The sequence below is a fragment of the Dipodomys merriami genome, unplaced genomic scaffold (genome assembly GCF_024711535.1).
Source record: "Dipodomys merriami isolate MVZ:Mamm:240054 unplaced genomic scaffold, mDipMer1.0.p SCAF_3, whole genome shotgun sequence".
NCBI lineage: Eukaryota > Metazoa > Chordata > Mammalia > Rodentia > Heteromyidae > Dipodomys > Dipodomys merriami.
This window is the reverse complement of record NW_027204492.1, coordinates 84,673,428-84,741,920: the sequence shown is the minus strand read 5'-3', so window position 1 is coordinate 84,741,920 and position 68,493 is coordinate 84,673,428. Positions and strand designations below refer to the sequence as shown.

The 68,493-nt window shown below is 48.1% G+C and overlaps 4 protein-coding genes across 15 annotated transcripts in view; 1 reads left to right on the top strand and 3 right to left on the bottom strand.

The window, feature by feature from the left end:
• Tfe3 (transcription factor binding to IGHM enhancer 3) overlaps positions 1 to 6,284 on the bottom strand; it is an 18,048-nt gene extending 11,764 nt beyond the window's left edge. Inside the window, exons 1-3 of one of the 6 annotated variants that reach the window (XM_070040483.1) lie at positions 5,940 to 6,284; positions 2,752 to 2,865; positions 847 to 1,131 (exon numbers count right to left, since the gene is read on the bottom strand). In XM_070040483.1, coding sequence (XP_069896584.1) covers positions 847 to 1,065 — 219 coding nt within the window. In that variant the 5' untranslated portion in view covers positions 1,066 to 1,131; positions 2,752 to 2,865; positions 5,940 to 6,284. Of the gene's footprint in view, positions 1 to 846; positions 1,151 to 2,751; positions 2,866 to 5,013; positions 5,043 to 5,567; positions 5,773 to 5,939 lie in introns of those variants that run through there. The other 5 variants (XM_070040481.1, XM_070040485.1, XM_070040486.1 and 2 more) reach the window with 5 other exon arrangements.
• A 20,485-nt stretch (positions 6,285 to 26,769) lies between these two features.
• On the top strand, positions 26,770 to 47,371 carry Ccdc120 (coiled-coil domain containing 120). Of its 4 annotated transcripts, none has more exons than XM_070040478.1 (11): positions 26,770 to 26,920; positions 37,864 to 37,963; positions 38,138 to 38,228; positions 38,368 to 38,501; positions 39,962 to 40,102; positions 41,654 to 41,945; positions 42,629 to 42,691; positions 43,021 to 43,195; positions 43,327 to 43,425; positions 44,869 to 45,783; positions 46,269 to 47,371. In XM_070040478.1, the coding sequence occupies exons 3-11, from the start codon at positions 38,180 to 38,182 to the stop codon at positions 46,381 to 46,383; spliced, it is 1,983 nt and encodes a 660-aa protein (XP_069896579.1). In that variant the 5' UTR covers positions 26,770 to 26,920; positions 37,864 to 37,963; positions 38,138 to 38,179; the 3' UTR covers positions 46,384 to 47,371. The 4 variants fall into 4 exon arrangements, with proteins under 4 accessions (XP_069896579.1, XP_069896580.1, XP_069896581.1 ...); XM_070040479.1 differs by lacking the exon at positions 26,770 to 26,920 and adding an exon at positions 26,941 to 27,163; XM_070040477.1 differs by lacking the exon at positions 26,770 to 26,920 and adding an exon at positions 35,162 to 35,293.
• Positions 47,372 to 48,359: 988 nt separating this feature from the next.
• Positions 48,360 to 52,147, bottom strand: Praf2 (PRA1 domain family member 2). Its single transcript, XM_070040476.1, has 3 exons — positions 51,640 to 52,147; positions 49,602 to 49,819; positions 48,360 to 49,185 (listed from the first exon to the last, which is right to left on the bottom strand). Exons 1-3 carry the CDS (start codon positions 51,984 to 51,986, stop codon positions 49,046 to 49,048), a joined length of 705 nt encoding a protein of 234 aa, XP_069896577.1. The 5' UTR covers positions 51,987 to 52,147; the 3' UTR covers positions 48,360 to 49,045.
• Positions 52,148 to 52,264: 117 nt separating this feature from the next.
• Wdr45 (WD repeat domain 45) lies at positions 52,265 to 58,329 on the bottom strand. 4 transcript variants are annotated; one of them, XM_070040472.1, is made up of 11 exons: positions 58,116 to 58,329; positions 56,542 to 56,711; positions 56,357 to 56,431; positions 56,170 to 56,274; positions 54,560 to 54,665; positions 54,351 to 54,445; positions 53,924 to 54,003; positions 53,610 to 53,818; positions 53,429 to 53,530; positions 53,200 to 53,345; positions 52,265 to 52,733 (listed from the first exon to the last, which is right to left on the bottom strand). In XM_070040472.1, exons 1-11 carry the CDS (start codon positions 58,220 to 58,222, stop codon positions 52,624 to 52,626), a joined length of 1,305 nt encoding a protein of 434 aa, XP_069896573.1. In that variant the 5' UTR covers positions 58,223 to 58,329; the 3' UTR covers positions 52,265 to 52,623. The 4 variants fall into 4 exon arrangements, with proteins under 4 accessions (XP_069896573.1, XP_069896575.1, XP_069896576.1 ...); XM_070040474.1 differs by having other exon boundaries at positions 57,974 to 58,200; XM_070040475.1 differs by having other exon boundaries at positions 58,082 to 58,200.
• Positions 58,330 to 68,493: the final 10,164 nt, after the last annotated feature.

Here is a 68,493-nt window from a genome sequence, read left to right as displayed (position 1 = left end):
TTACAGGTGTGAGCCACCAGCGCCCAGTTATTGGTTTTTTTTTTTTTTGCCAGTTGGTCATGGGGCTTGAACTCTGGGCCTGGGAGCTGTCCCTGAACTCTTCAGCTCAAGGCTAGTGCTCTACCACTTTGAGCCACAGAGCCCCTTCCGGTTTTCTTGTGGTTAATTGAAGAAAAGAGTCTTTCGGACTTTGCTGCCTGGGCTGGCTTTGAACCGCAATCCTCAGATCTCAGCCTCCTGAGTAGCTAGGATTAGAGGCGTGAGCCAGCACCCGGTATGAGTACATTTCTTTTTGGACAATGTCATCTCTTCTCTTTTCTGTCTCTTCTTTTATGCTGGTCCTGGCACTTGAACTCAGGGCCTCACACTTGCCCTTGGCCTTTTTTGCTCAAGGTTGGCACTCTATCACTTGAGCCATAGCTCCACTTCTGGCTTTTTGCTGGTTAACTGGAGATAAGAGTCTCATGGACTTTCCTGCCTAGGTTGGCTTTGACCCTAGATCTTCAGATCTCAAGACTCCTGAGGAGCTAGGATTAAAGACTTGAACCACCAATGCACAACTCCCCAGACTTCCATAGTCTCTGATAGCACCTAAAGGATCTATAAAGTAATACACATAGCTTCCCAAGACACCTTAACACGACCCTCCGAGGTCCAGCACGACATCCTTTGGGGCCTCCTAGAACCCCTAGCAAGTCCTAAGAAAACAAACACATGGGAGAGTTGCACAGAGCACTTAAAACACTATCATAGTCATACCTGGAGTCATGAAGGCCTCATTCAAAAGCTACCAAGAAAAAGAAAAGAAAAACCAACATGCCCACAGGCCATCAGACTTCACCTTACCTTGAGGACCTCCCTGGGCACCTGAGCAGGGGGTGGCCGGCCCAAAGTGTGGCCCCCTGCAGTAACGCCAACCACGGAGATGGCAGGTGAAGCAGGTGCAGGATTGGGGAAGGAAGCGGCTGCGGCCTGTTCCCGACGCTCACGCCTCTCTTGCTCCTGTGCCTGGGCCCGCATGAGCTGCTGCCGCAGCAAGACCCTCGATGAGGAAGATGATGACATGGTAGGGGTCCTGGAGCCCCCTGCAGAAGACGATGCAGAGAGTGTAGCTGGGGTGGCTGGGGTGGCCTGCAGTGATATTGGGAGGCTGTGGAATGGGAAATATGGGGCCACATGTAAGCTAGAGCTCACTTCCTAAGCTTAACAGAGTCACAGTATGTGGGAGGAGACCCAGCAATCACTTGTTCCCTGTCTTTACAATGTTACAGGAGAGGCATTGCCATATTTTGTGTCCACACTGTCTGGATATTGTCCCTTAGCTTTTACCAGTCACTGATGGCATTGTACCACTTGAGCCACACCTCCACTTCTGGCTTTTTGATAGACAGTTGGTGGTGAGAGTATCCTGGATTTTCCTGATTGGGCTAGCTTTGAACAGGGATCTTCAGTTTTCAGCCTCCTGAGTAGCTAGGATTACTTATAGGCTTGAACTACTGGTACCCTGCTGGTCATATAATCTGTTGTGGGAGTTTCTGGGACCAGATCTAGGCAAGAGACTTTCAGCCCTAAGTCCTAATGGAAAAATCTCAGAGTGAGCTAGTTCATCACTAAGTGGAGTTAGCAAAAGGCATCTTTTTTGTGTGTGCTGGTCCTGGGGCTTGAACTCACCATCTGGGAACTATCCCTGAGCGTCTTTTGCTCAATGCTAGCTCTACTACTTCCGGCTCTTTTGGTAATTAATTGGGGATAAGAATCTCCTGAGGGCTGGGAAGGTGGCTCAGTGGTAGAGCGCTTGCCTTGCATGCCTGAGGCCTTGGGTTTGATTCCTCAGCACCACATAAGCAAAAAGAAAAAAGCCGGAAGTGGTGCTGTGGCTCAAGTGGTAGAGTGGTAGCCTTGAGCTGAAGAGCTGAGGGACAGCGCCCAGGCCCAGAGTTCAGGCCCCACGACCAGACACCCCCCCCAAAAAAAAGAATCTCCTGAATTTTCCTGCCCAGACTGGCTTTGAACAGCAATCCTCAGATCTCAGCCTTCTGAGCAGCTAGGATTAGAGGTGTGAACCACCTGCATCTGGCAAGTACGAGGCATCTTTATAGGTGCAGAAGTGGTAGTGGATTGTGGTTTCAGAGCACTCCTGAACCCAATTTGGAACTGGTGATGCTGTCTGAGCTAAGAGCATCAGGTTCCAGGGGAGCCCCAGGACACCCTTCCTTGAAGCCTAGGCCTCTGGTGCCAGTAGCTAGTCAGTCTAGAAAATCTCAGATTTCACAATCCTCTCTTCCTGCCCCTCTTCCACGTCCCCTCCCCTGTCTTAGAGCCCAGGCCGATGACTCAGCACCTTTACACTTCCAAGCTTTGGGGATAGAAACAAGAGACCAGGCAGGGGTTTCTCTAAACTGAGGGTGGGCAAGGATTGTAGAATGTGGAGAGGGTGGGGGTGGGGGATAGGGACTAAGGGCGTGGCTCCACCCACAGGAAGGGATTCACATAAGCCACACCTAGTCCCTACAGAGTTGTGTATGAATAGGTATGCAAGTGCAATGAGGGAAGTCAAGGTCTTCAAGGCAGGACTGGTGGGAGACATCTTGGCTGCCCACCAGCTTTCCTGTGTGACACTCTTTCTGGCCCCTCATTTTACCATCCAGAAAATACAGGTCTCTGAGAGCATGGAATGGGCAGGCACTGAGGGCTTCTGCCCATCATTTCCAGTGGGAGTGGGGAGCAGGAGGAGAATATGATGAGTCTTACCTGGATCGGAGGGATAAGGGTTGGCTTTTGAGTTCGTAGAAGCTGTCCGGATCAAGGATGTTTTCTAATTCAATGTCAGCAACAATCCCGGATTCCGGAAGCAAAGAGTTCAGGCTGAGGGGGGAAGGGAGGAAGGAGTAGTGGTCAATTACTGTGGAGAGCCCTAATACTTCCCTTCAACAGAGAAGGGTGTGTGTGTGTGAGTGTGTGTGTGTGGAGGAAGGAGTAGTGATCAATTACTGTGGAGAGCCTTAATACTTCCCTTCATCAGAGAAGGTGTGTGTGTGTGTGTGTGTGTGTGTGTGTGTGTGTGTGTGTGTGTGTGTGTGTGTGTGTGTGTGTGTGTGTGTGTGTGTGTGTGTGTGTGTGTGTGTGTGTGTGTGAAGGGTGTGTGTGTGTGTGTGTGTGTGTGTGTGTGTCCTCATCCATACTTGAAGGGTGTGTGTGTGTGTGTGTGTGTGTGTGTGTGTCCTCATCCATACTTGGCCACCCTGCTGGGTACCACCTCCAGGAGTTCCCACATCTGTCCCCTCCCCCTCCCCCTTTTCTTAACTCCATTCAGTCACCCAGAATCTAAACAATAAGAACTCCAGAATCCCAACCCCTCACTCTTATCACAAGCAACAATCTGAGTTTGAGGAGAACAGAAGACTTAGGGAGGATTCTCCCACTTTGCATTCAGAGTACTCCCAGCTCCCCCCAGACCTGTTTTCCTGACAGCTGAATGTGAACCCGTGTGTGTAAACACACAGGGCTAGTAGGGGCAGTCCTCAGGCAAACAGCCCATTGTAACCCAAACTAAGCGCATCACAAAGAGAACTATGGTTGGTTCACTTTACAAAAAGAGCTACCACTTGGAAAATGAGTTTTTCCCAGCTCCAGCTTGAGTTCTAGGGACACCGCTCCAAAGAGAATACAGAAATACAAATGCAATCCAGTCTCCAACAGTCTGTTCTTGCAAGACAGAATTTGAGTGGATGTCTGCCTTCTACAAGTATTCTTTCCTTAGTAGGCGAAACCTGCTCAGCCCTCCCCTAGTTTTTGTTTAGATCAAAACACACAAGTCCCCAGTACCAACAGTTACTGGCACAAGAACTAAGAAGCCACATATCCCCAGTATTGGGGGGAGGGGAAGGGACAATAATCAACTTTGAAGTGGCCAGAGCTACACAGAGAGCTTAAGGTCAGAAACCTCGTCTCAAAAACACCCCAAACAGATTCGGTATACGCTATGGAAAATGACCTGCTTAACTTGTGAGCAGGGATGGGAGGGAAAAACTGGGGGGAAGTAGAGGAAGGGGGTGACATTTTCAAAAAAAAAAAGTGCACATTACCTGAGTTATGAAATGGTAGCCCCTCTGTACAACACATTAATAGTAATAAAATTATTTTTTTCAAAACAGGTTGGAGGTGTGGCTCAGTTGGTAGAGCGCTAGCCAATGAGCAAGAAAGAATTCCGGTCTCAGACCAAAAAAGAAAATGAAAAGAACACCAAAAATCCCAATCAAACAAACAAAAATACAGAAGCTGGAGATGCAATTCTGTAGTAGAACACTTGGGTAGCATCCAGGAGGCTCTGGGTTCAATACCCAGCACAGCAAAAAAAACAAAAAAAAAAACAACCACTATATAAGTTGAATTGCACCCACTACCATGATGGCTTAACTTGTTACAAGAAATTAGATATATAGAAAGGATTATACTCAGCCCTCCACGCTGGGTACAAAGGATCCTAGTGTTTAAGCAACATAAGCACGTGCTTCAGTGCGAATCTTTGCTGGGGGGGGGGTGATGGAGCTCGGTGGTAAAGCACTTGCCTAGCATGCTAGAGGTCCTGGGTTCCAACCCCAGCACAGCACGGAAAAAATAAAAATGAAAAAGTATGCATCCTTATTCTTGAATCCTAAAATTGTGGGTGGCTTCACTTGGCAAAAGTTTCCATTCCCCTCTTCCCCAAGAATCCGTCTCCTTTTCTCTCCTCACCCTCAGATGGGGCACTAAAACCACCCAGGAAGTTGGGAAGAGGAAGCTCCTGGAACGCTGCGGCTGAGCTCAGCACAATCCTGAGCAGAAAAGAGGCTACAAACCCCCTCCCATGCTCATCCACCCATTGCACAGAAGTCGGAAGAGTTGGGTGGTAGGGTGGGCAGGGGGTGTGGACAGGGAGGACTAGAGGTCCACAGAGTGGATGATAGTGAAGGGTTAAGAGGCCAGACAGACAAGAGGACCCACCCAGGCCGAGATGGTGCAATCGGTACTCACTCTAGCTGTGGAGACAGATTCAAGATTACACCCGGGAACTGAGAGACAAAACCGGAGAGTGAAATAAAAGGAAGGGGGGGGGGTAGGGAGTGGGCAGGGCTGACTCTGGAGAATAGAGTGAGTGGCAGCAAGAACAAGACCCTCCTCTAAGGTTCCCATATAAGGTCTGAGGCCTTCCCCCGGGGCTAAAAAGATAACAGTACTTCCATCCCCCTCAGGTCTACTCGCGGTCTCCCTAACAAGTCCCTACTCCTAGAGGAAAGGCAAGCTTTTCCACTATCCCAGAGATCGGCCCCAGCGCGATGGGTGGGCAGCGGTGAAACGAGTGTTCTAGTGAAGTCTTGTTGAATGTTGTTTCTCAGGCTCATTCACACACACTCAGGGCGTGAGATACTTCCAAAACGCTCCAGGTTCACATTATCACCACACAGCAACCAGTCACCGGGAGTCAAGCTACTAAGCACCTAGAAACAGCACCTCGGTTTTTCTCTCAGGACCCTTTCGCCTACCCTGAGGGAAAAACGATTCTACGATTTCCTCAAAGGCAGACTCACCGGAGCGTCCTGTCAAATCCATTTCGCTTGTGCCCTACGAAAGGACCCTCAAGTTTGGCTGCCTCAGAGCACTTTGGGCATACTCCAGAATCTACCTTTCGAGACCTATCCAACGGCCTCCCTCAAATCTGACCCTGGCCCTCTCGAAGCACTCCCACGACTCCTTTAAGTCTCAGCCCAAGCAGGCCACAACATGATTCCTTAGGTAACCCCCCCCTCACTCTCTCTCTCACACGCACAAACAAAACGGGCGCCCCTACATCCTCCAATTCTAGGCCAAAGAACTCCAATCCCAATCCGGGGCCCTCGATCCCTCAGATGAGGCCCCCGGAAACCCTAGTTTTGCTACTCCCGGCCCCAGGCGTCCCGCACCTGAGCAGCTGGGCTGAGTCTGCCGGCCTGCGCTCCTCCAACAGCACGAATACGGCTCGAGGGCCCTCCGCGCTGGCCTCTACGCCGTCCCGAGCTGGTTCGGCTGCATGAGACATGACGCCCGGCCCCGGGCGAGCCCTGCCAGGCCGGTCGGGCCTCGGCCCGGTCCCCCTAACAAAATAAGAGTCCCCCTCCCCCCATTAGCCGCCGCCTCCTCCGCTAAGCCATGGAGCTAGCTCGGCGCGGGCGGGCGGCGTCGGGGAGATGGGATGGGCTGTGAGTCATCCCCCGCCCAGAACGGACCTACACCCCCAACCTAACCCCGGACGACCGCCCTCCTCCCCCCCTACCCCCGTCCTCTTCCCCCTCCTCGCAGGGTTGGGGAAACTCCACAGGAAGTGACCACACCGGGGACGGACAGCTCATCGAGCCACGCCTCTTGAGAGACGACCTATCGCTGAAGAGAAATTTGAGGGCCCTCCTTCAACCACGCCCTCAAAGTATAGTGAACCCTAGATTCGACCCTCCTTTATTCAAAGAAGTGGCCACCTAAGCCTTACCCTAAGCGGTAGAGACAAATAGGCAAAGGGTAGGTTGGTTCAGTCACGCCTCCATGTTTGCGTCTCTCACTGAGCCACACCCCCTCTCCTCACGTTTTCCCTCAGCAAGATAATATTGAGCCGCTCGGCGTATGTTTGCGCATGCGTACTAAGGACCACACTGCGAGCAGCCGGTCTTCAGGCAAGCTTTTGGTTGCGAAACAGCGCCCCCTCTCGGCTCACATCAGAATTATCGGCGTCCAAGACCGCGCTACAGCCCGAATCCATCTACCTAGCTTCTCAGCCGGAGCCGAACTTGAGGAACCCGCGGTAACTACATTCCCTGGAGGTGCCGGCCGGCAAGCCTACCTTTTCTGTTCCCGCGTTCTAGCCGCCGAGCTTGTTTTCCTGAGAGAGCCCAGCCTGTTCTATGTTATCTAAAGTAGTTGTACTCTGGTCATTGAGCTGTGCAATAAATAGATGCTTTATGAATCTTTGACAGATGGAGAATGAGTGGACGGAAGGAAATTGGATCTGATTGATTCTTTGGTGAATAACTTCTGGAATCACAACGAACTGGGATCAAATAGAACTAGGTACCTCCTCTGGCTGAATCTCCACTTTCCTAGTCTGTCAAATGGGCTCATAATAACCTGTCTGACATAGTTTTAATGACAATTAGTGGTAAGTTGTTAAAACTTAGGTTGTGAAAAGTGCTAGTAGGTTGTTGGTCATATAGTAAACTCTGTAAAACTGACTTGATCCACTCATTTGTTCACTGATTCAACATTTACTGGATACCTCTATGTCACATGCACACAGTGAGGGGCCCATCAATACCCTTCCAATGCTTGTACTGCAACTTTCTCTTCTTCCAAAATCCCTGGACCCATCATCAATTGGACAACCAGAAACTTTGTTGGGAATCCACTTTCTTTCTTTTCTTTTCTTTTTTTTTTTGCCGGTCATGGGGCCTGAACTCTGGGTCTGGGCGCTGTCCCTCAGCTCTTCAGCTCAAGGCTAGCGCTCTACCACTTGAGCCACAGTGCCACTTCCGGCTTTTTCTTATGTGGTGCTGAGGAATCGAACCCAGGGCCTCATGCTTTCAAGGCATGCACTCTACCGCTGAGCCACCTTCCCAGCCCCTTTCTTTTATTTTCTTTTTGTACTGGTCCTGGGACTTGAATCATGACCTCTTGTTGAGCTTTCTCTTTCCTTTTTCTCTTTCTCTCTCTTTCTCTTTTTCTCTCTCTTTCTCTCTTTCTCTCTCTCTCTCTCTCTCTCTCTCTCTCTCTCTCTCTCTCTCTCTCTCTCTCTCTCTCTCTCTCTCTCTCTTTCTCTCTTTCTCTCTTTCTTTCTTTCTCTCTTTCTTTCTTCTTTGGGTCCAGTCGTGGGGCCTGAACTCTGGGCCTGAACGCTGTCCCTCAGCTCTTCAGCTCAAGGCTAGCACTCTACCACTTGAGCCACAGCGCCACTTCTGCCTTTTTTTTTCCTGCTTATGTGGTACTGAGGAATCGAACCCAGGGCCTCATGTATGCAAGGCAAGTGCTCTACCACTGAGCCACCTTCCCAGCCCCTCTCTCTCTCTCTCTCTCTCTCTCCCTCTTTTTTTTAAACTAAAGGTTGGCACTCTACCACTTGAGCCACAATTCTACTTCTGGCTTTTTGCTGGTTAATTGGAGATAGTTTCATGTGTTTATCATCCCCAGGCTGGTTTTGAAGTACAATTCTCAGATCTCAGCCTCCTGAGTACCTACGATACTGGCATGAGCCACCGGTGCCAGACACCCTTTTTTTCTTTTCTTTTCTTTCTCTCTATTTTTTTTTCTGGCATTGGGGCTTAAACTCACAGTCTGGGCTCTGTTTCTAAGCCTTTTTGTGCTCAAGGCTAGTGCTCTACCAGCTTTTTCTGAGTAGTTTAATGGAGATAAGATTCTCACAGAGGGGCTGGGAAGGTGGCTCAGTGGTACAGCGCTTGCCTTGTGTGCATGAGGCCCTGGGTTCAATTCCTCAGCACCACATAAGCAGAAAAAAAAAGCTGGAGGTGGTGCTGTGGCTCAAGTGGTAGAGCGCTAGCCTTGAGCTGGAGAGCTGAGGGATAGCACCCAGGCCTAGAGTTCAGGCCCACGACCGGACCCCCCCCCCAAAAAAAAAAAAAAAAAAGATTCTCACAGACTCCCTGCCCAAGCTGGCTTCCAACTGTGATCCTCAGGTCTCAGCCTCCTGAGTAGCTAGGATTACAAGGGTGAGCCATCAGCACCTTGCCCAATAGAATGCCAACTTTCTGATGTTGGAATTCTGTTTCTCATGTCTGTGTCAGTTAATTTGGCAAACATGCATATCATTTTATAGAATGAGGGACCTTCTAAGTAATAAAGATTATTACATTTCTTTCCCAAAATGATCTTTCAAAAATCAGTGCATTGGCCGGGCACTGGTGGCTCATGCCTATAATCCTAGCTACTCAGGAGTCTGAGATCTGAGGATCATGGTTCAAAGCCTGCGTGGGCAAGAAAGTCTATGAGACTCTTATCTCCAATTAACCACCAGAAAACTGGAAATGGTGCTGTCACTCAAGAGGAAGAGTGTTTGCCTTGAGCTGAAGAGCTCAGAGACGGTACACAGGCCCAGAGTTCAAGCCCCACAACCAACCAAAAAAAAAAAAATCAGTGCATTAACCAATCACAATTGTAGACCTGATGTTAAAATTCCTACGGTGCCTTCGATATATAAGAATGGTTAATTTTGTAAAGCAAAAGGAAAGAGGAGGGCATCATTTTACCAGATGACAAAATGTCACCATTAAAACATGATGCAGAGTCTCCTGTTTGTTTTTTGTTTTTTTTGGGGGGGGGGGCGGTTTGGTCGATCGTGGGGCTTGAACTCTGGTTCTGGGCACTATCCCTCAACTCTTCAGCTCAAAGTGAGCCCTCTACCACTTGAGCCACAGAGCCACTTCTGGCTTTCTGAGTTGTTTATTGGAGATAAGAGTCTCACAGGCTTTCCTGCCCAGGCTGGTTTTGAACCATGATCCTCAGATCTCAGTCTCTTGAGTAGCTAGGATTACAGGCCTGAGCCACCAACGCCCAGCTACAGTCTCCTGTTTTTGCCATGCTGGCTTCATGCCCCAATTCTCCTATCTAGAAGCCTCTCTGAAGCTGGGATGACAGGTACACACCTCTATACCTAGTTTATTGGTTGAAATAGGGGCTTATGAACTGTTGGCCTGGGATGGCCTCAAAGTGGAATCCTCCTGATTGCTGCTTCCCAAGTAGCTGGGATTACAGATGTAAGCTGCAACACCAGTAAGTACTTGATTTTGATCCCCACATTGTATCCATATAAAAAAGATGTGCTGTGGTAGCAGGAATAGGAAACTAGACCAATAGTACGGAAAACAGAAAAAGAGGACCTACTTAGCATGTGAGAAGATTTGGTTCAATCCCTAGTACAAAAAAAATACCTTGAGGGCCTGGGAAGGCGGCTCAGTGGTAGGGCGCTTGCCTTCCCCAGCACCACATAAGCAAAAAGAAAAAAAGCTGGAAGTGGCGCTGTGGCTCAAGTGGTAGAGCACTAGCCTTGAGCTGAAGAGCTGAGGGACAGTGCCCAGGCCCAGAGTTCAGGCCCCACGACCAGATCCCCCCCCGCAAAAAAAGAAGAAAAAAAAAACCTTGATGTGGGTATTTCTAGGAATTGTAAATGATATTTTAAGTCACTTGGAAAGAGACGAACATGGTTTAGAGAGATATAACTATATTTTAGAGGAATAGGGATTAATGTTTTTCCTTCGAGATAGTGTTTGGACTGAAATTTGCTATGTAGCTCAAGCTGTAAATCCTTATGTCCCAGTTTCCCGTGTGTGTGTGTGTGTGTGTGTGTGTGTGTGTGTGTGTGTGTGTGTGTGTGTGTGTGTGTGTGTGTGTGTGTGTGTGTGTGTGTGTGTGTGTGTGTGTGTGTGTGTGTGTGTGTGTGTGTGTGTGTGTGTGTGTGTGTGTGTGTGTGTGTGTGTGTGTGTATGCTGGTCCTGGGGCTTGAACTCAAGGCCTGGGCACTGACCTTGACCTTTTGTGCTCCAGGCTTATGCTCTTCCACTTGAGTTACACTTTTTGGCTTGGTTAACTGGAGATGAGAATCTCACAGACTTTCCTGTCCAGGCTGACTTCTGGCTGTTTTGGTGGTTAATTGGAAACAGGAGTCTCACAGACTTTCTTGCCTGGTCTGGTTTCATTCTCACTCAGATCTCAGCCTCCTGAGTAACTAGGATTACAGATGTGAGCGACCACTGCCTGGCAGAATTGGGTTTTTAAATTTTAAGATTTTAATTAAAAATTTTTGGATTTTCTTTCTTTTTTCTGTCAGTCATGTGGTTTGAGCTCAGGGCCTGAGTACTGTTTCTAGCTTTTGTGCTCAAGGCTAGCACTCTACCACTTTGAGCTACAGCTCTACTTCTGATTTTCTCATGGTTAAATGGAGTTAAGAGTCTCACAGACTTTCTTACCTAGAGTGGCTTCAAACTGTGATCCTTAAATCTCAGCCTCCTGAGTAGCTAAGATTATAAGCATAAGCCACTAGTGCCTGACTGAATTTTAATTTTTAAAGTTTTTTTTTGAGAAAAGGTCTCATATAACCTAGACTGGATTTGCATTCAGCCTGTGAATCTTTTTTTTTTCTTTTTTTTTTTTTTTTTTTGCCAATCCTGAGGCTTGAACTCAGGGCCTGGGCACTTTCTCTGGGCTTCTTTTTTTGTTGTTGTTGGTGGTGGTCGTTGTGGGGCTTGAATTCCGGGCCTGGGCCCTGTCCCTGAGCTCTTCAGCTCAAAGCCAGCAATCTACCACTTGAGCCACAGTGCCATTTCCAGTTTTCTGGTGGTTAACTGGAAATAAGAGTCTCATGGACTTTCTTGCCTGGGTTGGCTTTGAACCACGATCCGCAGATCTCCTGAGTAGCTAGGTTTACAAGTGCCTGGTCCTGGGCTTCTTTTGCTCAAGGCTAGCACTCTACCACTTGAGCCACAGTGCCACCTTTGGCTTTTTCTGTTTATGTGGTACTGAGGAATTGAACCCAGGGTTTCATGCATGCTAGGCAAGCATGCTACCACTAAGCCACATTCCCAGCCCCCTTCATTTTAATTTAAACCATTCAGAAAAATTAATTCCAGCCAGGAGTTGATGGCTCATACCTGTAATCCTATCTACTCAAGTGGTAGAGCACTAGCCTTGAGCAAAAAGCTCAGGGACAGCACCTAAACCCTGAGTTCAAGCCCCAGGACCAGCAAAAAAAAAAGTAATTCCATATTGATCAAAGTCCTAAATATATGATATAAAACTATCAAACTATAAAAAGACTAGAACATAATTATTTGGGGGAATATGTTTAAGGCTTTGGGTAGAAAAAGAAAATACTTAAATATCTGGTGCTGATGACCATGCCTTCAATCATAGCTACTCAGAAGGCTGAGATCCTAGGATACTGGCTCAAAGACACCCCAGAAAGAAAAGTACATGAAACCAGGCACTGGTTGCTCATTCTTGTAATCCTAGTTACTCAGGAGGCTAAGATTTGAAGATTGAGGTTCAAAGCCTGTCCCAGCAGGAAAGTCCCTGACATGCTTATCTCCAATTAACCACCATAAAACCAGAAGGAGGACTGGGAGGTGGCTCAGTGTTAGAGCGCTTGCCTTGCATGCATGAGGCCCTGGGTTCCCAGCACCACATAAGCAAAAAGAAAAAAGGCCAGAAGTGGCGCTGTGGCTCAAGTGGTAGAGCGCTAGCCTTGAGCTGAAGAGCTGAGGGACAGCTCCCAGGCCCAGAGATCAAGCCCCATTACCGACAAAAAACAACAACAACAACAACAAAAAAAAAAACCCATGAGATTCTTATCTCCAATTAACCAACAAAATGCCAGAAATGGAGGAATGGATCAAGTGGTAGAGAACCAGGCTTGAGTAAAACAGCCAAGCAAGAGCTGGAGGCCCAAGCCGGGCGCTGGTGGCTCATGCCTGTAATCCTAGCTACTCAGGAGGCTGAGATCTGAGGATCGCGGTTCAAAGCCAGCCCGGGCAGGAGACACCGTGAGACTCCTATCTCCAATAAACCACCAGAAAACCGGAAGTGGCGCTGTAGCTCAAGTGGTAGAGCACTCTCCTTGAGCTGAAGAGCTGAGGGACAGCGCCCAGGCCCAGAGTTCAAGCCCCACGACTAACAAAAAAAAAAGAGCTGGAGGCCCTGAGTTCAAGCTCAGTACTAGGTGCAGGCATGCGTGCTCGAGCACACACACACACACACACACACACACACACACACACACACACACACACACACACACACACACACACACACACACACACACACACACACACACACACACACAAGGAAAGTAAGAATAACCATGCTGGGTGCTGGTGGCTCACGTCTGTAATCCTAGCTACTTAGGAGGCTGAGATCTGAGGATCGCAGTTCAAAGCCAGCCCAGGCAGGAAGGTCTGTGAGACTCGTATCTCCAATAAATTACTAGAAAAGTGGAAGTGGCACTGGGGCTCAAATGGTAGAGTGCTCGCCTTGAGCTGAAGAGCTAAGGGACAGCACCCAGGCCCAGAGTTCAAGCCCCACTACCAACCAAAAAAAAAAAAAAAAAAAGAAGAAGAATCAATATCTCTTAGTCCTTGTCACTATATCTACCTTAATCATTTTCATCCTCCTGATAGACCTAAGGAGGGTTCCTTTATCATCTCAACCTGAAGATCAGGAAACCAAGGTGCAGCAAGGTGAAATAGCTTCCCTGAGGTCACCCCAGCTTATCAAATCTGGAATTGAACACCAGCAGTCCTCCACCCCCCCCCCATCTTCTACAGCCTTTCCACAGATGTTTCCATTATTCAACACCAAAATGAAAAACTACATTCTGAGTCAGGCACTGGTGGCTCATGGCTTTAATACTGGGCAGGAAAGTCCATGAGACTCCTACCTCTAATTAACTATCCCTCCAAAAAAGCAGGAAGTGGAGATGTGTCTCAAGTGGTAGAGTGCTAGCTTTTAGCAAAAGATACTCAGGGACAGTGCCCCAGGCCCTGAGTTCAAGCCTTGAGCCTGGCACCAAAAAAGAAGAAAGAAAAGTAAAAAATAAACTCACAGTCTGAACGAGGCATTGTGGCATACCTGTATTTCTGACTATTTAAGAAACAGAGGCAGAAGAATTACTTGCGTACAAGAGTTTAGGGTTAGCCTGCCAACATAGCAAGAACTCCATCTCAAAAATTTAAGACAAGCAGGACACGGGTGGTTCATACGTGTTATCCTACTTACTCAGAAGGCTGAGATCTGAGGATTGAGATTCAAAGCCAGCCTGGGAAGGCAAATCTGACCCTTATGTCCAGTTAACAAAAAAAAAAAAAAGACAGGTGGTAGCATGCCTGCTTCAAGCAAAAAAGTTAAAGGAGAGTACCCTGGCTCTGAGTTCAAATCTTAGCACACATTCTTTTTTCTTTTTTTTTGTTGGCCAGTAGTGGGGCTTGAACTCTGGGCCTGGATTCTGTCCCTGAGCTCTTCAGCTCAAGGTGAGCACTTTACCACTTGAGCCACAGCTCCAGTTCCGGTTTCCTGGTGGTTAACTAGAGATAACAGATTCAGGGACTTTCCTTCATTTTTTTTGGGAGGGGGGTCTGGTCGTGGGGCCTGAGGCACTCTGGGCCTGGGCACTGTCCCTCAGCTCTTCAGCTCAAGGCTAGCGCTCTACCACTTGAGCCACAGCACCACTTCCAGCTTTTTTCTTTCTGCTTATGTGGTGCTGAGGAATCGAACACAGGGCCTCAGGTATGCAAGGGAAGCGCTCTACCACTGAGCCACCTTCCCAGCCCTGACTTTCCTTCTTATGCTGGCTTTGAACCTTGATCCTCAGATCTCAGTCTCCTGAGTAGCTAGGATTACAGGTATGAGCCACCAGCACCCACCTACAAAAATCTTTCTTGAACAATAATAAACAAAACTACAATCTGATAAAACGAATGAACAGTGTGAAAAGACTTGTAATAGATTGGGAACAAATATTTGCAGCACTAGAATTATTAATGATTCTGTCACATACCCCAGTCTCAAATATCTCATGACTAGTGCTTTCCCAAGGCATACCTTGCACAATACACCTATTCCCTTTTTCAGTCTCTCATAATCTCTCACAACTTGGTCAATATCCTTCTCTCCCCTCATCCTCTCTAAAGCATCTGGGCTTTCTGTGGGAGATAATTTGGAGGCCCAATGAAAGGGGATGCAGAGGGTCCCTGATGATGTTCTGATGGTAAAATTAAGGATGTTTAGGGATAGATATAAGTAGTGATCCAGGGTAGCTAGAGATAAGGTTGGGAGTCTATGCCAGGACACTTGCGTGCAAATTGAAGAATCATATGAGGAGAGGAACGAGGATATTTTTTTTTTGTTGAACTCTGGGCCTGGTACTGTCCCTGAGCTTTTGTGCTCAAGGCTAACATTCTATCACTTTGAGCCAAAGCTCCAGTTCTGATTTTCTGGTAGTTATTTGGAGATAAGAATTTCATGGCTGGGATCTGGTGGCTCACTCCTGTAATCCCAGCTACTCAAAAAGCTGAGATCTGAAGATCACAGTGGAAAGTCTTTGAGACTCATTTTTTTAAAGTTTCAATTCAGATGGCCGGGCACTGGGGAGGGGGGGGGGCGTTCCCCTATAAGCATTGGAAGGTCCTCAAAAAGATTGGTGCAGTACCCAGCCCTTCCCTCCTCTTCCTCTTCTGGCTCAAGGAAAACTTTTTTTTGCTTGTCCTGGGTCTCAAACTCAGGACCTGGGCATTGTCCTTGAGCTTCTTTTGCTCAAGACTAGCACTTTACCACATGAGCCACAGCACTACTTCTTGCTTTTTCTGTTTATGTGATAATGAGGAATCAAACTCAGGGCTTCATGCATGCTAGGCAAGCGCTCTACCATTAAGCCACATTGTCAACCCAGAAGAACATATATTTTTATATTTCTGTGGGTTTTTATTGCTCTTTGTTTTTTGCTGGTCCTGGGGCTTGAACTTGGCCTGGGCACTGTCCTTGAGCTTCTTTTTGCTCAAGGCTAGCACTCTACCACTTGAGCCCCAGCACTACTTCTGGCCTTTTCTGAGTAGTTTATTGGACATGAGAATCTCAAGAGGGGGGCTGGGAAGGTGGCTCAGTGGTAGAGCGCTTGCCTTGCATGCCTGAGGCCCTGGGTTCGATTCCTCAGCACCACATAAGAAAAAAGAAAAAAAGCCAGAAGTGGCGCTGTGGCTCAAGTGGTAGAGTGCTAGCCTTGAGCTGAAGAGCTGAAGGACAGCGCCCAGGTCCAGAGTTCAGGCCCCACGACTGGATGCCCCCCCCAAAAAAGAAAAGAATCTCAAGAACTTTCCTGTCTGGCCTGGCTTTGAACTACTATCCTCAAATCTCAGCCCCCTGAGTAGCTAGGATTTATAGGTGTGAGCCACCTGCACTTGACTTATTTTTGTTGTTTTCAGTCACCAAGTTTATAGTAATTAACTACAGTAGCCACAGGACAATAATACAGATGTCTCATGGTAGAGAGAGAAGCTATTGGAAGGACATAGGTATGCTTTGGGGGTGCTCATTGAGGGAATTTGTGTGCAGCTGTATCTATCAGAAGGATGTGGAGCCAGGTACCAGTGGCTCATGCCTGTGATCCAAACTATGCAGGAGGCTGAGATATGAGGATCACAGTTTGAATTCAGCCTGAGCAGACAAAATGAAGAGAGTCTTATTTCCAATTAACCAGCAAATAGCCAGAAGTGGAGTGGAGACATGACTCAAGTGATAAGAGTACCAGACTTGGGCTGGGAATGTGGCTTAGTGGTAGAGTGCTTGCCTTACATGCATGAAGCCCTGGGTTTGATTCCTCAGTACCACTTAAACAGAAAAAGGCCAGAAGTGGTGCTGTGGCCCAAGTGGTAGAGGGCTAGCCTTGAGCAAAAGAAGCCCAAGGACAGTGCCCAGGCCCTAAGTTCAAGACCCAGTACTGGCAAAAAAAAAAAAAAGAGTACCAGTCGAGTACAAAAGCTAAGGGCTGGGAAGGTTGCTCAGTGGTAGAGTGCTTGCCTTGCATGCATGAGGTCCTGGGTTCGATTCCTCAGCACCACATAAGCAAAAAGAAAAAAGCTGGAAGTGGCGCTGTGGCTCAAGTGGTAGAGCGCTAGCCTTGAGCTGAAGAGCTGAGGGACAGCACCCAGGCCCAGATTTCAGGCCCCACGACTGGACCCCCCCCAAAAAAAAAAAAAGCTAAGGAAGCCAGGTGCCATTGGCTCATGCCTATAATCCTAGCTACTTAGGAGGTGAGATCTGAGGATGATGATTCAAAGCCAACTTGGGCAGGAAAGTCCATGACACTCTTATCTCCAATTAACCACCAGAATACCAGAAGTGGCATTGTTGCTCAAGTGGTAGAGTGCTCATCTTGAGCTGAAGAGTTCAGGAATAGCTCCCAGACTCAGAGTTCAAGCCCCACAACCAACAAAAACAGAAAGGAGGCTGGGAATGTGGCTGATTGATAGAGTGCTTTCCTAGCATGCATGAAGCCCTGGGTTTGATTCCTCAGTACCACATAAACAGAAAAAGCCAGAAGTGGCACTGTGGCTCAAGTGGTAAAATGCTAGCCTTGAGCAAAAGAAGCTCAGGGACAGTTCCCAGGCTCTGAATTCAAGCCCCAGGACTGGCAAAAAAAGAAGGCCAGGCGCTGATGGCTCATGCCTGTAATCCTACCTACACAGGAGGCTGAGATCTGAGGATCATGGTTTAAAGCCAGACCAGGCAGGAAAGTCTATGCAACTCTTATGTCCAATTAACCACCTGAAAACCTAATTGGAACTGTGGCTAAAAGTGGTAGAGCACTATCCTTCAGTGAAAAAGCTCAGGGACAGTTCCCAGACCTTGAGTTTGAGCACCACAAACAACAAAAAAAAGCAGGAAATGGAGCTGTGGACCAAGTGTTAGAGCACCAAATTTGAGCAGAAAAGGTCAGGGACAGTGCCCAGGTCCTTACTTCAAGCCCTAGGACTGGCGCGCGCGCGCGCGCACACACACACACACACACACACACACACAGTAGAAGTATCCAGACACACATCTGGGCAGGAAGCAAGGCCCTATCTCAAAAAATAATCAGTGCAAGCTGGGTACTGGTTGCTCATACCTATGATCCTAGCTACTCAGGAGTCTGAGATCTGAAGTCTGCTGTTCAAAACCAGCCTGGGTATGAAGGTATGAGAGACTCTTATCACCAATTAGACACCAAAAAGCCAGATGTGAAGCTGTGGTTCAAGTGGTAAAGTACAGCCTTGACCAAAAGAAGCTCAGAGATTGCTCAGAGAGAGCCCCCAGGTCCTGAGTTCAAGCCCCAGAATTGGAACAAAAAAGAGGTCAGTGCCTGGGGTTAGGAAGGTGGCTCAGTGGTGGAGTACTTGCCTTGCATGCACGAGGCCCTGGGTTCATTCCTTAGCACCACATAAGCAGAAAAAGCCGGAAGTGGCGCTGTGGTTCAAGTGGTAGAGTGCTAGCCTTGAGCTGAAGAGCTGAGGGACAGTGCCCAGTCCCTGAGTTTAGGCCCCACGACCGACAAAAAAAAAAAAAGTCAGCAAGATGAAAGGAGGAAAGGGGTGACATTGATCAAGATACATTTTACTCATAGTCTGACTTCTGGAATTCAAAGTACTTTGTACAACTACTTAATAAGAATAAATAAGCTGGGCACCGGTGGCTCACGCCTGTAATTTTAGCTACTCAGGAGGCTGAGATCTGAGGATCTCAGTTCAAAGCCAGCCTGGGCAGGAAGGTCCATGAGGCTCTTAAATCCAATAAACCACCAGAAAACTGGAAGTGGCGCTGTGGCTCAAGTGGTAGAGTGCTACCCTTGAGCTGAAGAGCTGAGGGACAGTACCCAGGCCCAGGCTTCAAGTCCCACAACTGAAAATAAATAAATAAGAATAAAAAAAAATCAATCCAAATAGGGCTAGAGGTGTGGCTCAGTTATAGAGACCTGGCCTAGCACGTGTGAGGTGCTGAGTAGAAACCTAGTACTGCAAAAATATCCTGTGTGTATGCTTGTGTGCACCCACACCAGTATTTAGGCTTGAATTCAGGCCTTCTGCTGTCATTTGGCTTGTTTCTGATTGACACTCTACACTTCAGTCATGACTCAAACCTAGCTTTATGTTGGTTATTTTGGAGATAAAGTCTCTTGATTTGTCTGCCAAGCATGGTTTCAAGACTTAATCCTTCAGCTCTAAGCTTCATGAGTAGCTAAGATTATAGGCTTGAGCCACCCTGTGCCTTGCTTTGCCTTGCCTTTGTTATGGTGCCAGTCCTGGGACTTGAACTCAGGGCCCTGACCACTGTTCTTGAACTTCTTTTGCTCAAGGCTAATGTTCTACCCTTTGAGCATAGCTCCACTTCCAGCTTTTTTGTTTTTGGTTGGTCATGGGGCTTGAACTCTGGGCCTGGGCGCTGTCCCTCAGCTCTTCAGCTCAAGGCTAGTTCTCTACCACTTGAGCCACAGCACCACTTCTCCACTTCCAGCTTTTTTGGTACTAACTGTAGATAAGAGTCTTTTGGACTTTCCTGCCCTGGATGGCTTTGAACCACAATCCTTCTGAGAAGCTAGGATTACAGGTGTGAGCCATCATCCAGCATTTTCTTCCTTCCTTCCTTTCTTCCTTTCTTCCTTTCTTCCTTCCTTCCTTCCTTCCTCCCTCCCTCCCTCCCTCCCTCCCTCCCTCCCTCCTTCCCTCTCTTTTTCTTTCTTTCTTTTTTTTGTGAAAATACCATACAGAGTATGTCGAAAAATGAACTTTATAACTTTGGTGGGGGGGGACGTGGGGGGGAGGATACGAAGGGATGGGAAGGGGAAACAAAGCAGGAGGCTACAATGCTTGATAACAAATGTGCTCATTGGGCTGGGAAGGTGGCTCAGTGGTAGAGCGCTTGCTTTGCATGCATGAGGCCCTCAGCACCACATAAGCAGAAAAAGAAAAAAGCTGGAAGTGGTGCTGTGGCTCAAGTGGTAGAGCCTTGAGCAGAAGAGCTGAGGGACAATGCCCAGGCCCAGAGTTCAGGCCCCATGACCAGACCCCCCCCCCCGAAAAAAAAGAAAAGGAATGTGCTCATTATCTTACCCATGTAATTGTAACCTCTCTGTACAGTATTTTCACAATAAAAATATATTAAAAAATAAAATAAAATACCATACAGAGGGGTTACAATTACATGGGCAAGATAATGAGTACATTTCTTATCAAGCATTGTTGCCTCCTCCTTTGTTTCCCCTTCCCATCCCTTCCCATCTCCCACCCCTCCCCCTGTCCCCCTGCCCCCCTCTACCCCCCCTCCCGCCAAAGTTGTAAAGTTCGTTTTTTGACAACGATTTGTACATCTCCTTGTTGCAATGGGTCCACCTGTATCCCTATTTAAAGGATTTGTTTTTTCCATTCCCCTCCACAAACTCTTTCTTTCTTTCTTTCTTTCTTTCTTTCTTTCTTTCTTTCTTTCTTTCTTTCTTTCTTTCCTTCTTTCTTTCTTTCTTTCTGTCATGGGCCATGAACTCTGGGCCTGTGTGTTGTCCCTTAACTCTTCAGCTGAAGGCTAGCTTTATACCACTTGAGCCACACCACCCCTTCCAGTTTTCTGGTGGTTCATTGGAGATAAAAAGTCTCATGGACTTTCCTGCCCAGGCTGGATTTGAACTATGATCCTCTGGCCTGGATCCAGTGGCTCACACCTGTAATCCTCAGGAGATGAGATCTGAGGATTACAGTTCAAAGCCAGCCTGGGCAGAAAAGTCTGTGAGAGTTTTATCTCCAATAAACCTCTCAGAAATCCAGAAGTGGTGCATTGGCTCAAGTGGTAGAGCACTAGCCTTGAGCTGAAGAGCTGAGGGACAGCATTCAAACCCAGAATTCAAGCTCCATGACTGATGGGGAAAAAAGAGAGAGAGAGAAAAAGAGAACCATGATCCTCTCAGATCTCAGCCTCTGAGTAGCTAGGATTATAGGCATAAGCCACGGATGCCTGGCTTTCTTTCTTTTTAAGAGATGAAGTTTGCCTGGCACTGGTGGCTCATGCCTGTAATCCTAGCTACTTTGGAAGCTGAGATCTGTGGATCATAGTTCACAGCAAGACTGAGCAGAAAAGTCCCCATGAGACTCTTATCTCCAGTCAACCACTCAAAACCTGGAAGTAGGGCTGGGAAGGTGGTTCAGTGGTAGAGCGCTTGCCTTGCATGCATAAGGCCCTGGGTTCGATTCCTCAGCACCACATAAGCAGAAAAAGTCAGAAGTGGTGCTGTGGCTCAAGTGGTAGAGCACTAGCCTTGAGCTAAAGAGCTAAGGGACATTGCGTAGCCCCAGAGTTCAAGCCCCACGACAGGCAAAAACAAACAAACAAAAAACTGGAAGTGGAGCTGTGGCTCAAAGTGGTAGAAGGCTAGCCTTAAGCAAAAGAACTCAGAGACAGTGCCCAGATCTTGAGTTCAAGCCCTCAACCAACAACCACTACCACAATAAAATGAGATGAATTTCTTACTAGCTTGTCTAGAGTAGCCTAGAACTCCTGCACTTAAATGATCCTCCTGCCTTTCAGCCCCTTGAGTAGATGGGAGATTAGATGGCAATTCTGTGACCTGCTTTTTTTGGAGTTAATGAGTTAATATTGAGGGTTTAGTGGAGTTGTTAGAAGGTGGTTTGGAGGTCAATGCTGGTGTGGCTCAAGTGATAGAATGCTAACCTTGAGCAAAAAGAACTCTAACATAGCAACAAACAAGTGAAAGCAAGCACAGTAGCTCATGCCTTTAATCCTAGCTACTCAAGAGGTTGAGATCTGAGGATCAAAGCCAACCCAGGCAGGAAAGTCCATGAGACTCTTGTCTCCCATACACTACCCCCCCCCCCAAAATACAAAAGCTGGAAGTGGAGCTCTAGCTCAAGTGGAAGAGTGCTAGCCTTAAGCAAAATGAAGCTCAGGGACAACACCTTTGGCCTTGAGTTTATATCCCAGAACTGATGAAAGAAAGAAAGAAAGATGGGCTGGGAAGGTGGCTCAGCACCCAGGCCCAGAGTTCAGGCCCCATAACTGACAAAGAAGGAAAGAAAGAAAGAAGAAAGAAAGAAAGAAAGAAAGAAAGAAAGAAAGAAAGAAAGAAAGAAAGAAAGAAAGAAAGAAAGAAAGAAAGAAAGAAAGAAAGAAAGAAAGAAAGAAAGAGAGGGAGAAAGAGAGGGAGAAAGAGAGGGAGAAAGAAAGAAAGAAAGAAAGAGAGGGAGAAAGAAAAGAGAAAGAGAGAGAGAGAAAGAAATAGAAATGGAAGGAAGGAAGGGAGAGAGAGAAAGAAAGAAACAGAAAGAAAGGAAGGAAGGAAGGAAGACATAAAGAAAGAAGAGAGAGAGAGAGAGAGAGAGAGAGAGAGAGAGAGAGAGAGAGAGAGAGAGAGAGAGAGAGAGAGAGAGAGAGAGAGAGAGAGAGAGGCTGGGAAGGTGGCTCAGTGGTAGAGCGCTTGCCTTGCATGCCAGAGGCCCTGGGTTCGATTCCTCAGCACCACATAAGCAAAAAGAAAAAAGCCGGAAGTGGCACTGTGGCTCAAGTGCTAGAGCTCTATCTAGCCTTGAGCTGAAGAGCTGAGGGACAGCGCCCAGGCCCAGAGTTCAGGCCCCATGACCGGACTCCCCCCCCAAAAAAAAAGAAAGAAAGAGAGACTGGAGAAATAAAAAAAGAAACGAAAAAGTTGGTTTGGAGTGAAAGTGAGGCCATGGGAGGGTAGTTTGGTGGTGATAGAGAATCAATACAGTGGTTTGGGGTTATGGAGGGCTAATAGGAATTATTTGGTATGTTGTTTAGGAGCCTGTTCTGAAGTTTGAATTTCAAGGGGTTGAGATGAGTTGTAGTTGGGGTGCTATTAGTTGGTGATTTGGAAACGGTTAAAAGGTCATTGGATAGACTACTACTCAGCAACAAATGGAACAGACTACATGGAACATGTTACAACAGATGAAACTCAAAAACCTTATATTAAGTGAGAGAAGCCAACCAAAAAAAAAATCCAAATATTGCATTTATACAAAATGTCTGAGACAAGGCAAATCTATAGAGACAGAAAGTAAATTTGTGGTTGCCTGGGAATGAGAACAGAGATTAACTGTATTTAGGCATGGGGGATCTAACTGGAATTATGTAAATACTTTAAAACTGGTTGTAATGATTTGTAGACACTTTGGTATTTTTTTTTTGCCAGAGCTGGGGCTTGAATTCAGAGCCTGGGAGATGTCCCTGAGCCTCTTTGTGCTCAAGGATCTTGCTCTACCACTTGAGCCACAATGCCACTTCTGAATTTTTCTGAGTAGTTTATTGACGATAAGAGTTTCACAACTTTTCTGCCTGGGCTGGCTTCAAAAAGTGATCCTAGGACCTCAGCCTCCTGAATAGCTAGGTGCCAGTCCTGGGGCTTGAACTCTGGGCCTGGATGCTGTCCCTTGGCTCCTTTTTTTTTTAAATTTAATTTAATTTTATTTGTGAACATACTGTACAGAGGAGTTACAATTACATGGGCAGGATAATGCGTACATTTCTTACCAAGCATTGCACCCTCCTCCTTTGGTTTACCCTTCACATCCCTTCCCAGCCTCTCCCCTCCCCCCCAATCCCAATCCTTCTCCTTCCCCCCCTTCCCCTCCCCCCCCCCCCCCCCCCCCCGCACCGACGTTGTAAAGCTCGTTTTGGACATGACAACTTGTACTTCTCATTGTTGCAACAGGTCCACCTGTATCCTTAAACAACTGGTTTTTCCCAATCTCCTCCACAAGTTATACTGACATCAAATATAGCGAAAGCAGGGGTTATACTGTGGGGGAGGGACATACAAAGCAACAAAGGGATAATCTTATAAATGCATTAGAAACACATGCATGAAAGAAAAAAACATTAAAATACATATCTAAGGGTTCATTTTCCTGACATCACATTATCTGACCTTTTCCGCTTGACTCATACATATACTAGATATTGCAAATAAGGGAAACCATGGGACCTATGTTTCTTTGGGCCTGGCTTACTTAACTTAATATAATTTTTTCCAAGTTTTTCCATTTCCTAACAAATGTGGCAATGTCATTCTTTCTGATGGAGGCATAGAATTCCATTGTGTATATATACCACATTTTCTTGATCCATTCATCTACTGAGGGACATCTGGGTTGGTTCCATATCTTAGCTATGGTAAATAATGCTGCAATAAACATTGTTGTGCTGGTAGCTTTAGTGTGGTCTTGTTTGTAAACATTTGGGTAAATGCCCAAAAGTGGGATTGCTGGGTCATAGGGAAGATCTATGTGAAGTCTTTTGAGGAACCTCCATACTGCTTTCCAAAGTGGTTGAACAAGTTTACATTCCCACCAACAATGAAGTAAGGTTCCTTTCTGTCCACATCCCCTCCAGCATCTGTTGTTGTTAGAGTTCTTGATTTTTGCCGTTCTAACTGGGGTGAGGTGATATCTCAATGTTGTTTTGATTTGCATTTCTTTTATGGCTAGGGATGTTGAACATTTCTTCATGTGTCTATTGGCCATCCTTCTTTCTTCTTCAGAGAAGTTTCTCTTTAAGTCTTTCGCCCACTTATTTATTGGGCAGTTGTTTCTTTGAGGATTTGTTGTTGGGGGGTTTAATTTTTTGAGTTCCAAGTATATTTTAGATATGAGACCCTTGTCCGTTGTATGGCTAGTAAAGATCTTCTCCTAATCCATGGGCTTTCTATTGATCTTGCTAGCTATGTCATTTGCCCTGCAAAAGCTCTGCAACTTTATGCAATCCCATTTGTCCAACCTTTCTTTGATTTGTTGTGTTTCCGGGTCTCTATTCAAAAAATTTCGGCCTGAGCCCTTGGCTCCTTTTGCTCAAGTCTAGCAATCTACCACTTTGAGCTACAGCACCACTTCTGGTTTTCTGGTGGTTAACTGGAGATAAGAGTCTCATGGACTTTCTTGCCTGGGCTGGCTTTAAACTGTGATCCTCAGATCTCAGCCTCCTGAGGAGCTAGGATTACAGGCATGAGCAACCAGCACTTGCCAATAAATTATAGATTTTAAGTAAAGATCATTGGAGGTCCAGAAGTATGGCTCAAGTGGTAGAGCATCAACCTAGCAAGCACAAGACCCTGAGTTCAAACTGATACTGTCAAAAATAAAGCAAAAGAAAAGAAAGAAAAGGCTGGGTCCCAGTGGCTTATGACTGTAATCCTAGCTACTCAGGAGGCTGAGATCTGAGGATCTCAGTTTGAAGCCAGCGTGGGCAGGAAAGTCCATGAGACTCTCATCTCCAATAAACTACTCAAAAAAAGCTCTAAGTGGTGCTGTGGCTCAATGGTAGAACTCCAGCCTGGAGCAAAAAGCTTAGGGACAGTGACCAAGACCTGATTTCAAGTCCCAGATTGGCAAAAAATTTAATTTGAGAAAAGAAAAGATCATTGTTAAATGTTTTGGGGTCAGATAAAATCATTGGAGGGGTTGGGAAACACATTTGGGGCTATCCTTGCAAATAACTACAAACCATCTTGTTGCAGAAGCTCCAAGTTATATTCCAGTGCCCAAAATGTTTGGGGGCTCTCGGATAGCACTTTGGAGATTAGTAGAGTTTGGTTTGGAGAGCTCGTGAGAGTAGTTTGGGTCAATGGAGACTGCTTTGGGCACATATTGAAAGTGATTTATTGATTGATTGATTGATTATGTCAGTACTAATGCTCTTGCTTGGCTTTTTTTTGTGTGCTGGTCCTAGGGCTTAAACTCAGGATTTAGGCGCTGTCTCTGAGCTGCTTTGGCTCAAGGCTAACACTCTACCACTTGAGCCACAGTGCCACTTCCAACTTTTTCTGTGTATGTGGTACTGAGGAATTGAACCCAGGCCATCATGTGTGCTAGGCAAGCACCCTACCACTAAGCCATATTCCCAGCCCTTGCTTAGCATTCTTAGCTACTGGCTGGTACTCTACCACAACTCCACTTTAAGATTTTTTTGCTGGTTAATTGAATATAGGGGTCTTTCAGATTTGTATGCCCAGGCTGGCTCTGAACCCCAATTCTCAGATCTCAGTCTCCTGAGTAGCATTTAGAAGTGATATTTGGGGCTAGAATGTAGCTTAGTGGTAGAGAATTTTCCTACCATTCTCAAGGCCCTGCTGGGTTCAATAGTTAGTAATGTGTTAGGGGTAGGTGGTTCACGCCTGTAATCCAAAGACATAATGGAGGTGTGTATGTGGGGGGGGGGACTTGGAATGCTGCTTAGTGGTAGAATACTTTCTTAGCATGCATGAGGCCCTGGGTACCATCCATCAGCACCACATAAGCAGAAAAAGCTGGAAGTGGTGCTGTGGCTCAAGTGGTAGAGCGCTAGCCTACCTAGCTGAGGGACAGTGCCCAGGCCCAGGGTTCAGGCCCCACAACTGACAAAACAAACAAATAAAAACCCCTAAGGGATAGCATCCAGGTCCTGAGTTCTAGCCCCTGAACTAACACACACACACACACACACACACACACACACACACACACACACACACACACACACACACACACACACACACAAATATACTCTTGAAGAGTTAATAGTTCCAGGGCTGATTGCAGATGCTCTGGGGAAACAACTTGGAAGCTGTGAAAGTTAATTTACCAGTACAACTTTGGTGTCCATGAAGGATAAATTGCAGGTAATTTAAGAATACAATTGGAGGAATGGTGGAAGGTGGTTTGGTGGCTGAAATTCAGAGATAAATCAGGTAATTTGGGGTTTGATGGAGTGTGGCTTGAGTTGCATTGCAAAGGGGTCTTTGACTACTTTTTGCATCCCATTTCAACCTCCAGGGAGGGTAACGTAGGAATATAGTTTGGGGTTCCACATAGTGTGATTTAGGTTCTGATTGAAGGTCAATAGACAGTGGTGTGTTGGTGCAGCTCAAATGTGTGTCTATGGAGGATGATTAGAGGAACTAGTTGGAATCAATACACAATACCTCTATGTATAATTTGGAGGAGGATGGAGTCGTTTGGGTGACTTTGAAAGACGGTAGAGGGTATCGTTGATTTAGTTTCGAGATGTGATGGTGGCTCATAAAGAGCAGTTCAGTGTATTGCTTGGAACTCCAGAGAGGGTGAAGGGCGCTAGTCAGCTCGCTGACGGGGCGTGGTCTCGGCAGGGGAGGGATCTGCTGCTCTCAAAAAAAAGCATGTGCGCACGCGCTCCCAGTTTCTTTGCTCCTGGCGCTCCCAGGGCAGGAAAATCGAAGACCCGAACTGGCGCCTGCGCATTTCGTCTCCGCCGCTGCTGTGGTCTCGCGCCCCGCCCCCCAGGCGCCCCCCACCCCACCCCACCAGGCTTGGGCTCAGCCGAGGAGGTGGAGATGCTGTCAGGAGCCGACCGACCCTAGGTAAAGGTGGGGGACGGGGATCCACCGCCTGTGGAGGGGCTGGCGCTCCGTTCCCGCCCTTCGGGGGTCCTCCATCTGCCCCCCACAGCTAACGGTCGCGCGGCAGATCGCGGCCCACTGGCAGGGCGCAGAAGGGGATTAGATACACGCCCGGGAACGAGCAGGGCGAAGCAAGGAGGGGCGCGCCCACTATCTTTTGCTGGCCTATCTCGAACCTGCCTGCACCTCGGTGCAAGGACCTCGGTGAGTAAGCCCTGGCCAGAAGATTGTAGGGGACAGGGTGGGGTGAAGGCCAGGCAACGCCTACAAGGATGTACCTGAGCGCGCCCCTGCGCCCCCTAACTCTGTGCCCTCACCTCTGGCCTCTGTGAGACTCGACTACATATCGTTTTAAAAACCTGAACCCCTGTCAGCCTTAGCCTCAAGATCTTCCTTCTCAACCCTTGACCTAACTATATTCAACCCTTGTTTTGTTCCCCTAGTCCTGATCCCCCCCTCCCCCCAGCCTGCCCAACCAGGTTTGTCCTCAGGACCTTTTGGCCTGATCTTTGCCTGACTCTATCCCATCTCTAAAGCCCATTTCGGACCAAGTTTCTATCCTGATGGTTGACCTGTCCCTCAGATGCACATCCAGTCTCTGAACCTCTTCCAGTCAAGTGTCCTGTATCTCTAACACCAATTGGATCCGGTTCTATCCTGATTCCTAACCTCTGCTTCCAATTCCTTTCTCCTCACCCCTGTCCTACCCTCCTGGTTCTTCTCTGGACTCCTATCTCCCTCCTGACTCGCCTTTAGACATCCCCTCTGTCCCTGACCACAACCCTGTCTGTTTGCCCCTCTTTTTACCACTTCATTTTTATTCTCATTTTGTACGGTTCTTTTCTTGTTCCTGACCTTCATCCTGAACCTTATCCCTATACCCTCCCTTGAACCTTATCCCTATCCCCTCACTTGGCCTGTCCCAAGTCATGTCTTCTGGCTACTATTCAATTCTGACACTGACCCCTGCCCTACTGTTTTGTCTCTTTCTAGTCTAAACCTCACTGTATCCTATCTTCTGGCCAGCATTTTGTTTCATTCTCTGTTATGTTATGTTGTTTTGTCGTACTAGGGATTGAACCCAGATTAAACACATGATAGACAATCACAGCCACACCCCCAGCCTTCTGACCTGCTTCTTTTTCTTCTTTTTTGGTGTGTGCTGGAACTGAGGTTTGAACTTGGGGCCTGGGTGATGGCCCTTAGCTTTTTCTCTCAAGGCTGGCACTCTACCACTTAAGCCACACCTCCTCTTCCAACATTTTGGAGGTTAATCAAAGATAAGTATTGTATGGATTTTTCTACCCTGGCTGGCTTCAAACTGAGATCCTCAGATCTCAGCCCCCTGAATAGGTATGATTACAGGCTTGAGCAACCAGAACTTAGTGTCTGTCCTGATTCTTATTTTTGGTGCTGGTCCTGGGATTTGAACCCAGCACCTGGGCACTGTCCCTGTGCTCTTTTTGGTCAAGGCTAGCACTCTACCTCTTGTGCCAACCTCCATTTCCAGCTTTCTGGAGGTTAATTGGAGATAAGAGTCTTATGGACTTTTTTGCCCTGTCTGGCTCCAAACTGTGATCCTCAGATATCAGCCTCCTGAGTAGCTAGGATTATAGGCCTGAGCCACTGGCGCCCTACTCAGACCCCTTTTTTTTGTTTTTGTTTTTTTTTTTATTTTTGGTGCACATCCTGGCTGAGGCTTGAACTCAGAGCCTGGGCACTGTTCCTGAGCTTTTTTGCTCAAAGGCTTATGCTCTACCACTAGAGCCACAGTTCCACATCTGGCTTTTTTGGATAGTTTGTTAGAGATAAGAGTCTGACAGGCTTTCCCGCCCAGGCTGGTTTCAAATTGCGATCCTCAGATCTCAACCTCCTGAGTAGCTAGGATTACAGACATGAGTCAAGTAGGTCTGGCCAGACCCCCCTTTTACCTTCTTATTTTGACCTTCTACCTTGTTCAGATCTTCCCAATGCCTACTTCCCATCCTTCTGAGCCCAGGAATGGGCTCCTGAACTTGAAAGTTCTGTTGTTGCCAGGGATTCTGAAGTAGATTCCAATATTTCTTTTAACAGGAGCAAATAGCCTTTTTGTGCTCTATGTGGCTGATGAGGTTTTTGTGTGTGATTTTTTTTCATCTCCCACTCCCAACTCTACCGTTGTGATCTCATCTAGAGCTTGCATTTCTCTTACTGCCCTAGGAGGGCATGGAAATGTTCCTACGCCCCCTGCCCTCCCCAGGTGTGAAAGAACACCCTAAATTATTCAGCAACTCTCTAGGAGTCTGAGAGGTCAGGATCATGTTTCCAGCTTTGTTAGGTTGGGGGCTGACCCATGGCAGCTGGGGGAGACAAGGGGGTAGGGCGGTTGAGAAAATATGTGGTCACAGAGGGCCATCTTGATTCTAAGTGTATGATTTCTGCTTTCTTGGCCTGAAATAGTCTCTTCTGGTTCAGGGGCTTCAGGTTTTGGTAAAAGTGGGATTGGTAAAGGTACTTATCCCTTCTCATTACAGTAAGCAATAAACATTGTGGTGCTAATTACCTCCCTGTTCTGTGGAACAGGTCTCTGTGTGTGTGTGTGTGTGTGTGTGTGTGTGTGTGTGTGTGTGTGTGTGTGTGTGTGTGTGTGTGTTTGGGGTGGAGGGACATAGGCAATTAGTGGGTGTTAAAATCAGTCCCATTTAGCTGGTGTAGTAGTGCACACCTTTAGTCCCAGCTACTTGTGACGCTGAGGTAGGAGGCTTGCTTTGAGACCAGGAGTTGTAAACCACCTAGTCAATGTAGTGAGATTTAGTTTTGTTTTGTTTTGTCTGTTGATGGGCTTGAACTCAGGGCCTGGGTGCTATCCTTGAGCTCTTTTTGCAAGCACTATACCACTTTGAGCTATAGCTCCACTTCCAGTTTTCTGATGGTTAATTGGAAATAAGAGTCTCATGAACTTCCCTGTATGGGCTGGCTTTGAACCATGATCCTCAGATCTCAGATTCCTGAGTGTGAGAATGAGGTTTTTTTTGTTTTTTTAAGCCTGGAGCATAGTGTGAGCATGAGAATGAGATTTTTAAAGCCTGGAGCCTGGAAGGCTGGAGGTACAGCTCAGTGGTTGAACGCTTGCCTGGAATGTGGGAGGCATTGGATTTGATTCCCAGCATTGGAAAAAAGAAAAAAGAAAAGAAAAAGGAATCAGGCCTATCCACTAATAATAGTAAACTGAGCTGGGCACTGGTAGCTCATGCATGTCATCCTAGTTGAGGCTGAGATCTGAGGATTGTGGTTTGAACCCAGCCTCAGTAGGAAAGTCCGTTAGATTCTTATCTCCAGTTAGTCACCAAAAAGCCAGAAGTGGAGTTGTAACTCAAGTGGTGAGTGTTAGCCTTGAGCAAAAAGCTTGGGGACAGTACCCAGACCCTGTTCAAGCCCCAGGACCAGCATGCACACAAAAACAAATAGTAACCTGAAATTTCTTTGCTTGGAATATCCTATTTTGAGAATGGATGGTGAGAATTTGGGTAGTAAGAAGGTAATGTATTACTTAATTATGTTTTGTTCCTGTATTTCTCACAGAATAGTGAGTTCAAATAATGAATACCAGACCTGTCTTATTTATCCAAAACATTTATTCAAATCTGTTAATTCCAAGCCGGGCGCTGGTAGCTCATGCCTATAATCCTAGCTTCTCAGGAGGCTGAGATACAAGGATCATGGTTCAAAGCCAGCCTGGGCAGGAAAGTCTGAGAGACTCTTAGCTCCAATTAACTACCAGAAAACCAGAAGTGGTGCTGTGGCTCAAGTGGTAGAGTGCTTGCCTTGAGCAGAAGAGCTCAGGGACAGTGCCCTGGCCTAGAGTTCAAGCCCCATGACTGATTTAAAAAAAAAGCTATTAACTCCCCAACCCAGTTTCCCCTCATTGTCTCAATCTATTGGTATCTGAGTTCTGAGAGAGGGAGAATTCTGGAAATTTAGATAGCGAAACACATCAAGTTATCTGAAAATATTTTTTTATTATTTATTTATTTATTTATTTATTTTTATTTTGGGTCCGGTCGTGGGCCTGAACTCTGAGCCTGGGCGCTGCCCCTCAGCTCTTCAGCTCAAGGCTAGCACTCTACCACTTAGAGCCACAGTACCACTTCCGGCTTTTTTTTTTTTTTTGCTTATGGGTACTGAGGAATCAAACCCAGGGCCTCAAGCATGCAAGGCAAGTGCTTTACCACTGAGCCACCTTCCCAGCCCCCTTGAAAATATTTTGTTTATGCATCTTACATAGAAAGGGGAGGTCATGGGGCTGAGAAGGTGGCTCAGTGGTAGCCCTGGGTTTGATTCCTCAGTACCACATAAGCAGAAAAAAAGCCAGAAGTGGCACTGTGGCTCAAGTGGTAGAGTGCTAGCCTTGAGTTGAAGAGCTGAGGGACAGCGCCCAGGCCCAGAGTTCAGACCACACGACTGGCCAAAAAAAAAAAAAAAAAAAAAAAAAAGAAAGAAAGAAAGAAAGAAAAGAAAAGAAAAGAAAAAAAAGAAACGGGAGGTAATAGCAGGCACCGGTGGCTCAGGTCTGTAATCCTGGCTACTCAGGAGGCTAATATCTGAGGATCACAGTTCAAAGCCAGCCTGCACAGGAAAGTCTAAGACTCTTACCTCCAGTTAACTACCAGAAATGGAGCTGTGGCTCAAAGTGGTAGAGCACTAGCCTTAAGCAAAAAAGGGCCCTGAGTTTAGGCCCCTTGAGGGACAAGAAAGAAAAAAGAAAGAACGAAAGAAAGAACGAAAGAAAGAAAGAAAGAAAGAAAGAAAGAAAGAAAGAAAGAAAGAAAGAAAGAAAGGAAGGAAGGAAGGAAGGAAGGAAGGGAGAGGGAGGGAGGGAGGGAGGGAGGGAAGGAGGAAGGAAGGAAGGAAGGAAGGAAGGAAGGAAGGAAGGAAGGAAGAGAGAGGTCAGATGATGATGTATAATGACTCTAACTCAAAAATGTATCCAGGAGGCTGGGGGTATGGCTCAGTGGTGGAGGGTGGAGCACTTGCTTACCATATACAGAGGCCTGGGTTCTATCCATAGCACCTGGGACAAAAATTCAGTTCCTGTGTTTGGACAGTCAAAATTCTGATAATTTATGTAAATGTATTTGGTTCCTACATATTTTTGACATTGTCTTTCTATGAGGCTCAAACGGGCCTGGAAGTCCATTCTCCTAAGTGCTGGCATTACAGGCTTGTGCCACCCTGCCTGCCCGTCCCATTCCTGCCCACCCCATTCCTGCATTTTTAATGTTGAGTAGGGAGATGTCAGAGAATGAGGCAAAACAGCTCTGTTTCAAATGTCTGGTCTGGCAAGAAGGGAGGTTTGGAGGCTAAGGGATACCAGCTCTGTCTATCTCAAATGCATCTGAATATATTTAGCTCTTGATTTTGGATAGCGATAGTTCAGACAAGGTTATCTGAATGAGGGGAAAATAACACCTTTTTCAAATTTATCAGGTGAGACTTAGATATACCAGCTCTGTGTAAAAAAAAAAATCCAGCTATATCTATTTGATTCTGTGGGGAGGAATACTTCTAAGAGCTCACATATACTGAGCATTTATAGCCAGCCAGTCACTCTCCTAAACAAACTGCAAGTGGATTAACTCATTTACTGCTTGCAACAACACTGTGTGCTACATACTGCCATTTAACAGATGAGGACATTGAGGCTGAGAAATTAAGTGACTTGTTCAAGAAGTCATATAGCCAGTAAATGACCACCAGGTCAAACCCTAGACACACCATTTACTAGCATTGGATGGGCTAAAGCTCAGGAGTAGCTGGGGTAAAGTTTAGAGGTTGAGCCATCATCTACTATTAAAAACCACAGACCATCTGGATGCTGGTGGCTCATGCCTGTAATCTTAGCTACTCAGGAGGGTAAGATCTAAGGATCACAGTTAGAAGCCAGATCTAAGGATCATGGTTAGAAGCCAGCTTGGGCATAAGACTCCATGGCTTCTCATCAAAAGGCTGGGAAGTGGAGGTGTGGCTCAAGTGGTAGAGGGCCAGCCTTGAGCCAAAAAAGCTCAGGGACATTGAACTGGTCTTGAGTTCAAATCCCAGAACTGGTACATAGAGAACAAATCACAGACCAAGACAATTATGTATGTGAGTGACCCTGGCTCAGTTGTCTGCCTGGCCCAAGAGGTCTAGAACCTGCTCTCTCCTACTTGCCCTCACACTATCCCACCTCTGTGACTTTACTGTTGTTATCTGTCACTGGTGATGTACATTTCCTTGCACTCTGAAACTTCTTCCAAAATTCCTTTGGCCTCTGGAAACCACCTTTTGCCCATCTATAGATGAGGGAATCTATGCTTTGAAACTCAAGCTGCATTGTTCCTCTTGGTCCTGATTTTGGTTAACTCCCCTCTTCCCACCATTTTTGGTGGCCCACAAGAGGTGGGAGAGGTCATGGCCATGAAGACATACCCCACCCACATCCAGCTAGATGTCTACCTGCACAATTCCACCAGTGCAGGCACTGAAGAGGGAAGAGGGGGGTAGGAAAGGCAATGAAAGGGTCCTTTGTGTCACACACCGGAAATCTCACACGCAGGAAGAAAGGTGGGCAGGGATGGCCAGAGGCCTTAATAGCTTGTGACAGAGGGAGCTCTTCTCTAGAGACTTGGCTCACCTGCCAAATTGGGAGGAAACATTTCTCACACTCCGCCTGTCCCTGGCATGGCAGGGACTGCTGCTGAGGCTTGGGTTAGGCTTGGCCCTGAGGTCACAGAACAGATGGTCTCTTGTGGGGCACAGGGGGTGTGGTGTGTGCAGGGAGAAGCCCAGAGCTCAGGTGCAGCTGTGGGGACCAGTACATCCCAGGGTCTTGGCGCCCTTAAGTCCTTGTCTAGCATGCAGCCTGCCTCTTGACCTGAAATGGTGAGGGGAAGGAATGGGCGGGAGCAAGGTAGGATATAAAGTAACATGAACCTCCTTTCTCTTCCTCGCTTTGGGAAGGAGCTTGTCTGTCTTCGACCCTGTACCCAGTCCCTAAGTTATGCTTTTATTCACTTTTATGGTGCCTTGATCTCAATCAGGCCTCTTTACCTGTAAAGTGGCTCTGAGGAGGCTGGCTCTATGCCAATCCTCAAGTTTGTAGGGCATAAATTGTGTTCTGTTTACTAGGATTATTTCTTCTGGAGCTGTGGAATGTGGTAGATTCTTGAGACCTAGCCTCTCCTTAGAAAGGTCCACTTCCTCTGTTACTAACTAGGAAAACTATTACCCTAGTAATAGGGGGAATTGTTCCTCAAAACCTCCCCTGCCCACTCCTTAGTGGGTCCAAGTTTTGAATTCAGGGTCTCACATTTGCTGGGCTTAGTCAGTTTGTGCCTTGTCCTTTGAGCCGTGTGTGTGTGTGTGTGTGTGTGTGTGTGTGTGTGTGTGTGTGTGTGTGTGTGTGTGTGTGTGTGTGTGTGTGCTTGTTCTGACACTTAAACACTTAGGGTCTGAGCGCTGTCCCTGGAGCCGTGTGTGTGTGTGTGTGTGTGTGTGTGTGTGTGTGTGTGTGTGTGTGTGTGTGTGTGTGTGTGTGTGTGTGTGTGTGTGTGTGTGTGTGCTTGTTCTGACACTTAAACACTTAGGGTCTGAGCGCTGTCCCTGATCTTTTCTTTTTGCTCAAAGCTCGTGCTCTACCACTTGAGCCACAGCTCTACTTCTGGCTTTTTGCTGGAGATAAGAGTCTTATGGACTTTTCCTGCTTGACCTAACTTCAAATTGTGATTCTCTGGATCTCAGCCTCTGGAGTGCCTAGAATTATGAGTGTGTTACTGAGGCCTGATCCTCAAACCTTCTCTTCTACCTACCCCTAGGAAGGAAGGCTAGGGTGCCATAGGGGCCTTGAGAATGTAATATTCTCTGCTGAAAAGTACAAATGCAATTTACATTTGGGGCCTCTGTGTGCTTTATGGTTTTCTAACCCCCAGCCCCAAGATGTTAGCTTGGGCCGGCAGACTCTGGTCCTCTATAAATCTGAACAGCCAGAGAGGCAGCAGCTATGCCTATGGCTTCAGTTCTTTACTAAGCATCTGGGTTAAAGTAGCTTCTTGGTCATGCTGGATGCCCTAAAGGGATTTGGCCCTGAGGCAGCCCCCCACCCAGGGGTACCTCTAGTCCTGGTGGTAGACAGGCAAGGGTTAAAAGGTGTAGGACAGCCCAGTTCCTGGGCAGGTAGGCTGGGCCATTACCTAGTGGGAGGTGGCCAAGGCATCCGGCACTGCTGCTTGCTGCCACTGCCCTCAGAACCAGGGCCTGGTGGAGACAACTATTTTTTCTGAGGTACCTGAGGCTACCTTAAAGCACTCTCAGGCACTGGTGAGTACCTGGGAACAGTGGGCCTAGGGGTGTGGGGCATGGGGTCTTGGGGCTGCAGTAAGGTGTACTGAAGTTCCCTTTGGGAGAGCCAGGGCTGTGGGAGAAGTCCATTAACATGGGGTTGGGGGTAGGGTTCAGCATGGAAGGCGAACCTGACTAAAAGGGTGAAGCCCAAAATGTCCAATATCCTTTCTTGGTGCAAAGCAATTCTTTGCCAGAAATGGGTGAGGAAGAATGGGGAAGAAGAGGCGTATGTGTCCCCCTTCTCCCTCCTACCCCTGACTTTTCTTTTCCTTTCCTCTCTTGCCAGAGTAGATCCCCCCCTGCCCCCCCCCACAATAGCCCCTGTGACAAAGATAAGATTGGGCTATTGTAACACTCTCCAGGCATCTGCCTGCCCTCTATCCCATTTGTTCACTTAGAGTGATGGAACCTGGGGCTCCTGGGGAGGCTGGGGAACAATCTAAACTTTGGGAGTGTATATTTGCTTCAGTGGTGGCAGGATGTGGAAATGGGGTCCCATTGACAGTGTTGGGGTGCCACCCAGGTGAGGTGTCTTGGTTGTAAACAGTCATTACAGCCAGGAATTTCTTTCTCGGCTGTGGTGTCAGAAAGGCAGACCTGAAAAACCTGCTGGGCTCGCCTCAGGGTGGGGGGGGCCCTCTTCAGCCCTCCTGCTGCTGCTTATCCCAGCGACAGCACAGGGTGACAAGACAGACCTGTGAGGTCACCGTGGTGGTGGTGGTGGTGGGTGTCCCAGGGGTCCCTAGGGATTGGTGCAGGGGTATATTGGGAGGAAATTGTGGGGATTCTCTTCTCACTATTTCTGGCTGGGGTTGGGACAGTCCTAAGCCCTAGGGCAGCGCTATGCGGAGGCAAAGGTTTAGGAGCTGAGTGTGGGGGTGTGGGGCGTGACCCTGTGCCTAGCCTGCACAGTGACCCCATGACTCATGCTCTAGCTATGTACCTGAGGTCAGGCTGTCAGGGTGGAGATGGGGTTCCTGTCTGGACCCCAGGTCAACTTCTAAGGAGGCTCTGAGCTTTTAAGGAGAAAGCATTGAGGCAGCCTGTGGTGTGGGAAGTGGAATCGGGCTTGGTGGAAGGAGTGAATAGAGGAGGGCTTAGTAGAACCCCATGAAAGTTGCCCACACTCAAGTGGGCCCTGGGAAACTAGAGCCCTGGAAGCTGGGTGACAGAGGAGGCTGAGTTGGGGATGTTCAGGAAAACCTTGCCATGCTGGGCAGTGCTGATTGGGCCTTAGATGTGTAGACTTATGAGGGCCATTGTAAAGTACACACTGTACCTGGATTGTAACAGGGCTCTAGAGACTTCTTCCCATGTTGAGGGGAGAGGGTGTTTAGAACAAGGTATGGTTGCTTCTAGGGAGGGTTACAGATCCTGTGAGGTGGGTAAGAGGACTTTAGAGAAACAGGGTACCTTATAGGCTGCTGGGCCATACCACGTCATGTTGGGGAAGGGACTTAAACTGAGGCCTCTTTGTTTGCCTGGGACTTCCCCACACCTGGCTACCATGTCAGGACAAACTGTGGGTCTCCAGGCAGATCCGAATGGGAACTCTGTGTCTGTGAGATCCTTCCAGTCACCTGCCATGAAGATTAGGCCAGGTGGCAGGAGGTGATGTCACCAGGCTGCCCAACTGGGGACCCAGCAGGATGTGGGAGGGAGGGAGCAAACTCCAGAGGAGAGGACGAAGGAGGACTGGCAGCTGGCCAGGGCTGACTCTGTGGTCAGCCAGGACTGCTGGGGCAGAGAGGGAGACAGGTGGCATGTTATCTGGAGCTGTGGACTTTGCCTGTCGCAAATCCCAGCAGAGTGACTTCCTCAGTCTAGTCTCAGGACCAGGAAAGGTGGGGAAAAGGGCTGGAGGGACCCTGGTGTCAAGGAAATACTCCAGGATGAGGTTAGTGTGAGTAAAGACCCATAGATTTTGGGTTAGAACCCTGGCTTGGCTCCCTTTGAGTTTGTTCATTGGATCATTTGTTCAGTCAGCCAGCAAACAATCACAGGGCACTTGGTGTGGGCAGCAGTGTTCAAGGTGCAGAGGATATTGATACAACAGGACAGGAATGTTTCGTGTCCTCATTGTGGAACAGGAAGAGGCACAATCTCTTGTCCAATAGCAGTTGTGAGAAGATATTATTATACAGGGGCCACCTGTAGAAGAAGACTGAGAAGCATGGCTGGGTTAGTGAGTGGCTGAAATCAATACTCCAAATGACAGTCACAGTCTTGGCAAAGATCCTGAGGCCTAATGGACTGGGGAGCTCATGATGAAGCTGGTGGGGTTTGAGGAGCTGTAGTGAAGAAGAGCATAAGACTTGGCCATGTCCCTGACTCTAGGCAAGTTGTTTGACCTTTACGTGCTTTCCTCTCATTATCTCTAAAAAACAGGGGGTGTAGGTAATAATAATCACGCAACTTCTATCCCTAGAGGCTTGTGAAGAGTCATTGTGGCATAGCAGGTAACTGTTCCAGGCACCCATGTGATTAATAAGTGCCACCTGTTGTTATACTTGGTTGAATCTGTACCACTAATTCTCTCTTCCCAGGCAAGATTCCTGGCTGTGGCCCATGGGCCTCTGAAGAGGCGTTGTAAGTCCGCCCAGCTTCCCACTTGCTGTGTTCCCAATCAATGGGAAGGGAACCAAGGTACCAGGGTCAAGTGGGTCCAGGCATCAACACAGAATTTTTAGAAGACAGGCCAGGCCAGGAGGGTTGAGCCCTGGTTGGGGGTGGGCTATAAAAGCCTGGGAAACTGAGTTGGGATGGGACTTGGGTAGCATGGGACATGCCTGCTAAACGCCTCCTGTACATTACTTCTAGGCTTTGTCAAGCCATCAGCCACGGCATCCTCACAACACCAGGATGGAAGTCAAAGGTCAGCTGATCAGCTCTCCTACCTTCAATACCCCAGGTCAGTGATTGGTTCCCCCTCTTGCTGCCTCCTCCCCTGCTCTGAGATTCTACTTGCCTGTTTGGGAAGAATTGGTCCCTGGCCCCGCAGCTACTCCAGATTGTCCTGATCTCACTGATCATTGCACATTTTTGTGCAGCTGCCCTGTTTGGAGAGGCTGCTCCCCAGGTGAAATCAGAGCGTCTGCGGGGGCTGCTTGATCGTCAGCGGGCCCTGCAAGAGGCACTAAACCTGAAACTTCAGGAGCTCCGGAAAGTGTGTCTCCAGGAAGCGGTGAGGACCTGGCTCCTGGGGTGTCTGGTGGTAGGGGATGAGGGTCCCTCGGTAAGCCACAGACTGTTGTGATGGTTGCTGAGTCATTTATCTGACCTGTAGGTTCCTTGGTCTCTCTGTGTCTCCTTGAAGTTTGGCTTCAAGGTCTTAGAATCAATGTAATAGGATGAAGCAGGCCCACAATCCCTTGATGACTATTTAAAATCCTCTAGATCCTAACAAAAACGGTTTCCAAAATTTGTTAACCAACCCTACTCTGAACCAACATGGAGTTTCAAAATAGTTCTCCTAGTGTAGATGTCCACAATGTTTACCTGGGACAATAATGGGGTTTGGCCCATGCAGCTCAGAGCTTGAAGGAATGTTATGTGATTTGCAGTGTATAGATATAGACTTTGTGTAGACTTGTGTTGTTTTTTTTTGCTGGTCCTGGAGCTGAACTCATGATCTGGGAACTATCCCTAAGTTTTTTTGCTCAAGTTGAGTGCTTTACCATTTGAGCCACAGCTCTACGTCTCTGGTTGTTGCTGGTTAATTGGAGATGAGTCTTATGGATATTCCTACCTGGGTTGGCTTTGAACTTTGATCCTCAGATCTTAGCCTCCTGAATAGGATTACAGGCATGATCTAACAGTGCCAAGCCTGTGTTGCTTTTATAAAAACTAAAAAAGGGCTGGGAATATGGCTTAGTGGTAGAGTGCTCGCCTAGCATGCATGAAGCCCTGGGTCCTATTACTCAGTACCACATAAACAAAAAAGACCAGAAGTGGCACTGTGGCTCAAGCGATAGAGTGCTGGTCTTGAGTAAAAGAAGTTCAGGTACAGTGCCCTAGCCCTGAGTTCAAGCTCCAGGATTGGCCAAAAAATAAACAAACAAAAAAAACCTAAAAAATTCTGGACTCAGCACCTGCTGTGATGTGTGACTGTAATCCTAGCACTTGGAAGGCTGAGGCAGGAGGCTAGCAAGTTCAAGGCCATCCTGGTTATATAAGACTTTGTCTCAAAAAATACAAACAAAATTTCTGGATTCCAAAAGACGTTTTCCTGCTGGATGCCAATGGCTCACACCTATAATTCTAGCTACTCAGGAGGCTGAGATCTGAGGATCGGGGTTCAAAGCCAGCCCAGGCAGGAAAGTCCCTGCGACTTTTATCTCCAATTAACCACCAGAAAACTGGAAATGGCACTGTGGCTCAAGTGGTAGAGTGCTAGCCTTGAGAATAAAAGCTCAGAGACAGTGCCCAGGCCCTGAGTTCAAGCCCTACATCCAACAAAAAGGGAGGGAGGGAGCTTCAGTTATTGAGAGGCTAAGAGTCTATATTGCCTACCTGTCTGCTGGAGTTCTTTGACAGGAGGAAGAGAAATAATGTGTGTGGTTCTGAGCAGGGACAGGCTTCTTGGAAAACTTCTGTAGCTCCTGAGATTATCATTGCTTATTTCATCCCCACTGCCTTGTCCAGGAGCTGACTGGCCAGCTGCCCCCTGAGTGCCCACTGGAACCTGGTGAACGACCTCAGTTGGTACGTCGGCGGCCCCCTGCAGCACGAGCTTACCCTCCACCACATCCCAGCCTGGCACACCACTCCTTGTGCCCTGCTGAGGTGAGCAGATGAGTTTGGAGGATAGGTGGTGCCTGAATGGGACAGATTCAAGCACAAGAATAATGGGAGTTGGGGCTGGGAAGGTGGCTCAGTGGTAGAGTGCTTGCCTTGCATGCATGAGGCCCTGGGTTCAATTCCTCAGCACCACATAAGCAGAAAAAGCTGAAAGTGGTGCTGTGGCTCAAGTGGTAGAGCACTTGCCTTGAACTGAAGAGCTGAGGGACAGTGCCCAGGCCCAGAGTTCAAGCCCCACGACCGACCAAAACAAAGGAAAAAAAGAATGGGAGTTGTAGCCAGGAAAGGGAAAGGCTAAGATGACAAGGAGAAGAGCTTGAGGAAGTGGGGTCCTCATATGATATTGGTCCCTAAATGTCAGGATGGGCTTCTTACCTTCAGGTATATGAGCAGGCCCAGCCCTCATTAAGAAGAGTACTGGATGCTGGTACTGGTAATACTTGCCTGTAGTCCTAGCTGTTCAGGATGTTGCAATAAGGATCACAGTTCAAGGCCAGCCCAGAAGGAAAGTCTGTTAGCTTTTTTTTTTTTTTTTTTTTTGGTCCTGGGGCTTGAACTCGGGGCCTGGGTGCTGGCCTAAACCTTTTGTGCTCAAGGGTAATGTTCTACCACTAGAGCCACTTCCAGCTTTTCTGGTGCTTAACTGAAGAGTCTTATGGGCTTTCCTGCTTGGGTGGGCTTTGAACTACAATCCACAGATCTCAGCTTCCTGAGTAGCTAGGATTATAGGCATGAGGCACCGGCACTCAACTGTGAGACTCTTATCTCCAGTTAACCACCAAAGTGGTAGAGTGCTTATCCTTGAGCAAAGGGACAGTTCCCAGGCCCTTAGTTCAAGCCCATGACTGACAAAAGAAAGAAAGAAAGAAAGAAAGAAAGAAAGAAAGAAAGAAAGAAAGAAAGAAAGAAAGAAAGAAAGAAAGAAAGAAAGAAAAGAGGGCTGAGAATGTGGCTTATTGGTAGATTGCTTGCCTAGCATGCATGAAGCCCTGGGTTCAATTCCTCAGTACCACATAAACAGAAAAAGCCATAAGTGGCACTGTGGCTCAAGTGGTAGAGTGCCAGCTTTGAGCAAAAGAAGCTCAGGGACAGTGTCCAGGCCCTGAGTTCAAGCCCCAAGACTGGCAAAAGTAAAGAAAAGAAAAGAAAAAGGCCCTGCTGCTGCCAGGAGCTGGTGGCTCCCACTTGTAATCCTAGCTACTTGGGAGGCTGAGATATGAGGATCACAGTTCCAAGCCAGCGTGGGCAGGAAAATTCATGAGACTCTCATCTCCAATTAACCACCAAGAAACTGGAAGTGGAGCTGTGGCAAGTGGTAAAGCTCTATCCTTGAATGAAAAACCCCAGGTATAGTGCCTAGTTCAAGCACCTAAGTTCAAGCTCCAGACCAGCACAAAGAAAAAAATAAAAGCCCTGCTTGAAAGGATGAATAAACTCCATCCTTAGGCAAATAGGCCTGTGCCCCAGGCAGAGCATGCCCCTTTATTGTCTAACTCCTATACATTTGGTCTTTTCTACCTCTTTTGGGGTGTGCAGGAGCTGGCTCTTGAGGCTCTGGAGCGTGAGGTGTCCGTACAACAGCAGATCGCTGCTGCTGCCCGCCGCCTGGCCCTCGCTCCTGAACTGAGTGCTGAGCAGAGGCGGCGCCGACGCCAGGTACAGGCAGATGCACTTCGGAGGCTGCATGAACTGGAGGAACAGCTTGGGGACCTCCGGGTTCGCCTTGGCCTCCCACTGCTCCCTCCCCAGCCACTGCCAATGTCCACTGGAGCGCTCATCACAGCTCAGGGAGTCTGCCTGGGTACGCGCCTTGCTCAGCTCAGCCAAGGTGAGCCATTCCCCTGTGCAGCAGCAGCAGTAAGTGGGCAAATGTGCAGGGAGTGGACTCTGGCTGATAGAGGTGGAGGGGTGGATGGTTGAGCAGCCATCCCAGAAGAAGGCAGACCTTAGGGGACTCACCCAATAAAGAGAGGTGTGACAAGGCAGCCGAAGGACAAGGGTGGCCTGATCAGTATCAGTAGGAATCTGGAAGGTGAAGACTCAAACCGGTGGCAGCCTTGCATTCAGGTAAAGGTGTGTGTGTGTGTGTGTGTGTGTGTGTGTGTGTGTGTGTGTGTGTGTGTGTGTGTGTGTGTGTGTGTGTGTGTGTGTGTGTGTGTGTGTGTGTTGCACACTGGTCCTGGGGCTTTCCTTTTTTTTTTTTTTTTTTGCTCAAGGCTAGCATGCTATCATTTGTATCATTGCTCTACTTCAGGCTGTTTGGTGGTTAATTGGAGATCAGAGTCTCACAGACTTTTGGCTTTGAACCTTGATCCTCAGATCTTAGCTTTCTGAGTAGCTAGGATACAGGCATGAGCCATTGATGCCCAACTTAAAGGTGGCTTCTTGAGGAGTGTAGAGGGTGAAGAGACAGAAGACAGACTGCGCAGAGGAGCCCATCCTTTGATATAGGGGATGGTGGCTGGTCCTGGGCTTTGGAGTGATAGATGGATTCTCCCTTCTCACCTGTAGAAGATGTCCTTCTGCACTCAGAGAGCAGCTCCCTCTCAGAATCTGGGGCCAGCCATGATAACGGTGAGGACCCTGTATCCTAAATTGCCACCAACCCCCTTCTGTGTCCCCTTAGAACATCTGGTGGTGGTCAGCCTCTCCTCCTTCTTAGCCATGGCCCATCTTTCTACGGATCTCTCTCTCTTTTTTTAATTTCACCCCACCCTTGTCTCCTTAGCTCCAGAACTTACTTATAAGCCCCTCCCCTCCCTTTTTGCCCTTTTCATTCCTTAGCCTGTTTAATCCTGTCTGAGCACTCACCCCTTCCCTGCTCTCCTAGCTCCACCCCTTTGCTTTGCCCCAACCTGGGCCCCATCATTGAATTCTACCCCCACTCTTTCTCTTCCACCCAGAGGAGCCTCGTGGCTGCTTCTCTCTGTCTGAGCGCCCCTCACCACCAAAGGCTTGGGACCAACTTCGGGCAGTGTCTGGGGGGAGTCCTGAGCGACGAGCCCCATGGAAACCACCCCCATCAGATATTTATGGAGATCTGAAGAGTCGTCGCAACTCTGTGGCCAGCCCCACCAGGTAAAGGGGAGTCCCTTCCCCTCTTCCCCAGGAGCAGGAATGGGATCCTGAGCCTGGGATGGCAGGTGGGCCTGCTGGTGGGTGTAATCTCTAACCTGGGCCCCGACCTGGGCCTGCTCATCTCTGTCTAGCCCCACACGCTCGCTGCCCAGGAGTGCCTCCAGTTTTGAGGGGCGAAGTGTGCCTGCCACCCCTGTCCTCACCCGGGGCACTGGCCCCCAGCTCTGCAAGTAAGGGGACATTGAGGGTGGGCCTGAGGATCAGGAGGGAACCATTAGTTCTAACTGGAAGTGTTGAAGCAAAATTTCTGAAAGGTGTGGGACATGAACTTCTGGGCTTTGAAAGGTGAATAGAAGTTGCCTTAGGCTGGGAAGGTGGCTCAGTGGTAGAGCGCTTGCCTTGCATGCATGAGGCCCTGGGTTCGATTCCTCAGCACCACATAAGCAAAAAGAAGTGGCACTGTGGCTCAAGTGGTAGAGCGCTAGCCTTGAGCTGAAGAGCTGAGGGACAGCGCCCAGGCCCAGAGTTCAGGCCCCACGACCGGACCCAAAAAAAAAAAAAAAAAAAAGAAGTTGCCTTAGTGGAAAAGAGGGTGGAAATTGGGACAGAAGGATGAAAGCTTCTGTGTCTGCTTTCTGTATCTTTAGACAAGTATTTCCCTCCTCTGAATCTTTGACCCTTCATTTGTGAAACAGCATAACATCTGCCCTTGAAAGATACAGACAGAAGTTTTGAGTAAAGTGTACTGAGTGCCTACTATCTTCTAGTAATCAGTGCTTTCCATGATATTCACTAATTTAACCATCACAAGAGCCCTCTTAGGGGGTGGTGTTGTCACTTTATTTTTATAGATGGGCAGACTGAGGTGTAGAAGGATTAGCTTGTGAGTAGATTGGAGTACTGGTATTAGAACCAAGATAATTTTTGACTCAAGATGATAAGGGGTGAGGGGATCTGGTTAGTGGACTGTATAAGGCCCACAAAATCATTTAGTACTGACAGAAAAGTCACATATGCTTCTAGCTGCCTGCTCCAGTCATCTTCCTGTATTGATCATTTTGTATGGCCAGTGAATGATGTTATAAATGTCCAAAGGGCCCTTGGCGAAAAAGAGAAAAGGTTCCCCACCCCTGCACCAGAGTCGATACTTTTAACTACTATATACCATTTCTTAAATACTAATTAATTGCCTAATTATTCCAGGCTGTAAATAAAACAAAATTTCTGACCTTTTTGGGTCCATATTTTGTGCATGGTGACTGGTAGGATATTGGGGGTGGTTCATATTCAGAGTGGAACCGAATGGAAGCAGGTATTGAATTCCAGGCCTGACTCAGGGAGGAGCCCTGAGAAGGGTCTTAGCAGGAGCTGAGGGGCCAGGTGCATTTGCTCTTTGTTCATGGGCTCACATGTATCTATATGTCTTTCTGAGCCAGCAGCCCCATTTTCCATATATTTCCACACCCAGGGCCTTCCAGTCTAGGATCAAATCTCAGCTGTCTATGAGGCACCACCATTCAACACTTATATTCATGCATGCAACATTTAATCATGGGCCCAGTTTAGAGATGTTGCAAGCAGAGGCTCAGAAAGAGATGCAATGAGGAGGGCACTTGTACCATCTGTGATATTCTGACCCTATGCCTGTTACCCACCTCCCTTCTGTGCCTCAGACCCGAAGGTCTCCATTCTCGCCAGTGGTCAGGCAGTCAAGATTCCCAGATGGGCTTTCCTCGGGCTGACCCTGCCTCAGATCGCGCCACGGTCTTCGCAGCTCGCACCCGTCGCAGTAACAGCTCAGAGGCCTTGCTGGTGGACCGGGCAACAGCGGGGGGAGCTGGCTCTCCGCCTGCCCCTCTGGCTCCCCCTACTGCTGGCCCACCAGTCTGCAAGAGCAGTGAGGTGCTGTATGAGCGCCCCCAACCAACCCCTGCCTTCTCTTCCCGCACAGCTGGCCCCCCAGACCCTCCCCGGGCTGCCAGGCCTAGCTCAGCTGCCCCTGCCTCCCGCGGGGTCCCCCGGCTCCCACCTGTATGTGGGGACTTCCTCTTGGACTATTCCTTGGACCGGGGCCTGCCCCGCGGTGGCAGCGGGGCAGGCTGGGGGGAGCTGCTAACTGCAGCGGAGGTCCCAGGACCCCTCTCCCGCCGAGACGGGCTCCTTGCCATGCTCCCCGGCCCACCACCCATGTATGCACCTGACGGCAGCAGCCCCCTCCTCCGCAGCAAGGACCCCCACACCCGTGTCACCCGTACCAAGCCCTGTGGCCTGCCCTCAGAAGCTGCCGAGGGCCCAGAGGTGCATCCAAATCCTCTGCTGTGGATGCCCCCACCCACTCGGATCCCCCCGGCTGGTGAGCGCAGCGGCCACAAGAACCTGGCCCTGGAGGGGCTGCGGGACTGGTACATCCGGAACTCGGGACTGGCCGTGGGGCCTCAGCGCAGGCCTGTGCTTCCACACGTGGGCCTGCCACACCCACCTTTCCTCCATGCCCGCTGCTATGAGGTGGGCCAGGCGCTGTATGGGGCCCCCAGCCAGGCGCCCCTCCCCCACTCGAGGAGTTTCACGGCGCCCCCTGTCTCCGGCAGGTATGGGGGTGCTTTTTATTGATGGGTAGGGGTTCCTTGAGGCAGATGGCAAAGATATCTAGATTAGGGAGTAGCTAGTCATGGTGATGTCTGGGACCACAAGGAAACTAGCTGCAGTCTTGGTACAGAAGCACTGTACCAGGCATGACCTGAATTAGTCCTTGGGATCCCAATGGAGGGGGATCTTGGGTACTGGTAGCAGTTCTTTCTTAAGCTATAGAAGGATTCTGAATATTTTAACCGGTGCATGGTTAATGAGCCTTGCGGCCAGGGTGCTGGGAGGAAGGGACATAGGTGCCCTTTGCTTTTTCTCTTCTTTACTCCATGCCCCATGCTTGAGAGCCCGAAGGTGCTATGGTGTGCCGTGCCTACCTCCACCTCTTTAACGAGCCTCTTCCTTTCTCTTTCTGTGTCTTGTCTGTCTTTTCTACTCTCTTCTCCGTCTTCCTCACCTGTCCTCCGGATTCCTGCTGTCCCTTCTAAAGATACTACACGGACTTCCTGTACCCCTCGGAGCTGAGCGCTCGTTTAAGTGACCTGACGCTAGAGGGGGAGCAGTCTTCCAGTTCTGACCCCCAGACCCCAGGGACATTGGTCTGACCCTCTCCTGATATGCCCCTTGTTGGCCTGGGCAGGACTACAGGCTGGGGAGCATACAGCCAACCTCGCTGAGCCCTGGGATGTGGTTACTCTCAGTCCTGGGGATCATCCACCTGATCTTCCATGGCCCCTGGCTCCCCATGGGACTAGGAGGGTGTCTGATAAACCTGTTTCTCCCTTTACACTGTTCTAGGGACTGGAGGGGCCTCAGCTAGCTTCAAAGAGGGGAGATGATATGGGGACTCTAAGCCCCTTCTTCCATTTCTGTTTACAGTTGTGATTTAGTATTCACTGTCTTCACCCAACACTAGGCGTTTTATAAAAAAGGGAAACTGTGAGTTTGTCATGGTTGGGTTCATTTCTCTCCCCATGCCCAGTCTGTTCCTTTTAGGAACCCCACCTTCAACAAAAGGGACCATATAGGGTCTCAGGGCCTGTTTAGGGTAGCCAAGAGACTCTGGTATGACTAGAACTCCCTGTTATCCCCTACCAGGGCAGTTCTTGTGCAGTGGGCTCTCTGCCCATATGTAGAATGATAGAATCTGGATGGGGAATGCCTGAAGGAGCCCCTGTTCCTGTCTGTAGCCATAGCTTCTGTGCTGATCATCTGCAATCAGGAGACACCCCCTCCCCCCCCACACACACAGGAGGTTGGCAGAAGGATAGAGCCATTGAATATGTTGCATCCTGGGATGCTGTGGTGGTTTAACCTGGCAACTGGTAGATGCCAATAAAATCCTCAGACGACATGTGGTCATGGGCCACAGGCCACACCACATCTTCCTTGGCTTTCCTTCCATTTACTACTTTTTAAACAAATTCACATAAGGTGTGTTTTCTATGATACCTGTCTGTGAGTTTCTGGAGCTGGGGTGGGGGGGATTTCCCCTACCCCCTTTACCTGATGTTAACTTTTCTTTTTGTACCAATGGATCTGGGCCCAAGATACTACCCACACTGGAAGGGGATTTCTATAATAAATGTGTAAACTGAACCCTTGTGTTGCTTCTTTATCTGCTTTGCTTTGGGGCCCACACCTCTAGTTAAATCTAGATAATACATTTTTTTTTGCCAGTCCTGGGGCTTGAACTCAGGGCCTGGGTACTGTCCTTGAACTTCTTTTGCTCAAGGCTAGCACTCTACCACTTGAGCCACAGTACCACTTCTGGATTTTTCTGTTTTATGTGGTACTAAGGAATCAAACCCAAGGCTTCATACATGCTAGGCAAGCACTTGACCACTAAGCCACATTCCCAGCCAGCATCCTCTGTTTTGATGCTATTTTGTGGTGTGAGATAACTTCTTTGTTTGACTGCACTCAGATTCCTAGCTCACTTCAAACAAGAACTCTCAATAATTTAGGATTGGAGGTGTGGCTCATGTGGTAGAGCACCTTCCTAGCAAGCATGAAGCTTGGAATCAAACTCCAGTATTGCTATTTTTTTTTTTAGTCAGGCTCTTGTGGCTTATGCCTGTAACACTAGCTACTTGAAAAAGCTAAGATCTGAGGATCAAGGATTGAAGCCGGCCTGATAAGGAAAGTATGGCTATGAGACTCTTACCCCCAATTAACCACAAAAAACCATAAACCGCTGTGGCTCAAGTGATAGTCCACTAGACTTGAGGCGAATAAAGCTAAGAGACAGTGCTCAGGACCTGAATTCTGGCACAATTTTTTCTTCTTTTTAAGTAGCTAACTGACTGTACATACTCTGTCCTCTTTAATCTCTGTGTGTTTAAAAAAAATTGCGTATTCATTAGTACCAGAGATTGAACTCAGAGCCTACTAGACAAGTGATTTACCACTGAGCTATACCTCCAGCCCTCTTCCTGTGTTTCAATGCTGACCCAGAGGTAACAGGTTTGATTAATGGTCTATACACTTGGCAGAAACCCAGTCATGTATAATCTAGCAGAACTGAAAAGCAGGCTACTGTTCTTTGAAAGGTGCAGTGACTTCACCACAGAGGCCAAACTGGCTGAAGAAATGCAACACTTTATTGTTGCAGCAACACTGATAAATGTGCCCCATTCCCAGCTGGGGCTATCCCTGGCCCTTGGTCCTAGACATTGTGGAACACAGGAAGAAAGAGCAAAATCTCTAAGCAGAGCTAGAGGAAGGCTTCTAGGACTGATGAGGTTTAGGGGTCACCTGGGACCAAGGGTTCAACAAGGTCAGGATACCTCAGTTCACCCAGCTGAGGACACTTGGGACTTGGGTTTAAGATTCTGTTATGTCCACTTGGGTTCTAAACTGGGGTAGGGTCTGGAGAAGCCTTAGTCCAGGTTTAAGATTTGAGAATGCCCTGCTTGGGCCTCAGCTTTGGGGTTAAACATGGAAGACTAATTAGAGTCCCAGATTTGGTTAAGGGAGTATCACTGTTTTCACCATTTGTGATTTGCCATGGATACTCTGATCTCAAACTAATTTGGGAGCTGGATATAGTTGGCTCTGGGTCACAAATTCAGGGTTGGGGAAGACTCTGGTCCCTAGGTAATAGGGGTTTCGGTATGAAGGACATCCTTGTTTTGGAGTGGGATGTCCTTTTTTCTAACTAACAAGGGGCTCTAGGCTCCTATTTTAAAGAATGGGAAAGGGCTCAGTTTCGGATATGGGTTGCGGGTGGGAGCTGCTCAGTTCCTGGATCCAGACGCCAGGCACCTAGGATCCAGCCTCCTGCTCTTGTCCCAACGCCTCAAGTAGCAATCCCATTGGTGTCCGCTTGAGACCAATGCTTTCAATCTTGTTCTCAATCTTGTTTTTAAGGTTGCGCAGGCGCAGAGAGGCATGCACCAGGATCACTGTGGGCAATATCAAGAGAAGTAGGATCAGTGGAATGGAGCTTTACCTTGCTCCTAGTTGGGGGCCCACAAAAAGGAATTGGTGTAAAGATAGGTCAAAAGAGTGGTGAGTGACCAGGATACCAGGATCCTGAGAGTGTGACCCAGTAATTTGTTCTGCAAATGGGACATGGTCAGGAAAGATGACCAATGGCCTAGGCCAGTTTAAAGGCACATAACACTAGATCTGAAAAGCTGGTAATAATAGGAGTGTCCCCAGAAAGAGGGAGTGAAGCCTAAGAAGGCACTTTTAAGGGAGGCTTGCTTGTGCTCCTGGGTTTCCAACCTCCCTCTCAGCTCAAGAACCCCAGCATAGGGTGAGCCTAGCTTCTTGAAACTTGTGCTGACCATTTATCCAACTATTAAGTAGTACTCACGAAGCACTGGCCCGGCGATGCTGAGCAGGAAGGTGCAAGCGCCTCCTACAGCCGAGAGAACGAGGAAGCCTACAGCAAGCACTGCAGCCAGGCAGCCGGCTGGGTGACTGCGACGGCAGCGGCGCACGGCAATGCGGGTCTCAGCAGCCCACACCAGCACACCCAGAGACACAAGGATTATCAGCGCACTCAGGAGTGTGTACAGAGGACGCAAGTACCTGTGGGAACAAAGGAACGAAGCTAGCCTCACCATCCAGCAGATCCTGGGCCCCAAGAATTTTGGAACCTTGTCTCTGGATCCTCCAGCCTGGCAAATTCTCACCCACCCTTGCCAAGGACAGGCCCTATCCTCCAGTGATTTATATGGACTCTCATTTCTTCCATACCAGTTCTATAATTCCATCTTCCTGAGGTCTCTATCCCAGGTCCTCCCATCCCACTTAAACATTGTAGGCTCCCAATACTTCTCTTTTCCTTTTTTTTTTTTTTTTTGGTCCAGTCGTGGGGCCTGAACTCTGGGCCTGGGAGCTGTCCCTCAGCTCTTCAGCTCAAGGCTAGCGCTCTACCACCTGAGCCACAGCACCACTTCCGGCTTTTTTCTTATGTGGTGCTGAGGAATCGAACCCAGGGCCTTGAGCATGCAAGGCAAGTGCTCTACCACTGAGCCACCTTCCCAGCCCCCTTTTTTTTTTTTTTTACGCCGGTCCTGGGGCTTGAACTCAGAGCCTGGACACTGTCCCTGAGCTTCTTTGGCTCAAGGCTAGTGCTCTACCACTTGAGCAAACAGTTCCACTTCTGGCTTTTTCTGAGTCATTTGAGATAGGAGTCTTTTTTTTTTTTTTTGTCTTTTCTTTTTTGGTACTGGGGCTTGAACCCAGGATGCTGCACTTGCTAGGCAAGCGCTTTGCCACTGAGCTACATCCCAGCCGGAGATAGGAGTCTTATGACTCAGTCAGCCCAGGCTGGCTTTGAACCACGACCCTCAGCTCTGAGCTTCTTGAGGCTGGTTTTTTCTTCCTATTCTATATTAGCAGGGCTCCTCCAGTATCCTCTTCTTATTCCAATGTCCCCCACTTGGGCCAAACTCCTGCAGATCCCTCACCCAGGCCTTCAGTTAACACATATTTCCCACCTCCCAGGTCCAGGCACATTCCTCCTTCCCTTGCATAGTTTCTAAGCTCCCCCTCTAGGCTTTCCACTCCCTTTTTTTTCTTAGTGTATGCTGGTCCTGAGGCTTCAACTTAGGTCCTGGACGCTGTTCCTGAGCTTCTTTTGCTCAATACTAGTGCTCTATCACTTGAGTGGCAGCTCTATTACTGGTTTTTTGGTGGTTAATGGGAGATGAGTCTCACTTTTCTGCCCAGGCTTTGAATTGTGATCCCCAGATCTCAGCCTCCTGAGGAGATAGAATTACAGGTATGTGCCACCGGCACCAGGCTTCCATTCCACTCTTCCAGCCCTGCCCAGGGTGCCTCCCCCAGATCCTTCATCTATCTCTGGTCTTAGGTTTCTCAACCCAGGTCATTCCTCTGGGTCCAAGTTCCCCAAAAGGAACCTGCTCCAAGCATGTTCAATCATAGCCCAGCTTCCCTCTAACACCAGATTCTCCACAACCCCACCTTCCAAAGCCCTTCAAATTTACATTTTCATCCCTGTCACTGTCCTCAATTCTCCATAGCTGCCTTAATCTGACCCTAAGACTCACATCACCTCACCTCCTAGGTAGTCTCAGGATCTCCTTACATTGAGATCCAACCTCCCAGCTCACTTTCCCCTTCAGTCGCACACTTTTCTCCAACCTACCCAGGTTTCCCTTCCCTCAATCTCCTCCTCTCCCTCCCCTTCCCTCTGCCACCCCAACACCGGCACTTCCAACAAACCAAGATCTGTCTCTTTCAAGTCCCTCGGACCCTCTATTCCTTCCAAATTCACCCTTCTTGGCCTAGCATCTTTCTTAGGTTCCCATTTCTGGACCCGTGACCACCCTCCATGCCCTGCTGGCGTCCCCAGCTAATCAACTGCTACCTCCCTCCCTCACCCAGCCAGAGCGAGGCCGATGCCAAAGCAGAGAAGGTAGTTGGTTTGGTAGTAGAGGAGATTGTTGATGACACGGTGGCACCATCGCTGAGGGTCGCGTGGATCCGGAGCCGCCAGACGCGCTGACCCCAAAATAAAGTCGTCTAAGGCTCGCAACGGTGGCAGCCGCACCTCCGACATCCTGCGGGTTGCTGGACCAGCCCGAAGGGCAGTCCGGACTACACTACCCATCACACCTCGCGGCACCGCGAAGCATAAAGGGAAATGGAAGCTGGGCGTGACGAACAAAACATGTGCACTGCGCAGGCGCGCCAGCTCACATAACCAGAAAAGCCAATAGCATGCCATCTAATTTACCACAAACAAGGTCTGCCGGGAAATCAAGCCTTCATGCGGCGAGGGACATTCTGAACTCAAACTTTCGCTGTCTCCGAGCAGATAAGCCGCAGGGGATGGTACAGGGCGTTGCTGATGGCCCAAGCATATAGTAGCCAAACAGGCAGAGATTAAGATAGCCGCGATTGTTGGAAGGACCCGAGCTAGATGTACTTCCTGTTAGGATCCCCGACCGCCACCCCTCCCTCCCCGGGAAACCCCATGCCCCACCCTTGAGGTCAAGACGTAACTGCCGTTGAGGGCCTTTTATTCAATTCATCACATCAGAAATGTCTTCCTGGTAAGCTTTAAAATCCCCAGGTTGGATTAGGGACATTTTCTTTAGGTCCCTGGCAATCTTCTCCAGGCTGGGAGCCCCAGGGATTCTGCTATCTCCCGGGTTCCTAGTCTTGCCCCTATGGGCACAGTCCTAAAAAAATGCTCTGGGGGAAGTGAGCTATTTATATAGACATAGCTCTGCTTGAGTGGAGGGTGGGCCCAGGCCTCATTAACGCTTGCTGGCTGGTGGCTTCCACAGGACTTTCCCCCACTCCCCAACTCAGGCTCTGAAGTGTGCTATTGCAGGTTCCTAGCACAGCCCCCAGGGTCCTTAAAAGTCATCATCATCACAGATGTCAAGATACACGTCAAAAGCCTCTCTGTTGCAGTTTCCATCAGGAGTGAAGACATACTTGTGGAAGGTCCCATCTACGCAGATGGCTGGGGGAGAAAGAAATGGTAAAAGTTTAAGGGCTGCCAAAGCAGTAATCACAAACTGCAATTCTCTCACCTGTCCCATGGCCTGGGGACTTTACCCAAGTGCCATATACCCTTTACTGATCCATGATGGAGTTGAGCCACCTCTCTCTACCTTCTGATAGCCCTCAAATTCTTTGTGTGCGCCCACCAGCACTGGGGCTTGAACTCAGGGCTTGGGCACTGTCCCATAGCTTTTCCATTCAAAGTTATTGCTCTACCACTTGAATCACAGTTCCACTTCCAGCAGCTTTTTGCTGGTTAGTTGGATGTCCTTTCCTGGGCTGGCTTCAAATTGTGATTCTCAGATCTCAGCCTCCTGAACATAGGAGTGAGCCACCAGCCCCTGGGACCCTCAAATTCTTATAAGTCTAACTTTCAGACTTTTACCCATTCATTTTCCCCTAACCAAGAGGCTATTCCTACTCACCAATTACAGAGTTGACATTCTTGGAAGTATTGCGACCAAAGGCGCAGATGCAAGCTGACTCAGCAGGCACAGTAAAGCTCGCCAGGCTCCATTGAGAGTCCACGTACTGCCCAATCATAGGGCCCACCTTGCCCACACGAGCCAGCCTGCAGGCAGCACTGAGTAAGCCAAGGTATGGTACATGAGCAGAGGGTTGGAGATGCCACAGAATGGGGAAGGGAGTACTCACGCAGAGCGGCGGTTGAGGCGGGTATCCTTGAGGGCAAAGATATGGACAGTGCCCTTATCACTGGAAGCACAGAGGAAGGAGGAGTCATGGCTGAAGTTAATGCTGGAAAACAGATCAACAGCGATGCCCATGTGACGTGTGATGTGAGGCCACCAGCCCACCACATAGATCCTGTGCTCACCAGTATAGGGTGGCGGGGTCAGTGCCTCGGCGCAGCTCCACCAGTTTCTCCTTGGACTGGGTGTCAAAAAGGCGAATGAGGGTGCCTTTTTGGGAGGCTGAGGCTACAACTGTGCCTGGCTGATTCAGAGACACACAGGCCACATCACTCTGATGGGCATTGATGGTAAATGGAGCAGAGGAAGTGCCAGGCTTTGTGCTTGCCAGGTCCTGGAGTAGGAAAGAACACTTTGGGCTTGAGAGGGGGCTAAGAGTCCTCAGGGAGAGCCAGCCTTGCCACCTTCCTCTCCACCCTTTGCCCACTGGAGGGCGTACCACAAGTTGTAGACTTCCACATTTGTGTCCTGGGAACACTAGCAGTTGCTTCTCCAGGCTGGGGCAGAGATCACAAAGTCCTAGAGTGTGAGGATGAAGTGGAGGTGAGCAAGTAAAGGGTCTCAGAATGGAGCTAGAGAAAGGCCAGACTTCAACAACCCCCTCTAAAAAGCTGTAGCTGTTCTGACAGCTTCCCGACACATCCACCTATATCCTCACCAGATGTTTTATGCTCTGTCATCTGGAGCACCCAGGGCAGGGCCAAGGATGGGGAGCAGGAACTGAGGGATGGAATGGACTGAATCTCTCAGCACACTCTGTGCAGGGTGTCTCTCTTCCTGTCTTTTTCCCAGCATGTACCCATTCTTTTCACTCATCTCTGTCCTATACCCAGTCTCCTACCATTACACATCAAGAGTCCTCTCACCTTTGGGGTTGTCTCGGGTGTCAAACTCAAATAGCTTTCGGGGATTGTCAGGGAAGGAGTATACATAGATGCGGTTCCTCAGCACGATCACGATCCTGCAGGTGTCACATGATACAGGATGGCCATGAAGAGAGAGGGTAGCTGTCCAGGTAGGACTCTCACTTGCTGTTGGGACTCTTCCCCCCCACCCCAGTCTTCCTTAAGCTCACTTGTCATGGCGCATGCGTACAGCCAGCACTGGCTTGGTGAAGGTGAACTCCAGCACCAGCTTGTCCTTGGAGTCCTTGCCCTCCCGGGCATCGTCCCATATCAGCACTGCCGGGCAGGTGGGTAGGTTGGCCAAGGCCAAGGTTTAAGGTGAGGGGCAGCCCTGGTGACTCAGGACCCACCTCTATTCCCCACAGGGCTTCAACTCACTCACCTGGCATTTCTCTAAACATTCAATGTGAGCATTACCCAGAATGAATACTTAAAGACTCAATGTCTGAGAGAATGGGTTCTAGAAAGGCTATCATTTGGAGATGAGACAATCAAGGGTTGAAGGGGCTGAACGTCTGGATAAGGAATTAGTCCATGAACAAATAGATGCATTCCCAGGCCTGGAACTTTCCCCTCAGTAGTTATTTCTGCCTCCAGAGTCCCAGTTATACCCCAGGAGATTTCTAAGAGGAATTCTAGGGCTCTGTGACTCACCTAGATAACTCTTGCCATGTTGTGGTGGGATCAACAGGCAAACCCCTTAAAAGCAGATGGCACTTGAGGCCCAGGTCAAGGGGGTGTTGGAGAGATGGCTCCAAGATTTGGAAACATATTGGCTGTGTGATCTTGGATAAGTCACTTACCCTCCCTACCCATTTCCTCATAGGTTCAAATGGGGATAATGAGGTCTGGGGGCATGGCTAAGTGGCAGAACATATCCTTAGCATGTGCAATGCCCTGGGTTCCATCCCTAGCACTGCAAAACATAAGGGAGGATGGGATGGTACTTCCTTCCACATGGAGTTAGTATGAGAAACTACTATATGTAGACTGCTCAGAAAAGTATCTGCTGCACAGTAAGTGCTCCATAGTTAAGGAAATGGCATACAAAGGGTACTCAATAAGTGCTCTTGCTTTGTTTTTGTGATTATAGGAACCCAATCCAAGGCCTTGTGCATGTTAGGCAAGTGCTATACCACCTCCAGGCCCATTAACTGTTTTTTGGTGTCTTCTCTCTCTCTCTCTCTCTCTCTCTCTCTCTCTCTCTCTCTCTCTCTCTCTCTCTCTCTCTCTGCTGGTCCTGGGGCTTAAAACTCAGGACCTACACACTGTCCTTGATCCTTTTTTTGCCCAAGGATAGTGCTCTACCACTTGAGCTACAGCTCCACTTCTTACTTTTTGGTGGTCAATTTGAAAATAAAGTGTCTCACAGATTTTCTTCCTGACCTGGCTTCAAACTGTGATCCTCAGACGTTGGCCTCCTGAGTAGCTAGGATTAAAGGCAGGAGCCCCTGGAGGAACCCAGCTCCAATAACTTTTGTTTGTCAGTCCTGGGGCTTGAACTCAGGGCCTGGGAACTGTCCCTGAGCTTCTTTTTGCTCAAGGCTAGCACTCTACCACTTGAGCCACACATAGCACCACTTGTGCTAGGGTGCCAATTTTTTTTTTTGCATGATAACATAACACTAAGGTGCTAGAGTTATAAGATTTGTGACTTTTCAACTGTGGGCCTCACTGTGGGACTCTGAGGTGCTGACACCTTCATCTGTCAGTGCCTCTGGGTGTTTGTGGGAAGCCAGGAATTCAGGGCATCTGGGCCAAGGACAGGCTGGACACTTACCTGAGATCTCTGAGAACTTGGGGCTGCCACCACCGCCTACCAGGGCCAGCAAGTTGGAGCGGTGCAGCATCTCTACCAGGCCAATGCTGCCCACCTGTTCATGGTCTGGACAGGGACCAAGGTGTCAGTAGAAGTGCCTAACCATGTTTGGCCCTTCTGCCAACACTGCTTCCCACTCCCAGCTCACCCAGATGCCCCTTCTCCATCAGTGGCTCCACATTGTAGATTCGCACACCTGTTTCCATGGCGCAGCAAAAACAGCCTGGAGATAAAAGGAATCTGACTGCTTTAGACAATGCTCAAGGGAGAAGATGGGCCCTTCTTCCCTTCCCCCTTCCCTCCCACAAGAATACCAGTGCAAGCCTCTCTTACTTTGATCTTGGTTAAACCGTAGGCTGGTTACTCCTCGAAGTGGCTGAGACATGTTCCAGAATTGCTGTCGCATACACAAATAGGATACAGTTGAGATGATTTTCCAAGCACTAGAGACTTCTGTCCACAAGTCGCTTCCTCTTTCCGTCTCGGCTGACTTCTTTGCCGGTCTGTAAAGAAGAAATAAACAATCATGGAGCCCGGGGCTGGTGGCTCATGCCTGTAATCCTAGATACTCAGGAGGCTGAGATCTGAGGATCACAGTTCAAAGCCAGCCTGGGCAGGAAAACCCATGACACTGCCATCTCCAGTTAACCAGCAGAAAACGGGAAATGGTGGTATGGCTCAAAGTGTTAGAGCTCTTGTCTTGAGCTGAAGAGCTCAGGGACAGTGCCCAGGCCCAGAGTTCAAGACCCACGACCAAAAAAACAAAAATCATGGAGGTGTCCTAGGGTCTCTGCTCAAAGTTACCAACACCACCAACTGAATAGCTAGACAAGAACCTCACATTTTCTCACTTGAGTAACCCCAGATCCAGGCCAACAATTAACTGGAACTGCCCCTTCCTGCATCACCTCCTGCTTAGACACCAGTCCTTACTGACTGGTTAGGATGTAATGGGGGAATCTCTCTTCCTTACTCCAAGTCAGTCTTGGCTCCCAAGCCTGACATAGACTGGAACCACTCCCTACCTGCTTGTCATTTTCAACGCTTCAATCCAGTCTTCAACTTCACTTGTCAGTAAATAGGAAGGAGGTCAAGAACCCCCACCTTCCTGAGACTGCTGTAGCCTGCCACTCACTGCTATCCTCTCCACCAAGCCAAAGACCCCTTCCCAGCCCTTCCAAGAGCCTTCTTCCGTGATGACCCCTCAGGAACTAAAGACCTGGCCTACCAGGAACTCTTTTATACAAAATCCCTTAAGTGCATCCCTTCCCACAGGCTAAACCCACTATCATGTATGCCACTCCCCTACCTTATCTCCTTTAGATTACCACCCCCTCCCCTACACCCTGCCCCAAGGTGCATCTACTCTCTCCTGACCCTTTCTCGAGCTACCCCATCCCACACTCATGCTAGGAAAAGGCTCCACCTCTCAAACTTGCTACTTTGCTAGTTCACATTCCCTAAGGATTCACATCCTCCCTTCTAACATCATCCCAAGACTGTGCTCCGGTCCAATGATCATCCTCAAAGAGCCCAAACCTCCCCCTCCAAGACCTCCTGTCAATCTCACTCCAACACAGCCCCACCTTGCAAGACTCAATTTCCACACCTGTGCTCCAAATACCCTCACCACCCCAAAACCCTACCTGGGATGCCTCCTTCTCTTCCAAGACTAATCTTGTTTCCCTTCAATACATCTGCCTCAGATTCTTCATATACCAACCCACCCTCCACAAGACATCCTCTCCCCACGACGCGGACCAACCCCTGGGATCGTGCTCTAGTTGCTTCTCGCCTGTCTCCTTTTGTTCCACGAATCCCCCCCTGAACCCGATCTTTGCTGTCGGTGCCGCCTGCGGCCCGGTTTTCTGACCTCCCGGGCCTTGAAGCCCGGCTCCGGTGTTTACATCAGGTCCTGCTTCCGGAGGAGGGAATTTGTGAACGGAAGTGACTCATCCTGGCCAAAAAATCCTGTCGAGCTTCTTCTATGCTCGGTTGGGGATCTTTGGAGCATCCCAGGTAGCAAGCACGGTTTTCTCTGGAGGGATCCGGGAGCTTCGGAAGCTCAGGCAGCAGGAGTCGGATCCTCCGAAGACCCAGATTGCCTACGGCCCAGGGAGGGGAGGGTGAAGGGAGAGTGCCTTCCTTCTACTGGCGGAAATGGGCCCAGCACTCAATTCTTTAACCCCTGGAGAGCTGGAGGCTAAGGAGTGGATCTTAGAAGTTGGCTTGCTGTGGCCTCAGGTATTTATTGACTTAAGGAGTCTGATTTAGGGCGTGGGCTGAGGACGCCTGGGGCCGGGGCAGACTTAAAATACCTTGAAAGTTCGATTTCTGTCGCATATTTTTGAAAAGGTAGGTGGCTGGGACTTTTGCTTTCTTTTTCCCTACTCCACCCCTCAGCTCTTTTATTTACAAAATAAAAACTACTTTTAATGGTAAAAGATTGAAGAGCTTACTGTGGAAACAAGGTCCTGAATTATGAATTTTACTGGAAATATTTTTTAGCTGAACGTTAACTCTCGGCCTGGGGACAGTCCCTGAGCTCTTTAGCTCAAGGTTAGCCCCCTACCACTTTGAGCCATAACTCCACTTCAGGTTCTCTGATGGTTAATTGGAGTCTCAGGGGCTGGCTTTGAACTGTGATCCTCAGATCTCAGCCTCCTTAGTAACTGAATTACAGGTGTGAGCCACCAGCACCTGGCTTAAACGTTTTGTTATGTTTTTGCCAGTCCTGGGGCTTGAACTCAGTGCCTGGGCTCTGTCCTTGAGTCTCTCTGTGCTCAAGGCTAGCACACTAACACTTGAGCCACAGTGCCACTTCTGGCTTTTTCTTTTGATGAGGTACAGAGGAATCGAACCCAGGGCTTCATGCATGCTAGGAAAGCACTCTACCACTAAGACACATTCCCAGCCCTAAACTTAAAATTTTTGAATTAGGTGTAGATTTACATATAATTGTAAGAAATGGAGAAACAATTTTTTTTTTTGGCCAGTCGTAGGGCTTGAACTTGGCTTGGGCGCTGTCCCTCAGCTCTTCAGCTCAAGGCGAGCTTTCTACCCCTTGAGCCACAGGGCCACTTCCAATTGTTTTTGGTTGGTCGTGAGGGCTGAACTCTGGGCCTGGCCACTGTCCCTCAGCTCTTCGGCTCAAGGCGAGCGCTCTATCACTTGAGCCACAGTGCCACTCTGGCTTTGTTCTGTTTCTGTGGTGCTGAGAAATTGAACCCAGGGCCTCATGCATGCGAGGCAAGCACTCTACCACTGAACCAACTTCCCAGCCCCCAATTTTTTTTGCCAGTCCTGGGGCTTAAACTCAGGGCCTGGGCTCTGTTCCTGAGCTTCCCTGTGCTAGCATTCTACCACTTTATCCACAACAGCACTTCCAGCCTTTTCTGTTTATGTGGTACTGAGGAATCGAACCCAGGGTTTTGTGCATGCTAGGTAAGCACTCTACCACTAAGCCATATTCCCAGCCCCTGTCTTTGAGATTTCTATTAATCAGGTAATAACAATGTTGCCTAACTAGAAATCATGTGTCTGCCCTCTCCTTTCATCTCCCAGCACAAGCCACAGTTTCTTTCTGCATCTCTGGCTACTTTTCCACTTGTATCCAATTTCCAAATATTAAAGTATACTTCAACACGTGGGAATTTCTGTGGCTTGAATATGTCCCCTTAAGTTCATCTGTGGCAAACTGAATTCCCAAATTCACAGACTAACGGTATTTGGAGAAGGGTATGTAGGGAAATAATCGGGTCATGAAGTCTGTCCTCATAAAAGCATTAAACTATGCTTGAATTATGGGTATTCTCAGGAGTAGCTTTGTAGTTGCTAAGGTGCTGGCAATCAAAACCAGGCCTTGCAAATTCAAGGCAAGCATTTTCCCACCCAGCTTCATCCATAGTCATCCTCAGTTGGAGTTCTGTCATTCCAGAGTGAAAAGAGGTAGAGCACCAATCTTGAGTGAAAAGGACAAGTAAGAGAGCAAGGGCCAGAGGGCCTGGAATGTGGCTTGGTGGTAGCATGCTTGCCTAGCAGGCATGAAGTCCTGGGTTCGATTCTTCTGTACCACATAAACAGAAAATGCCAGACATGGTGCTGTGGCTTAAGTGGTAGAGTGCTAGCCTTGAGTATAAGAGCTCAGGGACAGTGTCTAGGCCCTTAGTTCAAGTCCCAGGACTGGCAAAAAAAAAAAAAAAAAAAGAGTGCAAGGCCCAGAATTCAATCCCCAACTGCCAGCACAGAGGGAAAAAAAGGAACTTCAGCTGGACCCTGGTGGATCATGCATGTAGTCCTAGCTACTAAGTAAGCTGAGATCAGGATTATGGTTTGAAGCCAGCTTGGACAGGAAAATCAATGAGATTCTTTTTTTTTTTTTTTGGTCGGTCATGGGGCTTGAACTCTGGGCCTGAGCGCTGTCCCTCAGCTCTTCAGCTCAAGGCAAGCGCTCTACCTCTTGAGCCACAGCGCCACTTCCAGTTTTCTAGTGGTTTATTGGAGATAAGAATCTCACGGACTTTCCTGCCCGGGCTGGCTTTGAACCTCGATCCTAAGATCTCAGTTTCCTGAGTAGCTAGGATTACAGGCTGAGCTACTGGCGCCCGGCAATGAGATTCTTTTATTTATTTATTTAGGTCATGGGGCTTGAACTCAAGGCTTGAGCACTGTCCTAGAGCTTTTTTGCTCAAGACCAGAGCCCTGCCACACTGAGCTACAGCTCCACTTTTGGTTATCTGGTGGTTAATTGGAGGCTGGGAACATGGCTTAGTGGTAGATTGCTTGCCTAGCATGCATGAAACCCTAAATTCAATCTCAGTACCACGTAAACAGAAAAAGCCAGAAGTGGCACTGTGGCTCAAGTGGTAGAGCGCGTTTGTTGTTTGTTTGTTTGTTTGTTTTTTGGGGTCCAGTCCTGGGGCCTGAACTCTGGGCCTGGGCGCTGTCCCCAGCTCTTTAGCTCAAAGCTAGCGCTCTACCACTTGAGCCACAGCGCCACTTCCGGCTTTTTTCTTTTTGCTTATGTGGTGCTGAGGAATGGAACCCAGGGCCTTACACATGCAAGGCAAGCGCTCTACCACTGAGCCACCTTCCCAGGCCTAGAGCGCTAGTTTTGAGCAAAAGAAGCTCAGGGACAGTTTCCAGGCCTTGAGTTCAAGCTCCAGGACTGGCAAGAAAAAGAAAGAAAGCAAGAGAGAGAGAGAGAGAGAGAGAGAGAGAGAGAGAGAGAGAGAGAGAGAGAGAGAGAGAGAGAGAGAAGCAGGGGCCTTACAAAGTTTTTGATTGGACTGGCCTGGAAACTTGGTCACCCTGATCTCACTTCTTAGGATTTCTATTGTCACTGCACCTGGCTTTAGTATTTGCCTCTTTCTTAGTTTTGGATTTCTCTAGCCTTTCTCTGTATATAAGCCAACTTCTTCTTGGCTCTTTGAAACAGTTATTCTACTTATAGAATGAAGAGTTGCCCAACTGTTGAATCACAAATAAGGCCAATTAAGATTTTTTTTGTACCAGTACTGGGACTTGAATTCAGAGCTTCCAACTCTTGCTTAGGTTTTTTTTTTTTTTTTTTTTTTCCCAGAAAGTTGATGCTGTACTACTTAAGTCAAACTTTCACTTTCAGCTTTTTGCAGGTTTGTTAGTGATAAAGATTCTCTGCCTGGGCTGACTTCAAACCTGGATCCTTAGTTCTCAGGTGCTTGAGTAGCTATGATAACAGTTGTGAGCCATTGGTGTCTGGTTGCAACTAAGATTCTTTTGTGTCTGTGTGCTGGTCCTGGTGCTTGAACTCATTTGGGCTACAGTTAAACTTCCTGTGTTATGTTGGTTAACTGGGTATAAGAATCTGCCTAGCTGGGCGCTGGTGGCTCACGCCTGTAATCCTAGCTACTCAGGAGGCTGAGATCTGAAGATTGCGGATCAAAGCCAGCCCGGGCAGGAAAGTCCCTGAAACTCTTTGTTTGGTTTTTTTTTTAAAACTGTATTTTTTTTTGACTTTTCTTTTTTGGTACTGGGGATCGAACCCAGGACTTTGCACTTGCTAGGCAAGCGCTTTGCCACTGAGCTACATCCCAGCCCAAGTCCGTGAAACTCTTATCTCCAATAAACCACCAGAAAACTGGAAGTGGTGCTGTAGCTCAAGCGGTATTGCGCTAGTCTTTTGCTGAAGAGCTGAGGGACAGCGCTCAGGCCCAGAGTTCAAGCCTCACAACCGACAAAAAAAAGAATCTGCCTGGGCTGACTTTCAGCCATAATCCTCAGATCTCAGCCTCCTAAGTAGCTAGGATTACAGGTATAACCCACTGGCTTACTTTTTTTTCAGGAGAGTCTTTTAATAGGAAAACAATCCCGCATGCTACAGCAGCAACACATTGCTCAGAACTAGGCCAGGAGCTGAAGCTTCATTTCTTTACCTTGGGAAGTGACCTGTACATGCCCACAACTACCGTGTGGTCTCTCTCGTAGGGCTCTAGGATCATCTGCTCCTGGGGCTTCATGTTCTCCTGTTGTATCTTCTTCACCTCCGAGGTGAACACAGCCTCTGACTAGGTGGTGGACTGGCCCATTAATTTTTAATGACACACCCTAAATAATGAACTGGGAGTATAGATCGTGACAAAGCACTTGGGTAGTAAGTCCCAGGCTTATTACAAGTTCAGTACCATGTATTGAAAGAAAAGTACCTGGGTCCTGAGTTCAAGTCCCAGGACCGACACTAAACAAAACAAGGGGCTGAGAATGTGGCTTAGTGATAGAGTGATTACCTAGCATGCACGAGGCCCTGGGTTCAATTCCTCAGTATCACATAACTAGAGAAAGCTGGAAGTGGCACTGTGACTCAAGTGGTAGAACATTAGCTTGAGCAAAAGAAGCTCAGGGACAGTGCCTACACCTGGAGTTCAAGCCCCAGGACTGGCAAAAAAAAAAGCAACGAAAAAAAAGTATTGCCTCAACCTCCTTAGTGCTGGGATTATAGGTGTTCACTGAGCTGGGAAGGTGGCTCAGTGGTAGAGTGCTTGCCTTGCATGCATGAGGCCCTGGGTTCGATTCCTCAGCACCACATAAGCAGGAATAAAAGTCGGAAGTGGTGCTGTGGCTCAAGTGGTAGAGCGCTGGCCTTGAGCTGAAGAGCTGAGGGACAGTGCCCAGGCCCAGAGTTCAGGCCCCATGACTGGACCCCCCCCCCAAAAAAATACAAAAAACAAAAAAAAGTGTTCACTACCATTCCCAGTGACTCTAATAAGAATGAGCCACAGGGAATTTAAACATTTTTTAAACTTTTTACTTTTGTTATTATAAAGGTGATGTACAGAGGGGTTACAATTACATAAGTGAGGGAATGATTATATTTCGTTTTCTTTTTTGCCAGTACTGGGGCTTGAACACAGGGTCTGGGCACTGTCCCTGAGCTTCTTTTGCTCAAGACTAGCACTCTATACCACTTGAGCCACAGCACCACTTCTAGCTTGTTCTGTTTATATGGTACTGAGGAATTGAACCCAGGCTTCATGCATGCAAGGCAAGCACTCCACCACTAAGCCACATTCCCAGCCCATAATTACATTTTTTGGATGATAGTGTCACCCCTTCCCTCACTCTCTCCCAGTTTTTCCATCCCGTCCCCACTCACAAGTTATATAGTTCATTTTCTTTTTTTTTTTTTAATAATTTTTATTGAGATTAAGTGATTAATAAATTTCACAAATTTCACAGTATTGTGACATAGTGATACTTAAAGTCACAAACACATTTTAACTTTCACAAGGCAAATTGTCATTATAATGGTCTCTAATGTTTGTGAATTCTATGAGCTTTGACAATACAATTATTTCTTCCACATCAGGTGATATGTATATTTCTTCCCATTTCTTAGTGTTAGTCATTCCCTCTTTCTTTCTCATTCATTCCCTCCCTCCTCCCATCACTGCCTTTGAGTTGCTTAGTTTTCATCAATGTCTAGTGCAGCTGATGGGCCCCTCTGTTGTATATTTTCCCTTTTCCCTCTGATTCTGTGTCCTTCTCCTAGCTTCCCTCAGATGCACACACACACACACACACACACACACACACACACGCGCGCGCCATGTATGTTGTTGTACAGTTCATTTTCAACATAGTGTCTAGTGAATACCACTATTGCAGTTGGAATTTAAACTTAAACAGTAGAACCATAAAGAAGACTATAGGTAGTAGCCTCCAAAGATCCTGCGTTCTGACATTCACACCTTGTGGAATACCCTCCCTGTGCCCGTGGGCTGAGTCTAGTGGCCAGCTTCTAATGAGAAGAATTCAGCAAATGATGGGATGTTGCTTCCATAATTTGGTGCCAAGACTGAATTCTGACTTGCTCTCTACCCTCTTCCTGTTCCATTGCTACTCCCTTTTACCCTATTGTTTGCCTTCTCTGATGAAGCTGGTGGTCATATGCTGTTCGTTGCTTAGTGGAGAGACCCTGAGTCCAACAACCCTCAAGGAACGGAAACTGTCAGTCACCACAAATCGGCTCAGGGCCTTATCCTCCACCAGGTATGTGTCAGAGAAGGTTCCAGCTCCAGCAGGCACCTTGATGGCTATCGTGTGTGAGACCTAGAGTCAGATTCCTGAGCCACAAATGGTGAGCTGCTTCTTTCTGGGGGTGATATGGTACATAATGTTGTGTAATAACCACAAAGATATTTTCTGTAACAATTCATTATCACAGAGATGGTGGTGGGGGACGGAATTAGACAATCCTGACTTTATGTCATTTGCTCCAGGCCCATAATTTAATCTCTGGGGCTCAGTTTTATCTCTTTTCCCCTTTTTATTGTGCCAGTACTGTTGCTTGAACTGAGTGCCTCATGCTTTTCCTTGGCTTTTTTTGCTCAAAGTTGGTGCTTTTGTCAGTTGAGCCACAGCTCCACTTCCATGCTTTGGTGGCTAAATGTAGATAAAAATCTCAGACTAGGGGCTGGGAAGGTAGCTCAGTGGTAGAGCGCTTGCCTTGCATGCATGAGGCTCTGGGTTCGATTCCTCAGCACCACAAGCAGAAAAAAGCTGGAAGTGGCACTGTGGCTCAAGTGGTAGAGCACTAGCCTTAAGCTGAAGAGCTGAGTGACAGTGCCCAGGCCCAGAGTACGGGCCCCACGACTGGCAAAAAAAAAAAAAAATCTGAGACTAGCCAGGCGCTGGTGGCTCACGCCTGTAATCCTAGCTACTCAGGAGGCTGATATATGAGAATCGAGGCTCAAAGCCAGCCCAGGCAAGAAAGTCTGTGAGACTCTTATCTCCAATAAACCACCAGAAAACTGAAAGTGGCGCTGTGGCTCAAGTGGCAGAGCGCTAGCCTTAAGCTGAAGAGCTGAGGGACAGCACCCAGGCCCAGAGTTCAAGCCCCACGACCGACCAAAAAAAAAACAAAACTCACAGACTTGGGGCTGGGAATGTGGCTCAGTGGTAGAGTGCTTGCCTAGCATGCATGAAGCCCTGGGTTCAGTTCCTCAGTATCACATAAACAGAAAAAGCTGGAAGTGGCACTGTGGCTCAAGTGGTAGAGTGTTAGCTTTGAGTAAAAGAAGCTCAGGGGCAGTGCCCAGGCCCTGAGTTCAAGCCCCACGACTGGCAGGGGTTGGGGGAGAGACCTGTTTATACTTTGCAAATGGCTGCATCCTTGGATATGGGAGCTACAGACATGAAAGGTCACCAGTGCACAGTAGACTGAGTGAAATCTTCATGATCAAGTGTCAGTGGTGAGGAATTTTATATTCCAGGAGATGGAGTACTACAAGTGGAAGAAGCATCAGAATGAAAATCATGATGCCAGATGCCAGTGGGTCAAAGTTCAAAGCCAGCTCTGGCAGGAATGTCTAATAAACCACCAAAAAGCTGAAAATGGAGCTGTAGCTCAAGTGGTAGAGTCCTAAACTTGAGCAGGAAAGCTCAGGCCCTGAGTTCAAGCCCCAATGAGTACGCACGCGTGCGCGCACACACACTACAGTTATGGGATGGGAATGTAGCGCAAGTGGTAGATTGCTTGCCTAGCAAGCATGAGCTCTAGGTTCATTCCCCAGTAACAAAATATAAAAATTACCCCTCTATGAGCTGGGTGTGGAAGTGGATACTTGTGATTCCAAGGCCAGCCTGGAAACAGAATGATTTTTAGTGACTCTGTCTCAAAAATATCATGTGTATGTTGAATACGTACAGACATTTTTCTTTTTTCATATATATTTTTATTGTAAAAATACAGTAATACAGTTACATGAGTAGGGTAATTAGTACATTTCCTATTGAGCATTGTTACCTCCTTTGTTTTTCCCCTACCATCCCTTCCCTCCCCACCTCCCCAACTCCTCTCTCCCCCCACCAAGTGGTAAAGTTCATTTTCAACATAGTGTCTTGTACATCTCATTGTTACAATGGGTCAACCTGTATCCTTATTTCAGAATTTTGTTATTTCCCTTCCCTTCTCCAAGTTATAAAAATGTATATACAAGATGCAGGACACCGGAATCTAATACAGTGAAAACAGGGGCTATACCATGGGGGAAGAACATACATAAGAAACAAAGGAATCACATAGTGCATTATAAGTACATTAAAAACAATAGCAAGAAAGAAAAACCCACTTGTGTCCCTGTCTTGGGGTTCATTTCATTTAACATCATCGTATATGGTCCTGTGTACATAGCTTTTGACCTTTTCTGCTTGTCCTAGACATGTACTAGTTATTGCAAATAAGGGAAACTATGGAACCTATGTTTCTTTGGGCCTGGCTTACTTCATTTAATATAATTTTTTCCAAGTTTTTCTATTTCCTAATGAATGGAGCGATGTCATTCTTTGTGATGGAGGCATAGAATTCCTATATATATATACACAATTTGCTTGATCCATTCATCTACTGAGGGGCATCTGGGTTGGTTCCATATCTTAGCTATGGTGAATAATGCTGTGATAAACATGGTTGTGCCGGTAGATTTGGTTTGGCCTTGTTCGTGATCGTCTGGGTAAATGCCCAAAGGTAGGATTGCTGGGTCATAGGGGAGCTCTATGTGAAGTCTTTTCTTCATTGCCATTCTCTAAACAATACAATGTAACATTATATAATATTTATATTTTGTTAATAATTTGTTTTGGTGCCAGTCCTGGGACTTGAACTTAGGGCCTGGGTGCTGTATCTGAGCTTCTTTATGCCCAAGGTTAGCACTCTACCACGGGAGCCACATCTCCACTTCCAGCTTTTTTAGTAGTTTGTTGGAGATAAGATGTGTCTGTCATGGACTTTCTTGCCCAGGCTGTCTTGGATCCTCAGATCTCAGCCTCCTGAGTAGCTAGGATTACATAATATTAGGATTAAATAGTGTAAAAAGTATATGGGAAGGTGGATGCTAGGAAAGTTTTATATAAGGCCTTGAGCAGCCACAGTTATGTTAGGGGACAAGATTCCTGGAACTAATCTCTCAGGGATACTGACAAGACAACTGTATTTATAATTCCTCTGAAAATTGTACTTTTGGAAGGTTTTTTTTTTTTTTGTTGGTACTAGGGCTTGAACTCCGTGCCTGATGCTGTCCCTTAGCTTTTTCACTTAAGGCTGTCATTCTGCCACTTCCACCATAGCTCTACTTCTGACTTGTCACTGGTTAATTGAAGAAAATAACTCATGGAGCTTCCTGCCCTGGCTGATTTTGGACTGCTATCTTCAGATCTCAGCCTCCTGAGTAACTAGGATTATAGGTATGAGCCACAGGTGCTGACTTGTTATAAGTGTGTGTGTGTGTGTGTGTGTGTGTGTGTGCACGCACACACATGTGTGTGTATGTGTGCATGTGTGGGTGCATGCAGGCTCACATGCCCATCTTCGGCACTCAAGGCCTGGGTGCTAGCACTTTTAACACTCGGACCACAGCTCCACTTCCAGCTTTTTGGTGATTAATTGGAGATAATAGTCTCATGGACTTACCTAACCAGGCTGGTTTCACACCTATATCCTCAGATCTTAGCCTCCTGTGTAGCTAGGATTATAGATGTGAGCCGGCAGTGCCCAGCAAGCAATGTCTTTTATTGATGAACTAACTATACTCTGATGTGGTATTAGAACCCTTCATCCAAAGTTCCCAAAGTCCGTTACAAGCAGGAGCAAAGGACTGCTGCCACTGCTGCCCTTGGCAATGACCAATGGGATTCCAGTACACAGGAAAGAAGGCTATGCTATTCTGAAGACTGCACAACTTTTGTAAAATAACAAAGACAAGAATTCCTTCATCTACCAATCAGAGCCCAAGAAGATCAGCTTCTAAGTCA

Coding starts and splice junctions, on each gene's coding strand:
- Ccdc120 (XM_070040478.1), top strand. CDS start 38,180: ATGGAAGTCAAAGGTCAGCTGATCAGCTCTCCTACCTTCAATACCCCA. Junction 38,502..39,961: donor AAGTGTGTCTCCAGGAAGCG/GTGAGGACCTGG, acceptor TGCCTTGTCCAG/GAGCTGACTGGCCAGCTGCC. Junction 40,103..41,653: donor ACTCCTTGTGCCCTGCTGAG/GTGAGCAGATGA, acceptor TGGGGTGTGCAG/GAGCTGGCTCTTGAGGCTCT.
- Praf2 (XM_070040476.1), bottom strand. CDS start 51,986: ATGGCATGCTATTGGCTTTTCTGGTTATGTGAGCTGGCGCGCCTGCGC. Junction 49,820..51,639: donor ATCGGCCTCGCTCTGGCTGG/GTGAGGGAGGGA, acceptor TTGTTCCCACAG/GTACTTGCGTCCTCTGTACA. Junction 49,186..49,601: donor CATCGCCGGGCCAGTGCTTC/GTGAGTACTACT, acceptor TATTGCCCACAG/TGATCCTGGTGCATGCCTCT.
- Wdr45 (XM_070040472.1), bottom strand. CDS start 58,222: ATGCTCCAAAGATCCCCAACCGAGCATAGAAGAAGCTCGACAGGATTT. Junction 56,712..58,115: donor CTCCGGAAGCAGGACCTGAT/GTAAACACCGGA, acceptor TCTTCTTTACAG/ACCGGCAAAGAAGTCAGCCG. Junction 56,432..56,541: donor ACGGTTTAACCAAGATCAAA/GTAAGAGAGGCT, acceptor TTTTATCTCCAG/GCTGTTTTTGCTGCGCCATG.